This window comes from Scardinius erythrophthalmus (assembly GCF_964197995.2).
Source record: "Scardinius erythrophthalmus genome assembly, chromosome: 7".
Classification (NCBI taxonomy): Eukaryota; Metazoa; Chordata; class Actinopteri; order Cypriniformes; family Leuciscidae; genus Scardinius; species Scardinius erythrophthalmus.
In genome coordinates this window covers 31,292,546-31,364,634 of record NC_138227.1, presented here as the reverse complement: position 1 = coordinate 31,364,634, position 72,089 = coordinate 31,292,546, and the positions used below count along the sequence as shown (strand labels likewise).

The window sequence follows — 72,089 nt, the reverse complement described above, 5'->3', positions numbered from 1 at the left end:
AATAAAACATTCCTAAAAAAAACTAAAAAAACAATGACTTTTGTGTTCAATTCAGTGTCAACCTTACACTATTCACTGTAATCTTACACAAAGATACAAAGTGTTCAAGAATATACATTAATTAAAATCACATTGTGTAATTAAGATTCACTGGTATTGTGAGATTTATTTAACATACATTTTTAAACTAACTACAATACACACCTACATAGCATGTACATACATGATGCACTAATACACAATTATCTTTATAGAGAATTAGTAGAATTGATGGATTTGATTAGGGATGTCCCGATACCACCTTTTCACTTATGATATCGATGCCGCAGCTTTGGCTATTTGCCGAGACTGATATCAATCCGATATTTTTATTTTATTCTTGAACTAATACTAATAATAATAAAATATATGGAAGTACTTTGCTCAATTAGCCACATAAAAACATCTCACTCAAATGGAGAACAAATATTTATCCAGTATACAGATCCTTTCCAAAAAATTTGAATATCTAAAAAGTTTATTTATTTCCATAATTCCATTCAAAACGTTAAACTTCCATAGATTATAGATTCAGGGCCCACACGATTTCAAGTATTTAGTTGTTTATTTGTACATAATTTGGGCTTCCAGCTCATAAAACCCACGAAAACAGGATTTAAAAAAATTAGAATATTACATGAAATCACACAGTAATTACACAGTGATACCATGGTCATTGAACCAGGTTTTGGTTCTTTTGGCAGTGTGGGCAGGTGCAAATCCTGCTGGCAAATGAAGTCAGCATCTCCATAAAGCTTGTCTGCTGAAGTCAGCATGAAGTGCTCTGAAAATGTCCTGGTAGACGGCTGCGTTGAGTGGACAGCACAGTGGACCAACACCAGCCGATGACATGGCTCCCCAAACCAACACAGACTGTGGAAACTTCACACTGGACTTCAAGCATCTTGGATTGTGTGCCTCTCCATTCTTCCTCCAGACTCTGGGACCTTGGTTTCCAAATGAAATGCAAAATTTGCTCTCATCAGAAAAGAGGACTTTGGTCCACTGTGCTTTATTAAATCCAGAGTCAACGCAGCCGTCTACCAGGACATTTTCAGAGCACTTCACGCTTCCTTCATTTTCCAGCAGGATTTGCACCTGCCCACACTGCCAAAATAACCAAAACCTGGTTCAATGACCATGGTATTACTGTGTAATTACTGTGTGTTTTCATGTAATATTCAAATTTTTTTAAATCCTGTTTTCGTGGGTTTTATGAGCTGGAAGCCCAAATTATGTACAAATAAACAACTAAATACTTGAAATCGTGTGGGCCCTGAATCTATAATCTATGGAAGTATGGAATTAAAGGGTTAGTTCACCCAAAAATGAAAATTCTGTCAGTAATTACTCACCCTCATGTTGTTCCAACTGCGTAAGACCTTCGCCACCTTTGATGAAATCTGAGCCATGTCTCACTCCTCCATAGGCTGCTATGTGACCGAAACTTGCTGGCCCAGAAAAGTTATTAAAGAGATCGTTAATATAGTCCAAGTGACTCCAGTAGCTCAATCTTAAGTATATAAAGCGACGAGAATACTTTTTGTGCGCAAAAACAAACAAAAATAACGACTTTATTCCACTATTCATTTCCTTCTCTCCTTCTATTCCTTCATTTCCTTCCGTCGCATACTGTCAATCGCGTCCCGCTCTTTTGTTATGCAGTCTATGAAAATAAATAAGGTGTCAAAAGCAGCCACGGCCCACGGGTGAATCAATAGTCTTCTGACGGTAAGTGCACAATGTATAGTATAGCTCGTGTAGACAAAAATATATAAAGCATATTTTAATAGGATTTCGTTATCAAGAGAGCAACATTACGGTATCAACTATGCTGGTTGTCAGGGAGACGTGACAGGTTGTCAAGGATACGGGTGATTTGTTTACGTTTTCTGACGCTACGATTTAGCAGTCCTACAAATTTGCCCGTTTAAAATGTAAGAGTTTAAATCGATATCTTCATCAAATGTGCACACATCAAAGTTGGAAACAATGCTTACACTACTTATAAGAATTTTTACATGGCACCTGTAAACAAATTTCCTAGTTCCTTGGCAGGGATCAGTGAAATTCACAATTTCGGGGTCCGGCCCACGGCCTATAAATGTTCACGAATATTGTCTTCAAAACTCATATTAAACATAAAATACTCACAAGCAATGCTTTCTGTAAGACAACAAAGAAGGATGAATGTAGATCACATCAGAAGTGGATTCTGCTGTCAACCATATTTGAACGTGCTGTTTTTCTAACTCTCATGCTAGTAAAGGTTAAACATAACACTCGTAACAACTACAACGCCTCCTGCTGGAGCGAGAGAAAACTACTCCAGCACACTCCCCGCCTGACGTCCATAGGATGTCACCCTTAATTCTTAGGACCGTTGGCTACATTCATTGGAGTTGCGCAGCAGAAGTACAGTCTCTGTAACTGGTCTCAAGAAAGTTTTGCACGTACCCCCAGAAGCAACTTTTATCTCTACTTTCCTGACTTTTCCATCTCGACTGGGGAAGGTATTTATCACAACTCCCATTGGCCATTGGCATCTTTTGGTTTGGTTGTCTTTTAGAAGTACAAGATCTCCTACTTGTAGATTTGGCCTGTTCGTCTGCCATTTTCTTCGATCTTGCAATGTTGGCAAGTATTGAGTTCTCCAGCGGTGCCAAAAGACATTAGAAAGATGCTGCACCTGTCTCCACTGGCGTCCGTACAAGTCTGACTTGCCAAAGCTTCCAGGAGGGATAGGTGGAGATCCAGTCTTCTGGGTGAGGAGTATAGCAGGTGTAAGAATGAAGGGACAGTCGGGATCAGATGAGACAGGAATGAGAGGTCGAGAGTTTACGATGGCGGTTACTTCTGCAAGAAGGGTAACGAGAACTTCATGGGTCAGCAGCTGAACTTGAGTTGGTAGTTAACATTGAGTCGAGAATACGCTTCACAATCCCAATCATGCGCTCCCAACTTCCTCCCATGTAAGGGGCATGAGGTGGGTTAAAGACCCATGTGCATTCACTCTTGTCCAAGAAATCTCGTATCTCCGGGTTATCACACTGGTTTGAGGTTATACCAAGCTCCTTGCATGCACCCAGGAAGTTGGTTCCGCAATCAGACCTGAGTTGCTTACTGGTCCACGAATGGAGATTAACCGTCGTAAGGCATTGATGAAACTGGATGACTCCATTGACTCGATTACCTCGATATGGATGGCCCTGGTACCCAAGCAGGTAAAAATGACGGCCCAGCGCTTACTATTGGCAAGACCTCCACGAGTTCGACGAGAACTGATAGTCCAGGGTCCGAAGACATCAACACCAACGTAAGTAAATGGTGGGCAGACAGTTACGCGATCAATCGGTAGGTCGGACATCTTTTGGGTTTCTGTGTTCCATCTCAGTTTGTGACATTTGACACAGTGGTGAATGATGGAGCTTATGCAATTTTTTCCGCCGACAATCCATAATCCGGCTGTTCTTACAGCGCCCTCTGTGAAATGGCGTCCCTGATGCTGTACTTGTTGGTGATAATGCCGTACCAGTAGTGTACTCTCGTGGTGCTTTCCTGGGATGATGAAAGGATGTGCTTCATCATTTTGCATGTCGGCTTGTGAAAGACGTCCTCCAACTCTAAGGCAGTCAGCATCATCTTTGAAGGGCGACAGGTTTCTGGGGGGATTTTGCTTTGGTATCTCTTTCTGGGCTTCGATGCATGCAAAGACTTCAGGATAAGTCTTGTGTTGAAGACAGCTCAGAATAACGCTTTTTGCTTTCCTATAGTCCTCTGGGGTGATACTTTTGCAAATATGCCAACCTTGACATTTGCTTCCATAAGCATTTCCCTTGTAGCATCTGGTGATTTGAATGAGTCTTGCTATTGCTCTAAGCAGTGATGTCCAAGTTGTGAAGGACTCAAAGCGACTTGGATCTAGGAAAGAGTCTGTGAGACGAGTTGCAAAGGCCGTCACCGTAGGGCGAATCTCAGGGTCAGAGTCTGGACTGAGTAACTCAAAACAGCACTTGGTCTCTTTTGCGTGCGCTCGTAGCAGGAAATCTGGTCCTTTGAGCCACATGCTGGACATCAGAGTGTTTGCTGGAATGGACCTGGAAGCTACATCGGCTGGGTTTAAATCTGTCTGCACGTAGTTCCATTGTTCTGGGCTGGATGATTTTCTAATCCTTTGAACTCGGTTACACACGTAGACATAGAATCTTCTGGATTCATTTTGTATGTATCCAAGTACTACCTTGCTGTCTGTGAAGAACCTTGTACAATGGAATGGAACATCAATCTCCTCTGAAATCAAGTCTGCAATCTCGATGGCAAGAACAGCTGCACATAGTTCCAGCCTCGGGATAGTTATCTCTTGTTGTGGGGCAAGTTTAGCTTTGCCAAACACAAATTCAAGTTCGCTCTTGCCTTCTGTATCTGTGACCTTTGCATAAGCTACGGCAGCAATAGCTTTGGTGGACGCGTCACAGAATATACAGAGCTCCCTTTTGGCTGCACCACAGAAGGATATGGATGTATACATTCTTGGTATTCGCACTTGTTCAAGATGCTTCAGGGATTCCTTCCATGTACTCCATTCTTCTCGCATTCGTCCCGGAAGTGGGTCGTCCCATTCACCTGCATCCATTGAAAGCTCTCTCAAAAGGGCCCTGCCTTTGATGCTGACCGGAGCTGCGAAACCTAGAGGGTCGTACAAACTGTTAATGATGGAAAGTACCCCTCTACGAGTGTAGGGCTTCTCAGCGGTAGACACTTGGAAGGTGAACTCATCTGTTGCAATGTCCCAGCTTATTCCAAGACTCCTTTGCATTGGTGGACTGTCTGCTCCTAGGTCAATATCTTTCAGACCCTTAGCAAGATCCTCCTTGGAGAATGCTTTCATTACTGTGATGTCATTAGAGGCTTATTGTTATGCAGCCTCAAGTTAGATGAGGCCAAGGTTTCTTGAGCCTTTTGAATGACAGAGATGGCCTCGGTACTTGATGGCAGGGAGACAAGCCCGTCATCCACATAAAAATTTTGTTGTATTGTCTCTTTTCTCTTGATCTTCTGATGCCCTCCTGAGTCCATAGGTTGCTACGGCAGGCGATGGGCTGTTGCCGAAGACGTGTACCGTCATTCGGTACTCCACGATTGGTTGTTCAATGTCGTTATTCTGGTGCCAGAGAAAACGCAAAAAGTTCCGATGGTCCTCCCTGACCTAAAAGCAATGGAACATTTGCTTAACCCCCTGGGGTCGGCGGTATCGCCGGTGATACCAGCTCGCTTTTTTTTTTATCAGTGTAAAAGAGACTCAAAAATACTCTGTTGACTTTGATTTTCCATAGGAGTTTCATACATCAATCGATCCTGTTAAGTGTGTATTTATTTTGTGTATACTCACAATACAAACAAAGTGTTGTGCTTTTTGCCAAATAAAGAAAAATAAACACGAAGCGAGTTCTGCCTTCTCTCTGTCAGTGTAGTCCATTCTGAAACGCGTCGGAAAATGAACCATAACTCAGCGAATACTCAGTCAAACAGTCACACAGGCACACAGGCATGAAGCTTGAATTCTCTTTTAAATGAAGTAATTTTTATAAAAAACAAATATTCTCAGTTTATGTAATATGAATGAAAAGAGAGAGATGTCAGTCGTTCTCATCTCAGCTCATTATGTTTTAATTTGACTCCGCCCACGGAGAGCCTGCTATTCAAACGCAAATGTGAGGCGATCCTGCAATCCTGTGAAACGCCCACATCAGCTGGATAACACACACTGCGAGTTCACTTTCAGACTCATGTACTTTACGACGCTGTGAGGAATAATACTATCTTGATAATAATCCTGGAAAATTTACCTCAGAAATTCTGGAAGTTTCATTTCGAGGAGCGACGGATCCAGCTGAGGAATAGGTCATTTCTATGCTTTGTTCTAATCGCAAGTGTCTGTACACGCAAAAAGACTGTTTAAATATGAATCGCGTTTCTGTGCGTGAATGAATGAATGCATAGATGCACGCTGTTGTGTAGCTACAACAGCTGGCACAAATACTGTTTCAAAATGAATCACGTTTCTGTGTGTGAATGAATGAACAGCTTTTAGCAAAATCTATTGCTATACTAAGATGAGTAAAAATCGACTACAAAAATCGGATAGATTATAAAGTTTTTACTGTAAAATACTGCCACATCAAATAAGCTTATAATGTTGCCAATTTCTGCTCATGTGTTAAATATATATGTTTTGTCAAAAAAGATGTTATAGTGTTTGTTCCAATGTAGGCGATATTCAAACTAATGAATCCTGAAATACGTATGATAAAATGTATTTTTACAAAGAAAGATTACGCTGGAAATATTGTTAAAATTGTAATTGTTGTAATTGTATAACCTTTTTAATAAAATAACTAAAATATATACAAGGATAGATGTAAACAAAAACTTAAAAGGTCAATATAAGCCTTCTCTTTAAATAATTTTTTATTGTGTTTTATTAGTGACACATTTGGGTAGAGAATATATTCCAAAACTTTCTGAAAATACAGCATGAGAATTAACTGCACAATTACTAGAAATGTTTACCTTGGATATTATACAATTTGCAAGCACAATTTGTGAAAAAAACAACAACAACTGTGTTTCCAACTGTGAACCAATTATATATATATATATGCATGTATGTATGTATGTGTATATATATTAGAGGTGGGCATAGATTAATTTTTTTAATCTAGATTAATCTAGATTAATTTTGAAATTAATCTAGATTAATCTAGATTAAAATGGCTCATTAGAATTCTGCCGAAGGCATTCAGAATATGTGTGCTACCCAAATAATGACTATAAAAGTAAGTCTTTGAGAACGGGTTTCTCAAGCCAGGTGGCGCATTAGACCAGGGGCTCATCTCCTGTTTCCAAAATGCATCACAAACTTCTTGAGAAAGCTGTTCTACTCATAGACTGTAAAAAGTCACTACTGTACTGTTACCGTCCGTAGGCAACATTAGGTAGGCCTATGTTATTATCAACTACTATAGGCTATCAATTAGGGATGGGCTATATGGCCTAAAATCCATATTGTGATATACATTGCAGCCTCTTGCGATAACGATATTATAATAAAACCATTTCAGAACAGGTTACACAGACCCTGCTAAACAACTGCTAAATGTTTTTTTTTTAAAGGGTGCATGTAGTTTTGAGAACATATATTGTGCAAAACTGTAAGTATACAACATAATTTTGCAGATAAATAAAATTTAAGTACACTAGCTGCAGAGACTTAAGTAGGTCTAATGTTTATTATGGCTTGGAGCTTATGAAACCCCAAATTTAAAATTAGAATATTCTAACTGATGTCTTTTCAGTTAAAAAGAAACAACAACGATTCTTTAAATCGGGCGACAGAGATTATGTTCTACACCACTCAGATATATTGGGAATAATACGCGCGCTCTGGCATTCAGTGATATGTTTCGTTTGAATTTGAGGTGGTAGAACGGATTAGTCGTGTGTTAACTTACCGAACTGTTACACCACACAGTCTACGTCGGACGGCTTAAATCCGAACCAAGTCCAAATAATGGATGTTGCACCGATCTTTTACACCAGCTTTAACTTTCAGCTGTGTTTACTTAAGATGACGACGAATATGATGCGTTGCAGCCGGTATTACCTCGCGGCCGCGTGTAGATTGCGTCATCATAGCTTGTTTAGCTTGAGCCAGCTCCCAACCCAACTTGGAGAATAGATTAACGGCGATATTTTTTTTATCGCGCGATAAGAGTCTCGCGTTAACGCAGCGCGTTAACGCCGATAACGGCCCACCACTAATATATATATATATATATATATATATATATATAGTCCTTGCATGCTTTCCTGTGGCTCAGTGACACACCTGAATGAAAGGCTCATTATGGGTGTGAACTCAGGTGTGAACCACTAAATATTCATTATGGTGTTGGATCGTTTACGCCCCATCCACATATTGCCTTTCCAAACTAAAAGTGTTTCACAAAATTTAAATCAATGTATCGTTTTATGTGAATGATTAGGCAGGATGATTTTCACATCATTTTGAAGAAAAAAAGGGAGGCGACGACATCCATTAGTCAAAAGTCTTATTGACACATATTTAGTATGTGTTTTGTGGCCATATTTCAGAAACTTTCATTTTTAGTTTTTTTCAATAACCATGCATAAACATTATTCTCTCAAAAATGAAAACATGTACATACATGTTGCTCACATATTATGGTACCCCTCTTTGTTCTAAATAGAGTGTAATTACACCTTTGCCATTAATATGTTTATAAGCCACTGAAAAAAGCACAAATGTCAGGGCATGTCAGAACATCTCAAGGACCCCAAAAACACCTCAGACCCCAGAGGGTTAATATCAGCTGTTACAGCTACCTTCTCTTCACGGTGCCGCATGAGCACTCCCAGCAGGCTGTTGCTGAGATTTGGACTGGTAAGAAGGATGTCACTGAGGGACACTCCTTTATGTCGCGCGCTAGAGTTGAAGACAACCCTTATTTGGTCCAGCTTGCGGGGGTGATACACTCCAAAGAAGGGAAGGTACCAACACTCTTCTTGTCCAGTAAGGGGTGGCGCTATTTCCGCATGGCCATTGTCAAAAAGGGTTTGCATAAATTCCTGGAACTGACTTTTCATGTGAGGACGTTTGTTCAGCATATGGCGAACTGAAGCTAGGCGCTGGACGGCTTGCTGCTTGTTGTTGGAAAGTCGTGGCCTAAGTGAACGAAAGGGCAGCGGAGCAACCCAACTATTTGTATTATCCTGATAGACTTCCTTATTCATTATCTGCAGGAAGGCCATTTCTTCTTGAGAGTAACCAGGTCTCTCATCCAAACTTGTTTGTTGGAACACGGTTTCTCCTATGGACGTGTTCTTAGTATGGTTAGGGAGACTGACCTTGTTGTGGCTTTGTGGGATGATGCGTTCCTTTAATTGGATGAAGTCCTTGCATGGAAGGAAGTGACTCGGGCGACCATTGTCCAAAATGTTCGTCTTGAAAACGCTTGCCTGTACGGGTTTGTGAGCTCCACCCAAGCAAATGTTTCCAATAATCACCCATCCTAGAGCTAGCATCTGAGCAAAGGGTGCATTTGGAGGTCCATTGCGTTGGTCAAGAACTTTGTGTGCTTGAATAACATCCCTACCAATGAGAAGCAGGATCTTAGCATCAGGATCAACATCTGGAATGTTGAATGCAATGTCTTGGAGGTGGGAATGGTTACGAGCAGCTTCAGGTCTAGGAATCTCATTGCGATTGTCCGGCAGCATGTCACATTCGATAAGTGTTTGGAGCTTTAGGCGTGACTTGCTATCAACAGATTCGACGATGAAGTTGTATGCTCTCCTCCCCGTAGCTTCCTCAAGGCCTGCACAGGTTCTCAGCTTGTACGGGAAGCAGCCTTTGGTGTTGCTTTGGTCGTCCACAATAGCGTAGGTTTTGAGTTTGTTCTTAGGGGAGCCCTGTGGATAAATGAATACAGGACTGATCTTGCCACATGAGGGACTTTCAACTTCACTCCCACAGACTTGCGTACATGTAGACGTGGCCGAAGGTAAAGCTATATTGCACTCCCCGGCGTTGTCGGAAGCAGGCTCTGTGGTGGTTGCCCAAGGTGCAGGACCAGGATGAAGAGCAGTAATGTGTGAGTTGGAGTTACATTCTGCACAAAAGGTCTCGGTTTTACATATTTTTGCCTGATGATTAGTGGATGCGCAACATCGGAAACATATCAGATTCCTCTTCAAATTGACCTTACGCTCCTCCAAAGGCATTTCCCTGAAAGCTCTGCATTTTTTAAGCCCGTGAGGTTTCTTGTGGATTGGGCATTCTTTATTTGGGTCATGGATGTTTGTTCCTACAGTTGGATTTGGCTCAGTGCTGACCACTTCGGTCCGGATGACTGAGATTGCTTCTCTCTTACTCTGCTTGTCCTGAAACCTCATCTTAGTGGGTACAAGACCGGGGTGCACTGAATGCTTAAAGCTTGGGTCGTTGCGCATTTTTGATTCCCTGCTAATGAAGGCAAAAAATGCTGAGAATGGTGGAAACGATACAGAATGCTCCTCCTTGTATTGAGACCCATACGTCATCCACTTTTCTTGCAAACCGAAGGGTGACTTCTCCACAACAGGATGAATGCCCCTTGCAGTGTTGAGGTACAGTAGGCCTGGGATATAGCCTTCGTCCTTTGCAGCCTCTATCTCTTGGAGAAGATCCTGAAGTTCTCTAAAGAGGTATGGGTCTTTGTTGGAGATTCTCGTAAAACGCTCAAGTCTGTCGAGTAGCGCCTTCTCCAGGGCTTCAGGGGAGCCGTAGCACTCGTTCAGTCTTTCCCATACTTTGCCCAATCCTTCAGAGGGTCTGTTAATATACACTGCTCTCAGACGTTTTGCATATTGAACGGACTCTGCTCTGAGCCATTTGATCAACAAGTCAAATTCTTCGCTAGCAGACAGGTTCAAATCATCAATAACATTGTTAAATGAAGATTTCCATCCCCAATAGTCACCTGGCTTGTCACTGAACTTTCTGAGGCTGCCAGTGAGCAAATCACGTCGTGCTAGAAACCTGGCTATATCAGTCATATTGCCAGCTTGTGGAGTATATCCCGTACTTTGTCGGTAATGTGTCGGTAATGCTCCAAATGAAAGTTTCCGCACAGGAATGCTTTGGGAAAGTTGGGGAACATCTTTACGTTTGTCTGCACTCGGGGATGGATGGACGTACTCTGTGTCCGTAGACTGGCCTGGTTCTTGTTTTGGTGGCTCATATGGGACAGTTGTTGCTAGAGTATCATTGTGCTCTGTGTTGCGAAATGGACTTGAATCTGCCTTTAGGATTATTTGGTGTTTTACATAGTCGCGAGTACGTTCTGTGGAATCTACCTTCACGGACCCCGATGCAGATTCTTCTTCAAGATCAGTGGCCGCTTTCTCAAAGACATATGCCTCAGCTTGTGCAGCTTCTGCATCACACTGCTGTTGTAGTGCTTGTAGTGTGGCATCCAGGCGCACCTCTTCTACTTTAAGCTCCGCTTTCTTAACTTTCATTTCAATTTCCATTTTTGCAAATTCTGCTCTTGTACGAGCTGCTTCAGCTTTAGCTCGAGCATTGAGAGAGGCTATACTGGCAGATGATTTAACTGAACCTTTAGAGCTCTTGGAGTGATGCGATTTCTTGGAGCATACAGACGCTGCGCCTTTTCTCCCTTATTCAGACATAGTTGATTGTGCTGAGGCTGATGTAACATCCACTGGTTGTCGCGTAGATAGGTGCTTTTTCACTATTCTGCCCTCAATGTTAGACTCGGACACAGCTATGCAGATAGATAAACTCCTCCACAATTGACAGGTGTGATGTCCTTTTATTGATGTATCCTTCAATTATCGACAGAGTGAAACTACAAAAAGAAACGTATAAACAGCATGTAGACTGTATTCTAATGTATGTTCACATGCAGGGCTTGACATTAACTTTTTTGCTCACTAGCCAATGTGGCTAGTGGTTTTCCAAAGTTACTAGCTACACAGCATTTTTACTAGCCACATTTTTGTTGTTGTGAAATTACCTGATAAAAGTTGACTATGGCGTTCCTTTTAAATGTAAAACCACTGTACACACCCAAATCAAGACTACATAAATATATAACAATACAGGTCATTATCATTAGCTCTGATAAATAGCTTTTTTTAAATAAAACCATGTATTATGTATTATATGTCGCCACATAGCTCCACCGGCATACGATGTAACTCCAGCAGGGCAGCTAGCTGTCTCTTCGTTTCTGTGTTGTCGGTCACTAGCGCGCAAGTGCAAGGCAACACTGTGTGCATGTAATACTCATTAGGGCTGTCAAAATTGCTCAAAAATGACATTCGAATATTCCCTCTAAAAAAACACATAGCTTATATTCGAACTATTCGAACATCTGGTTGCGCATTTTGTCAATGACGCGCATTACGTCAATAACAGGACAAATTAATACAAAGAGACATAACTACTTGTATAGCTAGTTTATTTAAGTTTAAACATATTTGACAACGTATTACCTACAGTACACAAAAACAAGTAAATCAACTAATGGCCAAGACCGCAGACCTCACTCACTCTCGCTCGCTCACTCGCACTCGCAAGCACTCTTTCTCTCTCTCGCCCTCACCCTCATGCTGCGTTCACACCAAAAGCAAATAAAGCGTCTGGCGCGAGTGTAAAGACGCGTTTACACGCGTCTGGAGGTCTTGCGGCGCGAATGAGGCATCACGCTCTCTGTGCATAAAAGTTTAAATGAACAACAACAAGCAAATGTTGAGTGCTGATCAAGAGTTTTGTGCAAGCAATTTAAGGTTGCGACTCTTATATAGCAGGCTTCATTCAGTGATTGAAACAGATATTATTAACATTAATTGAAGTTTTACAGTATACAGAACCTACATTGAACGCTCCGAGAGAGCTGTGCTGTGGTAAACATGGAACTTTTTCTTGACATGAAACAGTAAATAATCAAACCAGTGTAAGCCTGCAGTGCATGAAACTGCTGTATCTAACCTACCTTATTCTGTCACGGTTCATGAGTGCGCTGCTTCCTGCTTGTCTCGTGCATTTGTTATTGTTGTCTGTGTGCCATGTGCGTGTGTGTGTGGGTGTCACCGTATTAATTATCGGTTAATCACATCATCCGCAATCAGCTCAGCGCCAGCTGTCACTCATCTCCTGTTCCTTTAAAAGACTCACTGAATCCTTCTCTCATTGTCAGATCGTTGGTCGATGTTTGTGCCGTGTTTCCCGTTTGAGTTGGTGTCTTCCTGGAGTCCTGTGCTGTTTGTTCTTCGTGTCTGGTTCCTGTCTTCACCTTCACGCCGTTTCACCGCCGGATTCATCACGACCATCTAAGTCCCTGCGTCACCCTGCTACAGCCGTCTGACCCTCACGATCTGCCTGAGTCTACTTCTGTTCTGAGTGTTAATAAACGTACTTTCTTGAGATCGCCTGCATTTGCTTCCTTTTTCCCAGCACGTCATGACAGAACGATCTGACCAATCGATGGGAGCAGCAGGCGAGACCCAGATGTCTATGGAGGCTTTCATCGGCACTAGTATGCAACGAATGGACGCTCAAGAGGAGGGGCTTAACAACAACGGACGTGCCATACAGGCACTGGTGACGCAGGTGTCCGAGCTAACCCAGCAAATTCAACATCTGCGCATGCCCACTGCGCCACCCACGCCGTTCGTGCCCCCCGTTCCAGCTGATCCGCTCTCCCAGTCTGAACCTCGGATGCCAGTTCCGGAGAGGTATGCTGGAGAACCTGATTATTGTCGTGCTTTCATTACCCGTTGTGAGATGCATTTCGCCCTACAGCCACGCACGTTTGCCACGGAAACTTCTAAGGTGGCATTCGTTCTCACTCTCCTGACTGGGAGGGCGGCCCTTTGGGGTACGGCGGTGTGGGCGAATAGAGATCCCTGTTGCGTGTCGTTCCAGGCACTCGCGGAAGCCATGAGGGAAGTCTTCGACCGCGCGGCGGCCGGGAGGGAGGCTGCTAGGAGGCGGAACTCAGACAGGGTAATCGCTCTGTATCGGACTACGCCATTGAGTTCCGCACCCTGGCCGCCGAGTGCCAATGGAACGACACGGCGCAGTGGGACATGTTCCTGCATGGGCTGGCTGACCGCGTTCATCAGGAGATCTACGCCCTGGACCTCCCGACGACCCTCCACGGGTTAATAGAGCTGGCGCTGCGGGTGGACTCCAGGCTTGGCCGGATGAGTCGACGCGCGCCAACCGAAGCTCCAGTCCACTTCTTCAACCTCCCGAGGTCCAGTGGTACCGACGCGGTCAGCCCCATCAATGACACCGAACCCATGCAGGTGGGGAGAGCTCGGCTTTCCCGGGAGGAGAAGGAGAGGCGGAGATCCCTGGGCCTTTGTTTGTACTGTGGAGGATCTGGACATTTTCTGAACTCATGTCCGTTAAAAGGCCCAGCCCGGCAGTAACTATGAGGCTACTGTCGGGTGGGATCTCCGCTGCTAAGACCTCAGGAACACCATCAGCGACATCTACTCTCCTCCCGGTTAGACTTAGATGGTCGCATCACCAACACCACTGCCACGCACTCTTGGACTCTGGGGCGGAAGGTAATTTTCTGGATCATCACTTCGCCATCAAACATCACATTCCTCTACTACCACTCACCCAACGCATCTCTGTCCACGCACTCAACGGCCAAGACCTCCCTGTCATTACCCTGTCCACTGCTCCTCTCACACTCACCACCTCCGGAAACCACACTGAAACCATCACCTTCTACATCATGGACTCCCCCCTGGCTCCCATAGTACTTGGACACCCCTGGCTCACTCAACACAATCCCAAAATAGACTGGCAACACAGAACTATCAATGAATGGAGCACTGAATGTCATAAGTCTTGTCTTTTGTCTGCCTGTTCGTCTGTTCCCATGTCTGTCTTACAGGAGAAAGCAGCGGACTTGTCAACCGTGCCCGAGGAGTACCACGACCTGAAGGAGGTGTTTAGTAAGTCTCGAGCTGCTTCTCTTCCTCCTCACCGTCCCTACGACTGTGCTATAGATCTACTGCCAGGTAAATCTCCGCCTAAGGGCAAGTTGTATTCACTTTCTGCTCCAGAAAGGGAGGCCATGGAGAAATATATTTCTGATTCTCTGGCAACCAAATTCATTCGCCCTTCCTCTTCTCCTGCAGGGGCGGGGTTCTTTTTCGTGGGGAAGAAGGACGGATCCCTGCGACCTTGCATTGATTACCGGGGACTGAACAACATCACGGTAAAGAATACTTATCCTTTGCCGTTGATGTCTTCAGCCTTCGAGAGGTTGCAGGGAGCGACTCTCTTCACGAAACTGGATTTACGCAATGCTTATCATTTGGTCCGCATCAGGGAGGGTGATGAATGGAAGACCGCCTTTAATACCCCCAGGGGACACTTTGAATATTTGGTTATGCCCTTCGGGCTTTCCAACAGTCCAGCGGTCTTCCAGGCACTCGTCAACGACGTGCTGCGAGATATGGTAGATCAGTTCATATATGTTTACCTGGATGACATATTGATTTTTTCTTCATCTCTCCAGGAACACGTGCAGCACGTCCGACGAGTGCTTCAGCGGTTGCTAGAGAATGGGCTTTTTGTCAAGGCGGAGAAATGCGAATTCCACGCACAGTCGGTTCAATTTTTGGGGTACGTTATCTCGTCCGAGGGGATTCGCATGGACCCTGACAAGGTTAAGGCTGTGGTAGAGTGGCCAATTCCAGATTCCCGCAAGGCCCTGCAGAGGTTTCTGGGATTCGCCAACTTCTACAGACGTTTCGTCCGTAATTTCAGCCAACTAGCCGCACCTCTGACTGCCTTGACCTCCCCCCGAACTACGTTCAGGTGGACAGACGCGGCTGGCTCCGCGTTTGCCAAACTCAAGGACCGCTTTGTTTCGGCCCCTATTCTCATCGCCCCTGATTCCTCACGTCAGTTCGTGGTGGAGGTCGACGCGTCAGAGGTGGGGGTAGGAGCAGTGTTGTCCCAGCGTTCCCCCACGGACGAGAGGATGCATCCTTGCGCGTATTTTTCACACCGTCTGTCTCCTGCCGAACGTAATTATGACATTGGTAACAGAGAGTTGTTGGCCGTCAAGCTAGCGTTGGAGGAGTGGCGCCACTGGTTGGAAGGGTCGGGGGTACCTTTTATTGTTTGGACCGATCATAAGAATCTGGAATACATTCGTACTGCTAAAAGGTTAAACTCCAGGCAGGCTCGGTGGGCACTTTTTTTCGGTCGTTTTGATTTTTCTCTCTCGTACCGCCCGGGTTCCAAGAATATTTAACCCGATTCTTTATCGCGACTTTTTGATCGTTCCGAACGCCTGGTTACTCCCGAGTGCATTTTACCGGAGAGTCTATTTGTCTCCACACTCGTATGGGAGGTCGAATCGAAGGTCAAGAAGACCTTAGAAGGGGTAACGCCCCCGGTCGGGTGTCCACCGAACCGTTTATTTGTGCCGGAGGAACTACGGTCTGAAGTTATTCAGTGGGGTCATTGTTCCAACATAGTCTGTCACCCAGGAATCAATCGCACGAGGTTTTTGGTTAAGCAGCGATTCTGGTGGCCACGGATGGCCCGCGACATTCACGATTTTGTTTTGGCTTGCTCGGTATGTGCCACTGGTAAGACTTCCAATCGCGCGCCAGATGGGTTACTCCAACCGCTGCCAGTCCCTTCGAGACCCTGGTCCCACATCGCTCTAGATTTTATTACCGCCCTCCCGCCCTCCCAGGGCAACACGGTTGTTTTGACCGTGGTGGACCGGTTCTCGAAGGCGGCTCATTTCATTCCCTTGCCCAAATTGCCGTCAGCCAAGGAGACAGCGGTTGCCGTCATTGACCACGTCTTTCGTTTACATGGCCTTCCGATTGACGTGGTCTCTGACAGGGGTCCCCAGTTTGTGTCCAAATTCTGGCAAGAGTTCTGTAAATTACTGGGCGCGACTGTTAGCCTGTCCTCTGGGTTTCACCCTCAGAGCAATGGCCAGACCGAGAGAGCCAACCAGGATTTAGAGAGAATGTTACGGTGTTTGGTTTCCAAGAATCCGACTTCCTGGTGTCAACAACTGTCTATGGTGGAGTACGCCCACAATACGTTACCAGTGTCATCCACGGGCCTTTCTCCGTTTGAAGGTAGTGTAGGATACCAGCCACCTGTTTTTCCCAGTCTGGAATCTGAAGTCGCGGTTCCCTCCGCACACGCCTTTGTCCAGAGGTGCCACCGCACCTGGACTAGAGCCCGTGAGACTCTACTCCAGGTGGGGGCGCGCACTAAGGCTAACGCCGATCGCCACCGGTCTAAGCCTCCCGTTTACATCGTCGGTCAAAAAGTGTGGCTTTCTACTAAGAACATTCCTCTCCGTTCCGTCTCGAATAAGTTAGCACCCAAATTTATTGGCCCGTTCACTGTCACCAAGATTATTAGTCCGGTGGCAGTCCGCCTCAACCTTCCTCCAGCGTACAGGAGGATACACCCCGTGTTCCATGTCTCCAAAATTAAGCCTGTGTTTCGATCAGCAATTAATCCGCCTGTACCGGTTCCCCCACCGCCGCGTCTTGTAGATGGGGAACCGACGTATTCGGTTAACCGTATTCTGGACACCAGGTGGAGGGGACGAGGATTCCAGTACTTGGTGGACTGGGAAGGTTACGGTCCGGAGGCGAGGAGTTGGGTTCCTGCGAGAGACATACTAGATCACTCCCTTATTGATGATTTCCATCGACAGGTAAGGGAGTCTGGGGACGCCAGGAGGCGTCCCTAGGAGGGGGGGTACTGTCACGGTTCATGAGTGCGCTGCTTCCTGCTTGTCTCGTGCATTTGTTATTGTTGTCTGTGTGCCATGTGCGTGTGTGTGTGGGTGTCACCGTATTAATTATCGGTTAATCACATCATCCGCAATCAGCTCAGCGCCAGCTGTCACTCATCTCCTGTTCCTTTAAAAGACTCACTGAATCCTTCTCTCATTGTCAGATCGTTGGTCGATGTTTGTGCCGTGTTTCCCGTTTGAGTTGGTGTCTTCCTGGAGTCCTGTGCTGTTTGTTCTTCGTGTCTGGTTCCTGTCTTCACCTTCACGCCGTTTCACCGCCGGATTCATCACGACCATCTAAGTCCCTGCGTCACCCTGCTACAGCCGTCTGACCCTCACGATCTGCCTGAGTCTACTTCTGTTCTGAGTGTTAATAAACGTACTTTCTTGAGATCGCCTGCATTTGCTTCCTTTTTCCCAGCACGTCATGACATATTCATGCAATATCTATTCAGTCAGTACAGTAGCCTACACTTTAGTAATGTTTCTGTTTAACGTTAAATAAAATGACCTGACCCCTCAGGCAGCGCGCCTCTGCTACCGCGGGCGTTTTTCCACATTCGAATATTAATTTTCACCTTCGAAATTCTGTTTTTTAAAACTATTCGAATATATATTCGAATTTAGAATATTCGTTGACAGCCCTATGGGAGTTGTAGTGTCGTAGTGTCACACTTATTTCAGATGCCTTTTGAAAAGACTACAATTATTCAACCCGCCAAAGTGGCTAGTTGGAGTGACTGTGTTACCCGCCACGAGCAAAATCCACCCGCATTTGGCGGGTTGGCGGGTGTTAATGTCAAGCCCTGTTCACATGTATTTATGCAAAGTCTGGCTAACATTCATCAAAACTATAAACTATATAATAATATAATCTTGTTTAACATAAATGTTCACGAATATTGTCTTCAAGACATATTAAACATTCAAGACATTTTAAACATAAAATACACACAAGCAATGCTTTCTGTAAGACAACAAAGAAGGATGAATGTAGATCACGCCAGAAGTGGATTCTGCTGTCAACCATATTTCAACATGTGCTGTTTTTCTAACTCTCATGCTAGTAAAGGTTAAACATAACACTCGTAACAACTACAACGCCTCCTGCTGGAGGGAGAGAAAACTACTCCAGCACACTTCTCTTGTGTTCAGAAGAAGAAAGAAATTCATTCAGGTTTGAAACAACTTGAGGGTGATTAAATGATGACAAAAAAAAATGAAGTGAATTATTCCTTTAACTTCCATCCTTCCTTAACCAGTGTCACTTATTTTATTTGAAGTTTATTTGAACAACACTAATTTAGATGTCAAGACTTATTCGTCTAAACCCATTTTGGGATTCACTCATAGGGCCCTATCATACACCCAGCGCAATGCAGCGCCAAGCACAGTGTGGTGTTTTTCGCTAGTTTCAGTCCGACGCAGTTATCATTTTCACGTCCTGTGCCACGTTGTTTAAAGGTGCTTTAAGTGATGTTGGGTGACATCACTTCTTGTTGATGTTTAAAGTATTGTCAAATAAAACGGAGGCTAGCTAGACCCTCCCTCATCCACGCACTAACCCACCAAACCCCACCCCCAAATCCTTCTTGTCGGTTATTGGTTGTAACAGTTTGTTATCCTTCGTGGTGCTGGTTAGCCCAGTTTGTTTTTTCTTGCCGTTTGTGGAGCCTGGGGTGTCTACATAGACCGCATTTTTTTACAGTGTGTTCAGGGGACAGGCAGCTAGCGGATGGTGAGGAGATGTTTGCTGTAAGTGACAAAAAATGTTTTGCCTAAAAAACACGTGACATTGCTTAGAGCACCTTTAAATAGCAAACGCATTTGCGCCCATTTGGTCTGAAAACGAGGTGTTTTCTGGCGCATTGTTGGCGCGTTGCTATTTTGAGGCAACAGAAATAGACTGCGCCATTGACCAACTGAAACCTGGTCTAAAGCAATATTTTTTTTTTATTTAATGAGCGCGTTAGTAATGTGCGCCTATAGGCGGGTCCACAACGCGTGTACACTCTGCTTATTAAACACACAGGGACACACAGCTGCACACAAACATGCCAAATATTTAAAATAAAAGGATTACAATGTAAAAGATTATTATTGTGTACATAAAGATATGGTGGAATCCGGCTTGTCCCGTAGATGGTCTGCTTGCGCACTTTTACCTTGCGCACGAGCAGATCCGTTTGCGCTCTGGAGTCTTTCCACTATCAAATTCCGTCATGTAAATAGAGAATCTGCCATGGCGCGTGTGCAACTGGCATTTAAAGGGAATGGGAGATGAGACTCTGATTGGTTTAACGCATGTAAATCCCAAAACCATTACTCATTATGAGAATAGGGACAAGCCTTTTAGACCATGCGCCGGGTGCATCGACCATTTTTCCCGTCGTTAAACAAGCAAAAGTGGATTCGGATACGCCCTAAGTGAACTTGCGCCGTGCGCTTTAGACCATGCGCTTAGATTGTTAAAATAGGGCCCATAGTTTAGAAGTTGATTTCAACTATTACTACTAATTTATTAAATTAGCTCCAAAAGGGATATTTGTGTTAATCGCTCACCCTTTTTTCCTAACTTACTTTGTCCAATTTGGAATTTAACTTTTCACAAAAACCCATCATCGTCTGCACTTTCTCAACGACTCTTGCTAGCCTCCATTCATTTCTGGGAACATTGTCCTATTTGACAATTACAACATCTCCAATGTGAACATTTCTTCTAGGCGTGTGTGCCCCCAGCTAACAATTTTAGGTTATAAGAACGTTTCCGTAACGTTCCCATTAAGTTATAAAAACGTTATTTCTGAATGTTCTAGGAACGTTCAAAGCGTCCAGTTTTTTAGACGTTGTATTAATGTTATTTCTTAGTTATAAGAACGTTATTCAAAACATTATTAGAACATTCAATTCTCCTGTTATATAAACGTTGTATTAACGTTCTTGCTTGGTTATAAGAACGTTATTCAAACGTTATTAGAACATTCAATTCTTAGGTTATAAGAACGCTTCCATAACGTTCCCATTAAGTTATAAAAACGTTATTTCTGAATGTTCTAGGAACGTTCAAAACGTCCAGTTTTTTAGACGTTGTATTAATGTTATTTATTAGTTATAAGAACGTTATTAAAAACGTTATTAGAATGTTTAATTATCTTGTTATAAAACGTTGTATTAATGTTATTGCTTGGTTATGAGAACGTTATTCAAAACCTTATTAGAACGTTCAATTATCTTGTTACATAAACGTTGTATTAACATTCTTCCTTGGTTATAAGAACGTTATTCAAACGTTATTAGAACGTTCAATTCTCCCGTTATATAAACGTTCTCTTAATGTTTTTCTAAGATTATGAAAAACGTTCTTAAAACATTCCATTCACTTGTTTAAACGTTTAAACATTCTCAATGTTTTTGCATATAATGTATATGTGACAATCATTTTATGAAAGCACCTTATTAAGAACTTTCAGATTTAAAAATTAAGACAAAAGAAAGATCTAGAAAGATAATTAAAATCAAAAAGACCCATGAATCATGTCTATAATATGTGTAATGTAGTCCACTGAAGACGAGCTGAAGTGAACCAAAGTGTAGTTTATTTCAAGATACAGATACAATTGAAACCGACTTGGGTTAAATTGAAATATGAAATTAACATGAAAATAAACCTGGACTAACATAGAACAAACTGAATAAACTTCAAAATAATGAAACATGAAACAAAACTGAAACAGCCTCTTTACCTAACCCTAACCTATCAGCAAGCTAAAAAAAAAAAAAAAAAAAAAAAAAAGACATTATCCACAATCACATCAGCGTCCACTTCCAGTGTATCTGACTGGATTGGACCCTGAGAGGATCTCCGGTGATACTGCAGGGAGAAAATAAAACAGTGTTGTATTAAAGTGTGGTGAGTGTGTGGTTACAAAAAGTTTAATCTGCTTTGGAATATTGACAGAAAACATGAAGATACGAGACAAGCTCTCTGCTCTTGTCCCTAAGCCCAGAGCCAGATGCTACTTAAATTTATATTGCTTTTCATGCTCAAGGACTTTGCATTGTTTCTATTTTAATGCACTCTTAAAGTTTAAATTGCATTAATGAGCCGTGCCACATCCCAAAACTTCAATCTAATGATAACTTTGGGGACTTAGGCTCTCTTTTGAGAGCTACATGAACCACATGACCACAAGATCAAAGTTGCGCGCACATCTTTCAACGGCTCTGCATCACTGCAATGCCAGAGGCGCCGGTTACCATAGAAATTTGCGCCTACAACTGCTGCACCAAGCCAAAAATACTAGGCTAATTTTAACGCAATTTGAGAAAAAAAAAATAGCTGCCTGGAGGAATTGAAAATATGGCCTTCCATACACTGTATATTATAAATTAGCACAATTTACAATACTGATGGTTGTTAAAACGCGTAATTACAGTCTGTGAAAAGGGTCCATTACTGTTGTCAAGTGCTCGATCCAAATATCAAATTTAAGAGGAGCCTGGGGATCCTTCCTTTTTTAAATGTCACATAGGAGCTTGTTATAACCTGTAAAACTGCAAACACTGTTGACAACTTACACGATAAAATTACAAATAAGTTACAGATTTCAATATGACGAACTTGACACATGAAACAGATACCTGGAGGGGGAAATACCCGGGTCATAGCTAAGCTTACTTAATTGAGCTAACGTTAGCCGATTAACTTTTGAAACTCAAGAACGTGTTCAAATTAAAATCAGTTTAGCTATAATGAAAAGGCGAACAAGGACACTGGAAAAGGTGAATCTAAATAAAGACAATGTAATTTCGCGTTTATTCTTCAGTTTTAACTACATATTTGTGTAGTGTTGTTAACTGCTCTGTGGACTGCGGGAGCAGACTCAAGACAGTTCATGCAAACTGTTGATCTAGTTAACTTTATTAAAACAGTAGCAACTGCTGCAAAACTAAGTTAATTAGCACTGATACAAGTATTTGAGTCATACAACACGCAAAATTCAACTTACCTAAAAGCTGTCGTCTCCGTGTCCGACATCTTGTCCCGCTGACGCTGTGTTTGACTGACGGGTCGTGCCGTGCCGTGCGCTGCAAAACCACGCCCATCTTAGGTAATAGAGAGCCTAAGTCCCTCCCCTTCCGGTCGACCACCATGGGACCTTATTTCGGAAAAATATTGTATGGTAGTCAATGGCGAGAGACAACAAATATTTTGATCTCGTTTGAATTGTGCCCTGATTTACACATATAATGTTTGTCAATTTAAAAGATACATTTTAAAGTCAAGAAAGTCGCAGCTTGATGTAAAACTGCTGAGGTATAAGACTGTGAAAATACGTAATTACAAAGACTACAAACCCAGAAGGCGCACATGCGACGTCATACCTTTTCTCTCAATGAATGAAGCTAACTTTACTGAAGCTAACGTCTGACATTTTTTCTATAGTCTTACATTATAATCGTAACGTTACGCCGTCATGCCGGAGTGTTTTGAGCCAGAATACACACACACGAGCAACGGATCTTGTGACGTACATAGTGCAAGACGAGAGATGTAGTTCATTGAGCGATTTTCACATAAAACTAAACGTTACTCTTCTGTTTTATGACAAACTGCGACTTTCATAATTACCTTTTAAATTGACAAACATCATATGTGTAGTTCAGGGCACAGTTCAGACGGAACAAAAAGATAAGTTATCTCTCGCCATTGACTTCCATACATATTTTTTTCCAAAATAAGGTCCCATGAGCCGGAAGCGGAGGGGCGGGACTTAGGCTCTCTATAGGTCGTTCGGACGTGGGGAATGATCAGATAAAACTACAGTCTATCATAACACATTCTGTTTTCTCTTTGACTGTAATTGCAAAAGTTATTAAAAACGCTAGTTGTAATTATTTTTTCTAGAGGTAAACCAAATTTATAATTGACTGTACTTTTTGAATTATTTCCTGTTGAATAAATAATTATTTTATATCTGGGATTTTTTTCTAAACTAATAATAATATTTTAATAAATATTTCATATATTTTAATATATATTCCGATACCACAACCTTGAGTATCTGCCGATACCCTCTTTTTCTTAAACAATTAAGCTGTTACAGTTTTTCTCAATTGTTGGTGATCCTAGCAATTAGGGGTGGCTCGATACCACTTTTTCATATCCGATACCGATACCACAACCTTGAGTATCTGCCGATACCCTCTTTTTCTTAAACAATTAAGCTGTTACAGTTTTTCTCAATTGTTTACACACAAATACTGGTACTTGAGACACAATGACCACAACATGTAACTCATTCACCAGCCCCCTGAACCAATTCTGCTAAACTACAAGCACAATTCCTGCTTTACACTCAAATTGCAGTTTTAAAACACTTTTTTCAAAACACTACACACAATTATCTGCTTTTGGCACAATTTTCATGCAGAAAATCTCTTGTTTTCACAAGGAACACACTGCCATTCAAATATGCACACTGACTCTTCACATGGGCAAACACCCGTCACACAGTTTTACAATTAGCAATCAGAGCTTTAGCATAAAAGGGCCACAGGTCAGCTCTTCAATGGAGCAATGGATGCCAACATTGGATTTTTTCTTTTACTGTAACTGTATACAGTCAGTTCTTCTGTTGTTTTGTATGTAGACCACTGTATGTACAACTTTGTGTTGTTTGGGATGTACACTGTGTACATTGTTTTTGTGGGAAAAATAAAATATATTTGTTACCCATGTAACAAGGGAGAGGAGTGGGACAAGGACAAGGGCAAGGGAGAGGAGTGGGGCGAGGGAGAGGAGTTAGAATGTGTGGTGGCGCTCAGAGAAGGGCCAGAGCTAGGGTAACTAATGAAATAAGGGCTACTATAATAGACCATGTCATAAACCATGGGCTATCATACAGAGAGGCTGGTGAAGGAGTACAGCCAAATCTCAGCCGGGACACGGTGGCATCAATTGTTCGGATATTTAGAGAAACCAACAGGTAGGATATTGCTTCTCCTACTGCAAAGTGTAAATAATTTTACCATGTATTACAGTGACTGTGTGCCTCCGGTCTCTAATATGTAACTGTATTTTGTCCCTCTAAGGATTCAACGTCTACCTCCCACAGGGGGCAGAGGAAAGCTCCTGAATGAAGAACAGGAACTTGCTATTGTCAACATGGTGATTGCTGACAATGAAATAAAACTGAAGGACATTCAGTCCAGAGTTATAGAGGACAACCTTGTCTTAAGAAACATTGCAACAATCAGCACAACATCCATTTCTCGGACTCTAGCTAAACACAGAGTCCAAATGAAACAATTATACAAAGTTCCTTTTGAAAGGAATCAAAGAACTCCGTCACCAATACGTCCAGATAAGGTTATGCAATACAGTCATTACTGTACTATACATTGTGTGTTTTGCAGTAAACTACTCTATAAACTTGGAGTACATTAGGACATACAGTAGATATACAGCAAAGCATTTACATACACTGTGTCTGATTACTTTCAGAGAGTAATGGAGTTGGAGGCCAATCAAGTCCCACATGTAATGATCTACGTTGATGAGGCTGGCTTTAACTTAGCGAAAAGGCATCGGTGCAGAAGAAACATAATTGGCAAAAGGGCCACAGTTACTGTGCCGGGCCAGAGAGGAGCCAACATCACCATGTGAGCCGCAATCTCCAACGATGGTGCACTCCTGCATAAATGTGAGATTGGCCCATACAACACCAACCGCCTTCTCCTGTTTTTAGAAGACCTGCACGAAAGACTTGTGCCAGAGGTAGAAAGGGCACAGGTGAGAGACCACTTGCCAATATACGTGATCACATGGGACAATGTGGCATTCCACCATTCCCGTGCAGTCACAGCATGGTTTGATGCCCATCCTAGGATGATGTCCCTTTTCCTTGCTCCTTATTCCCCTTTCCTCAACCCCATTGAGGAGTTTTCTCATCCTGGAGATGAAAGGTTTTTGACCATCATCCACAGGACCAAATATCCCTCCTGGATGCAATGGATGCTTCATGCCAAGCCATCACAGCTGAACACTGCCAGGGTTGGATAAGGCATGCCAAAAGATTCTTCCCACGATGCCTTGCCAGAGAAGATATCAGGTGTGATGTGGATGAGAACATGTGGCCAAATGCAGAAGACCGGGCAGATTAGAAGATGACTTTTTTTTTATTCTTCTGGTGCTTTTTCTGTTCGTATATTTTGTATTTTCACATAATAAATGGCAGCTATATTGCATATTTTTGCTCTCTTGCAGTAATGTCCTTTTGCAAATAAAGTCTTTATTGCAGCAATTCTGTCTCTGTCTTCGTTTTTTCATTAACCGTACATTCTATAAAGCACTCTAAGATGGGTCTTTTTTATTGAATTTCTGCAGCAAAAGACCTAACCCCAACAAAACAAAAATGTAGAAAGGCTTCAAAAGAAACTACAGTGCAAAACACAATCTATGATCAATACAATACTGTCTGTTGTATAAGGGCATACCTGACTGAAAAGGAGGATTGATAGAGAGATGTAGGTGGCTGGCTTGAAAACCAGTGGAGGTGTCGGTGAGAACAATCCAGTCCAGTCACTTCAATTACACAGCATCTTTCTTTATTAATGTATGTGTGTGAGCGTGTGGTTTCTACAAGAACAGAAATACAATGTTTTAGTTCACAATAAACATAACATGAAATCCAAAGGAAATAAAGGAATTTAAACAATACATGAAGTCATCTACTCATAATATAATCTCAAATACATATGTAAATAACTAAAGAACATGCCTAAGCAAGAAATACAGCAAAATAAACACATTTAGGATAAACTTAATACAGAATAATAATTAAGTGTCAAAAAAGCACTTACATGGTCAAATACACACACGCAGGGAAAAACAAAGGAAGAACTCAGTCCTCTGCACAGTGCATCCATGTGCACCAGAATGAAGGTGCTGTGAGCACAGGTGCAATTTATAAGGCCTGATAGTGTCCTAATTGGCTTGAGATTAGGTGGGTGGAGCTAAAACTTAATAGGAAAATTCACAAGCTAAGGGGGGTGTGGCACATGCTTGGCACCTTGACGCTTATGCCGAGTTCAGACTGCATGATTTTAGCCCCGATTTTGGCTCGCCGACAGGTTTTGAGAAATCGCCGACAAATGCCCGAAATCACAGGCAAATCGGTGCTCGTTCACGCGAGTGACAATCACGCAGTGTGAATGAGCAAAGACGCGATCTGAGAGAATCACAGACGAGTCGCCGACGCCCGTGAGATATTTGGCATGCTAAATATCATTCTGGACCTGTCGGCGATTCAAAATCCTGCTGTGTGAAAGTGTTCTGACTGAAAACTACATCGGCGATGACCGACAGCCAATGAGAGAGCCAGATACAGAGCAGCGGGGAGTTCGGGGAGGAGTTATAGACCACAATATTAGTATTTTAATAGATATATTTACAATTATATCAAACAGAAACAAAGCACAAACATTTGCTTGACCAGCAGCAACAGCAGCACATTGCAACATTATTTATTTACCCCCAACTCTCTTTGCAGAACACACAGTCCTTGCTCCCCTTGTCTTCCCAGCCATTTCCTCACGCATAATGTTTTTCTTTTTCTCCTTTTCGCTGCAAATCAGTGCACAGACAATTTGGGTCGCAAGCTTCTTGCAGGCTATAATTTTTAATAACAATTTCAAACTCGCGCGAAAACTGCGGTCTTACGAACGCGGATTTTGCGTTATTTCCTTATCACTTCTCGCGTGTGTTTGGTTGCGAAACGTAGTTTGCGGGCCAGACAGGAGTTGTCGGCGATTCTTCCTCCTGAAAGTCATGCAGTGTGACTCCTGTCGCCGATGCATCGTGCAGTGTGAACACACCAGCAACTGAATGTTACCCTGGAAAGTCATGCAGTGTGAAAAGAACAGTGACCCGACTACTTTGAAAATCGTGCAGTCTGAACTCGGCATTAGGGACACACAACTTCTCAACACTGTCACATATAATACAGGTTCTGTAATTCCATCTGATGATAGTGTTTTTATGACATTGTGCTATGATTGACTAAATCTTCCTGTTGGACGAGAATATATGTTAGTGTTTTGCAAAATTATTTGATTTTGAGACATGTTTGCAGTGTTTTGGTAGACATAGTGTATTGTTGCTAATGTATTATTGTATTTTGAAAATTAGTGTTGGAGTTTAGTTTACAATGTGTGATTTTGAGCATGAAATTACAGTTTTTCTCGATTGTTTACACACATTTTCTGAAAGCATGCCTCATATTCTCAGAACTCTACACACAAATAAAAAAACACACACACAATGGGCAAAACCCCTCAATTCTCCAGCAAAATGAAACTTTACATTCAAAACAATGTTATTTCTTCTCAAAATGGTATTTTGTTTTCAAATGACACACACAAACCATCACATGAATAGACATTCATAAGAACCAGTTGAACACTGATGTGCTCAGTGTAAAACACTATGATGAATGGAAAACACTTCTTCTCCATTCATCATAATGACTTGTCCTTTTTTTGTTCAGTGTTACACTTACTACAGACAGTACATACTGTGTTTTGTAAAATATTTGAGAATATATTGTTTTTATACTCAGAACACACAAATACACGGGTAACAAATATATTTTATTTTTCCCACAAAAACAATGTACACAGTGTACATCCCCAACCAACACAAAGCTGCACATACAGTGGTCTACATACAAAACAACAGAAGAATTGACTGTATACAGTTACAGTAAAAAAAAAATCCAATGTTGGCATCCATTGCCCCATTGAAGAGCTGACCTGTGGCCCTTTTATGCTAAAGCTCTGATTGCTAATTGTAAAACTGTGTGACGGGTGTTTGCCCATGTGAAGAGTCAGTGTGCATATTTGAATGGCAGTGTGTTCCTTGTGAAAACAAGAGATTTTCTGCATGAAAATTGTGCCAAAAGCAGAGCATTGTGTGTAGTGTTTTGAAAAAAGTGTGTTTTAGAACTACAATTTGAGTGTAAAGCAGGAATTGTGCTTGTAGTTTAGCAGAATTGGTTCAGGGGGCTGGTGAATGAGTTACATGTTGTGGTCATTGTGTCTCAAGTACCAGTATTTGTGTGTAAACAATTGAGAAAAACTGTAACTGTTTTGCCAGTTGTGTGTTGTAGGCGTGTTGGTGCGTTAAGAGTTTAGGAAATTTGTTAAAATTATTGAACAAATTGTCATAGCGATTGTAAAAAAAAAATTGTAACACCAACCAATCATGGCTTAGGCCTATAAATAGGCAAAATGTCAAGTTATAGGTTTATCGGACTGTGTAATACTATATTCACAACCAAAAATGCTTACAGTAAAAAAATAAAACGTTTGGTTTCAATTTTGCTTTTGTGCTTACCGTGAATTTTTCAACATCTTTCTGCCAATTACTTTCAATCTTGTACAGAACTGTACATGGGAGCTCATGAAAGAAGAGCTTTAGGTTTTGAATAACTGTGTGTATATTATGATATATTCAAAAATATAATATTATGGCAAAGGTGTTTGCAACGTAAGCCAAATATTTGCTTTTGAGTTGTGTTTGTGATATTTTGAATGCAGTGCTTCATTTGTGAGGCATTTTGCATTTTGTGTGTGCAATTCTTGGATTTGTGTGTAAAGTTTTGAAAAAAAAGAGGCAAAGTTTTGAAAATGTGTGTAAGCAGTTGAAAAAACTTTTAGTTGAACCAACTGTTCAAAATTTAGATGCAACAATCAACATGAAACTTTGAGTTTTGATCTGCAAATAGAGGCTTGTTTGTTGTGTTTGGAAAAATGTTGCACAAATGATTGTGATTTTTGTAAAACCAATTTTAAAAAAAGAGATGCGATTGTTTTTTCCTGATATATTAAAGTTTCGGTTGTCCTTATGAACTAATGTGAAAACATTTGAAAATCCTGTGCACAGTAGTTTGATAAAATGATGCATGTGATTTGGAATTTCCATGAAATGAAGGAAAATGTACAACCTGTTTAGGACAGTTACAAAGTGTTCAGATCACTCTGTTAACTGTTTAGAGAACAGTGACCTGAGTTAGAAGAAATGTGTCAAATCGATTGAGAAAAACTGTAGTCATTGTGCAAATTTTAGACAATTACTCTTTTGCACACATGTGCCAAAACATGCAATTGGCTTAAATCAATAAGAAATTCAAATCTGATGTGAACAAGAAACGAATTGTTCAGAGATTTTAACTTATTGTTCTGATAAAAAAAAGTCTCGTTTGATAATTGAGCCAAAGCGACTGAGAAAAACTGTAAACTCCTGCTCCCTAGTGGCTAAACATGAGAACACCAACGGCAGGTCCAGTGTTGACCTTCAGAGGGCGCTTTACAGCTCAGAAACCGAAGCCTTCAGCCGTGTAACTGGGGGGAAATCTGTACACAATACATTATAAGCGTTGAAATCTATCAATTACAATTACTGGTACCTAACATATAAAGGGAAATCCTTATCAGTCGCAAATATCAGTGACTGACCCATTCTGCCATTCAGCACTGAGAAAAGAAGCGCGTGCCACGTGACAATAACGAATAATGATACTGAAAAGTAAAATTGCAAATTTAAAATAGGAAAATTATTATTTAGATGCATCGAGCATAACCAGTCAAACAATACTGTGGGATTATATTTTATTACGTTAATAATTATTTTATTAAAACCTAGTTTCTTATGTAACGGTGCTGTGTTTTTATATATTTTTATATATATTTATTTATGTATAGCATTGCACCTGGTGTTATAGTTTTCTCGCATCCAAAAATAGAACAAAAACGAAGAAAAAAAGAAAAGAAAAAAACCCCTCTAAATCTCGACACATCATCGCGACGTCATGTAACAATACGGAAGTGAAACTATCGAGTCTGTACCTGAAACAAACTGATGGTGCTGTACTGTACATGCACGACCACATATTCTGTCCCGAAAAACTAGTTAAAACTAATAAGCAAATGCAAAAAGAAGTGTTTCCATTCAATTGTCTGGTGTGTTTTTTTTTTTTTAGCAAAACGCTCGAGCAGGTGTATAAAAACAGCAGTAGGCTATATGTAGTTGTGTAGTGTTGCTTTAAAAGGAAGAAGAACAACAGCTTTAAGCAGCATTTATTCTGTCAATGGTCTGAAGCTGATATTATGGATCAGTACTCATTGGTGAGAGTCATTGGCGAAGGATCTTTTGGTCGAGCTCTCTTGGTTCAGCAAATAAACGAAGAGAAACAAAATTATGTGATGAAGGAAATACGACTGCCAAAGGTAATGAAATCGGAATAATAAAAATAAATGCAGTCTGTTCGTGTATGAAAGAGGTTCTGTGCTGTGTTGTGTTGATGTTAAGATCTCATGCATGTATTATAGGCTGAGACTGGGATGAGGAACAGCAGAAGAGAAGCAGTGCTTCTGTCCAGAATGAAGCATGCAAACATTGTGGCATTCAAAGACTTTTTTGAAGGTTTGTCAAGAGTGTTTTATATACTTCACAAGATCAAAGGCTGTATAAAAACACATGGTCTCTCTCTCTCTCTCTCTCTCTCCAGCTGATGGTCATCTGTACATTGTGATGGAGTTCTGCAGTGGTGGAGATCTTCTTCAAAGGATACGGCAACAAAAAGATGTTCTGTTCTCGGAGGACGTGGTATGGCAAATATAGTACCCTTCTCAGATTAATTCTTTAAAGTAGTTGGGTTTATAACACAAGAATTGGTCTAGTCATATTTCAAATACTGTATATATATATATATATATATATATATATATATATATATATATATATATGTGTATATATAGGCTATATACTGTATATATATATATATATATATATATATATATATATATATATATATATATATATATACAGTATTTGAAATATTACCAGACCAATTCTTGTGTTGTCCAATTCTTATATATATATATATTAGGGCTGTCAAAAGATTAATCGCGATTAATCGCATCCAAAATAAAAGTTTGTGTTTACATAATATATGTGTGTGTACTGTGTATAATTAAATTTGTATATATAAATACACACACATGCTTGTATATATTTAAGAAAAATGTGTAATTTTTATATAAAAAAATTATATTTATATATAATATAAATTATATATAAATATATACAGTATATGTATGCGAATATTTCTTAAATATATACATGCATGTGTGTGTATTTATATATACAAAATAATTATACACAGTACACACACATATATTATGTAAACACAAACTTTTATTTTGGATGCGATTAATCGCGATTAATCTTTTGACAGCCCTAATATATATATAACCTATTTTACTGCTATTCATATTTTTTATATTATTTCTATAACAATTAAGCACATCCCCCTCCCCTATTCACATTACTGCAATGTAAACTGCAGAAGAAACAGAAATATGTTATTTCATTTGTAATGTATTTATACATAATAGTTGTATTTTTACTGCTTTTAATTTAATTTATTCTTGTATAAATACAATACAGTATAACATTTTTGTAAAAATGTAATTCCATCGAATTACTAAATGAAAAGTGCAGTAATAAGAGCATTGCATATTGAGTAATACGAATATTACACATCCAGTATAACGGTAATGGGAGAAAAATAAGTCATATGTCTAAAAATGCATTACACTAATGAGAGTTTTGTGGGGAAAAGGTGTCTTGAAAATAATGTCACAATGCATAAAATAAAATAAAAATGTACATTTTATGTAAATATATTTTATTTATTATTTATTTTGGGCAATGTATGACCCAGATATATTTTTTGGTGAGAAAACTTCTTCAAAGTACCATAGAAATACCACAAAATATGATATAATTGTGCTACAGTTGTTAGTAGAATATATCTGTTTGGTTTTTTTTTTGGAATGAGTACTTGAACTTGATAGTAGATTTTAAATGATTAAGAATAATTAGGTAATGTGTGTTGTGTTTTGTTTTGTTTTGTTTTAATGTCATCTCTCGGTTTAGATCCTGAAGTGGTTTACACAGATGTGTCTAGGCACCAAACACATTCACGACAAGAGAGTACTTCACAGGGACTTAAAATCAAAGGTGCGTGTCACTTTGTGTCTGGTAACATTTTCTCAGTTTTTATTTATTATTTATTTTACAAAACAAATAGAATACAAAGAAAGGAAGCCTAAAGTGTAGTATTTATACTTTTTGTACATTAAGCTTTCAGCCACAACTATTCAAAGTCAAAACACAGTACTGTAATTACACCAACCACTAGGGGTGTGACGGTTAGTATATAACCGTGAGACCGACGGTTATAGTTGAACACCGTCATTAGAACTCTATAACCGCCAAAACCGTGTTATTAAAATATTATTTTACAAAAAACATTTATCATAGAGAATGTTTAAATACTAATTAAAAACAATTGTTAACAGTCTGTGTTATTAATGGTCTACGTCGTTTCCAACTGTATTTGATTCTTTGCCAAGTACCCCCTGACCGACCGCCAATCATTTTAGATAGAAATAAAAGCTATGACTATGATATAGTGATGTGCCATCATTATGAGATTTATTAAACAAATGAAAAACATTTGCAATAATAAACATTAGAAATAAACATTTGCAATAATAAGCAACGTATCATTACCGATAACTGATCGTGCAGTTTAGCCTGACTGGCCCCAAACATGTTTGATAAAAGAAACATATACAGTGTGTATATAGCCTATATGATGAGTATTACCTTTTAGCTCAAAAACAATTGTAATAAAAGATAGGATCATAAGATGCGCAATATATTGGGAGACATGGTTTTTACCACTTAATGAAGTTTTGTTTTGTTAATCGTCAGACATGATTTTTACCACTTCATTAAGTTTTGCTTTGTAGAAAGCCTTTCTTTAAAGCGAATTTCGTTTTGTACAAATTCTATCTTAATTTTAATAAATGTTTCATCATTTTTTTAATAAATAAAAAGCAAATATAGCAGACAATATAATAACCGTGACATGGAGGCGCTGGTGCGTCGCGTTCACTTGCATTGTGAACTAGAGCGTATCTCATCGTAAATGAATGAAACTCAGCGTAGGCCTATGCCTCATACATTAGCATTAAATATCTTTGCTGCATACTTTTTTTGAACAGACAAGGGCTTTCTTGCGACTCGCATCAGCAGAGCATTGCATCGTCCATAGACCGCAAAACAATCAGCGGATGGCGGGCGGGTGCGGCTTTTAAAATTTGGTCAAAAAACGTTGGTGCGGATGATACATTTTGTGATGCGGTTGCGGATGAAATAATACCCCATCCGCGTATCTCTATCGATAACAACATTGAACACTACACAAATATTTATTTTATTTTTTTTAATTTAGGCGATCAAGTAGCTAAACAGTGTCTGCTCGTTTATTCAAACTAAGTTGTCCTATAACAGACGAACGTCGTACCACCCTCCCCCCCACCGGCACACCCCTACCAACCACATCAATATGAGATTCAGGAGGAAATTGTGATCATCAGATAATTTTTTTCCATCATTTTCAATAGATTATTTTAACTAAAACTTTAACAAAAAATATGGGGTCAATGACATGACTCTCATTTTTGGTCTGGATCTATTATTTTATTAAAAATACAGTTTATACATACAATAACTTGAGGTCACTTCACTTACTCATGATTTCTCTCAACATGGAGAGCTGTCAGTCAATACATGAGAAAACAAAGTAACTTGTGTTACTTATTTGAAAAAGTAACTCAGACATTTTGTTGTAAATTTAAAAGTAATGTTAACTAGTTACATAAAAAAAAGTAATCTGATTACATAACTCGCATTACTGGTAATGTGTTACCCTAACATTACCCAAACACACCCAAAGATTATAACTTAGAAAAAAAAAAAAATTATGTCTACTAGGCTTGGGCGGTATCCAAATTTTGATACCGTCAAACCTCCTCCCTATTTTACCGGGGTATACAGTATTACCGTGACTAATTAAAAGTCATGACATAAAGGCCCGTTCACACCAAGCACGATAACTATAAAGATAACGATAAAGATAACTATATATGCGTCCACACCAACGACCGATAACGGTCTTTTTATTCTAAGCACGCGCGCGCCCGGATGATCCAGATCCATTTTAAATGCGCGAGACCTTTAAATTAGAATGGATTCTGATTGGCTGTCAGTGTTTTATCGTTGACAGCTGGAAAAAAAATCGTTCTGAAAGTGATCCCAACGATATCGTTCCTCATATCTTTATCGTTATAGTTGTGGTGTGAACTCTGTTATTCTTTAATATGGAGAACGATTTTTAGAATTATATCTTTATCGTTATCTTTATAGTTATCGTCCTTGGTGTGAACGGGCCTTAAGGCTCAGACAGCGTCACCAAACTGTTGGCTTGTGCCACTGTTCAGAAACTGAAAACCAGATCGGGCAAAAAAAAAAAAAAAAATAAAGCCCGTCCGAGCCCGGCTGGCGGCATTAAATGTAATTATGAGCCCGAGCCCGATTTAGACTTGACTATTTTTAATACGTGGGCCATTATAATAAATTAAGCAAGCACAACATTCAACATTCAATCAAATATTATTAAAGATTTATTATTATTAATAAAAATTTTCAACATAATATCTCATTATTTTGAAATGTGTGCGTGCAACAAGCAAGAAGTGTATTTGTAAATCCGGTGACATGCGTCCATTGATTTTTATTAATACAACTTTTCTGTCAGCGTCTGCTGCAAAGATTAAGTTGACGATCGCCATCTCCTAGTGAACGCACATATAGAGAGAGAAATGCAAATCATGGATTACATAATCAGAAGGTATAGGCTAGCCTTTTTCTTTTCGTTTTGAATTGTTTCGTTTAAAGAAATTGACGATCGGCATCTCCGTAGTGAACGCGCCTATGGAGAGAAATGCACATCATGGATTAATCAGAGAGTATGCTGCCTATATTTCTTTTCGTTTTGAATTGTTTCGTTTAAAGAAATTGACGATCGCCATCTCCATAGTGAACGATAGAGAGAAATGCACATCATGGATTACATAATCAGAGAGTAGGCTAGCCTATTTCTTTTCGTTTTGAATAGTTTCGTTTAATGAATTTGATGATCACCATCTCCGTATGAACGCGCATAGAGAGAAATGCACATCATGGATTAAATAATCAGCGAGTGGCCTATTTCTTTTCGTTTTGAATTGTTTCGTTTAATGAAATTTCAAGCTTTATTTAGATATAGGCCTATCTGTCATGTCTGTGAGGCATACACTGAGTTTCGGTTAATTTATGATGAGATTTCAATGCAAGTGACCGCGGCGCGCCAGCGCACGATCATGTCATGATTATATTGTCTGCTATATTTGATTCTTATTTATTAAATCCAGTATATTAATATTAAATATCTGACTCCTGATGCATCCCATCTTACTCGTGCTTACACTTTTCATTATCAACATAGAGGAAAAAAATAACATCATAATATTTTAACAAATATGAACTAATGCGCTTATTTAATGAACTCGGGGCAAAATGCATCCTCGCAGCAGTGAGTGGGTGGTTGTTTCGGAGATGCGACATTAGGTTAGAGGTGTTTCCATCTCTCGCGGTCACCTTTTTATTGCACAATTTACAAATTGCCTCGTCAATATTTACCGCCTCTCCCTTCTCTCTCTCTCTCTCTCTCTCTCTCTCTCTCTCTCTCTCTCTCTCTCTCTCTCTCTCTCTTTCTCCTCCACACTGTCACTTGATGACAACCACACATAAGCATTTTTAGGCATTAAATAAATTATATTTATATATTATATATAAGTGCCGGTAATGACGGTGTTGAAACTGATACCGTTGCTATTTTAAGACCCCGCGGTATACGATATTACCGTAATACCGCCCAACCCTAATGTCTACACTGCTAATTAATATAAAAATAAAATAAAAATGTTTGTCTGCCAAATCAAAGTCGTGTGGTGCAGACAATAGCAAAAACTTCAAGGTTTGGGATAAATAAATAAAAAAGTCTTAGCATCTACAAGACCTGAGACCTGGTTTTAGTTACAGTACTGTGATTGGCTTTTGTATGCCAGTGTTTTCAGATCAAAATTACAGTCTAAAGAATGGAAGTTGTGATTTAAGTATAAAAGTCATTAATGGATTAATGATGCATGCCTGAAAGTCAATGCTAGTTTCTTTCCCATTTCCATTGCAGAACATTTTCCTGACAGACAGTGGAACTGTGAAGGTGGGGGATTTTGGTTCGGCTTGTACTCTTAACAGGTATTCAGCCAAATGTGTGTCATTCGTTTACAATTCAGTGCAAGAACACAGCCATGTGAGTGACAGGTTTTGATATGCACTGATTTTATATGTATTTCTGCAGTGCAAAAGCATTCGCTCAGACCTATGTGGGTACTCCATATTATGTGTCTCCAGAGATATGGGACAACAAACCTTACAATAATAAAAGGTACAACTTTCCTGATAATAATTCCCACCAGCTTTACATTTGAAACTACATTTGGACTAATATGCGTGTATATTACAGTGACGTCTGGTCTCTTGGCTGTGTCTTGTATGAACTTTGCACCCTCCAACACCCGGTATTTTCCTCTTGACATTCTCAAATTGCATAGTTGCAATGACTTTATGCATCAGACGGTGTATAGAGTTTCACTTCTATAGTGTGTTTTAGATTATTAAGGAACTTACCCTAACTTTCCATGTAATATTTTACTGTCACCCGTCCCTTCATCAGTTTCAGGCTCGTAGCTGGAAGAGTCTGATCTTGAAGGTGTGTCGAGGGGCGTATGCACCTTTACCCGGTCACTTCCCCTATGAGCTACACTACCTCATCAAACACATGTTCAAGACTAACCCCAGAGACAGACCCTCAGTACACACAATCCTCAGCTCTCACCGCGCGTCCCGACTGCTGCAGAAACACCTGACGCCAGAGGTATGTTTTGAAAACACTTCAATGTTTTATGGAGCGATTCAGGAGGAAATCATGATCAGCAAATCAGATTGTAGATTTCTTAAAGGGTTAGTTCACCCAAAAATGAAAATTATGTCAGTAATTACTCACCCTCATGTTGTTCCAACCCCGTAAGACTTTCCTTCATCCTCGGAACACAAATGAAGATATTTTTTAAATTAAATCTGAGAGCTGGATCACTCCTCCATATGCTTCTAAGGGACTGAAACTTGCCGGCCCAGAAAAGTTAGTAAAGACATCGTTAAAATAGTCCAAGTGACTACAGTGGCTCAACCATAAGTTTGTCAAGCGACGAGAATACTTTTTGTGCACAAAAAACAAACTTAAGGTTGAGCCACTGTAGTCACTTGGACTATTTTAACAATGTCTTTTACTTTAATAGTCATTGTAACAAAATTACAACCAATTTCTGTATGTCTCAATCCAGTAAGCAGCTTATAAAAAAAATAAAAATTTGCTTAATTTAAATCCAGTAATTTATAAACAAAATAAAAACTATAAATCAAGATAGAAGTCAAGATTTAAAAAACTGTTGTGATCATTAAAGTGCATAAGTAAGAATATAAATAGATCCAAGTCAATAGATAAATGAGTGTTAGAAGAATACTGGTGGCAAGTATGTGATTTCATTCATCATTTTCATTAGATCATAATTTTGACTGAAACTTGAAAAAACTGTATTACGGGTCAATGACACGATGCTCAATTTTGTCTGTATGTATAGTTAAAAACATAAAAGGTAAGCAAAAGTAATGCAAAAGTAATCTAACGCATTACTTTCCAGAAAAAAAGTAACTAAGTAACACAATTAATTTTTTAGGGAGTAACACAATATTGTAACGCATTACTTTTAAAAGTAACTTTCCCCAACTCCGGTCGCAAAGTAATTACTTGAGAATAAGTACCTACTCAGAGAGAATGTGATTTCGAGAAAAATCTCTTAAATAATATCAAATAATTTGACCTTTTACCTTTTGATTAGGTCAGTTCAGGTAAAAGTTTATATGTGTCTTTGGTGCAGCTCCCTAAAAACTTAATGATATTTAAGAATTAATAATACAAAAAAATGCTATTTACATTGAAAATATTTTTAAACATCTTTGGAAATAATTATTAAAATGTGTACTCAAATTTGCATGTATTGAAGGTGTAAGGAAAAGATGTTATTACTTTGATGGTTAGAGACCGCATGACAACAGAATTTTTTTGGGAAATGGCTTTTCAAAACTACATTAAACACATGGATAAACTAGATTTGAGCTTTTTCTTTTCTTTATCACATTACTTAAATTACATTGATGATAATTTACAGCAGCTCTTAATTCCTCTCTTCTTTTTGCTGGGCAGAAAAAGGAACTGGTGGGAGAACGAACACGCCATTGGAGAAAAGAGGAAGGAGAGAAAGTGGCCATGTTTTTAGGCCAGAAGAGTTTATTGACCACATCTACCACTGAAGGTACACTTGCTGTTACAGTTTTTTACGATTGTTTACACACTAAAATAAAAATTTCCACACAATTTGCAAAATTCTACTCCAAGGAGCAAAACACCTCCACAGATTTGCACAACATTACACACAATGTCTGCTTCACCCTTTTTGCAAAACATTACACACAGTGATTTGTAAAACTCTACACACATTTTCACACCTTAGACACAGTTAAGGATTGTGAGGTTACTTCCTTGTCATTACAAAGCCCCGGATTGCCAATGACAACACTAATGAAAGAATTGGATAAACACAACCACCAGGTGTGGAAGCACACATGTGCTAATTTGAAAACGCAACACTCAGGTGTGCTATAAAAGGCAGCAGGTGAGTTCACCTGTCTTCAACAAAAATGGAAGGAGCTAGAAGTAAAAGAAGAAGAGTGAGAATGAGAGGGGGAGCTCAAAGAGGAGATGAAGGAGGTAGAGGAAGAGGAGAAGGAGGTAGAGGAAGAGGCCCAGGTAGAGGAAGAGGAGAAGAAGGAGATAGAGGAAGAGGAGAAGAAGGAGATAGAGGAAGAGGCCTAGGTAGAGGAAGAGGAGAAGGAGGTAGAGGAAGAGGCCCAGGTAGAGGAAGAGGAGAAGGAGGTAGAGGAAGAGGAGAAGAAGGAGATAGAGGAAGAGGAGAAGGAGATAGAGGAAGAGGCCTAGGTAGAGGAAGAGGAGAAGGAGGTAGAGGAAGAGGAGAAGAAGGAGATAGAGGAGGAGGCCCAGGTAGAGGAAGAGGAGAAGAAGGAGATAGAGGAAGAGGCCTAGGTAGAGGAAGAGGTAGGGAAGGACTTATGCCATTGAAGACATAGCCTGTGATGTGGATGAAATCTTATGGCCTGATCCAGCCAGACGGAGAGATGATGAATAGTTACAGTATTCTTGTTGCTTTTACAGTAGTTTTTCTTCAGAGTCAAAGTGTATGTACTTCATGCAGTAATTTTTATTTGTCTACAGATTTTATTTGTTTCATTGATTTCATTGTTGGTTGATTACTGTAACTGATTATAGTAAGAAATACTGTGTAAGTATTGAAATAAATACTTGAAATATTCTGTCTGCTGCATCAGTGTTGTGCAGTGCTTTGTAAGTTTATAGTAGGCCTATTTGTGTACATTCTCCCTATATCTCAAACTAATCATGAAGAATGTTGTGGGTATGTCACTATTTTTTTTTTGTCATATAAATTATCCCTTACATAACAATGTCTGGCCAAAAATCTAGCACATGCTATTTCCTAAAATTAGTTTTTTTACAAATGTGTTTTATATTTATCACAGCTGTGTGTAACTGGCTGCAATAGTGTCTGATCATTGAGGACTGTGTTGGTTAAATGAAAACTAATAGCATTTTCACAAATATGTGTATATGTTTTGACTGAAGTGTGTATGTTTTGACTGAAGTGTGTCATTTTGCAAACAATCTAGGAATTATGCAAATTGAGTGTGGTGTTTGGATAATTGTGATTCTGTTTTGAAAAAAAGAACCCGGTTTTCAAAATTGCGTGTAAACAATTGAAAAAAACTGTAATATTCCTAATTTTAGTTCAAACTTCACCTGTAGTGAATCAACCTAACCGTTTAACAAACTTATTCATTTGTGGTCAGGAGCTTTGCAAGTAGGACAGTCCCGTATGGAAAACAACAGCAGTGATGACCCAGCGTCTCGTAAGAGGTGGGCAGTCGGATCGTGTAATACAGTGCTGGGGGTCCTGGGAAATGCTGACATCATTTCCACTGGTAGCATGGACACTGCAGAACGGCTTGACCTCATTTCAGGTACAGCAACACATGGTATTACAGTGTTTTTTGTTCATGTACCATGGTACTTTTTTTGAAAACCTAGGGAGATTCATGTAAATATCACTGTATATGAATATGGGAGTCATTTAGCAGCATGGTTTTACCGTATGGTACCACCACAATTCCTTTTTGTCTATGTATGGAAAATCAAAGTGAATATGAATTAAATTCCTGCTAAACATAAGCTAAATCTCCATCATTGATAAAATGGCGGTTAGTAGCTCAGGGTAGCGCTTGTAGTGTACGTGTGAATAGTGTCAGTTCTTGCATCCTCTGATTGTGTCACAGAGGCCGAGAGTGTGCAGACCCAGCAGAGACGAGCGAGGAAACAATGGGACAAAGATCCACCGGAGAGACTCCTGAGCGTTCTGGAGAAAGCACAGCTCTGCTATGGCTTTGAGACGTACACTATACACAGAGACGGTCAGTCTGCTCACATGATCACATACATCAGGGAACACGAGTTTGTGACATTAATAACAGTGGAGTGAACAGCTGACGAAAGGCCCCGATATACTTTAAGCGATATTGAAGAACGAACTGGTGTTGCGTCATTCTGAACAAATTCAGGCCCAAACAAAGTTTATTTTTTGTTCGTTTCGGGAGTTCGAAACAGCTTCCCAAAGCGAACTTTCCGGAAAAGCTACGGCTGGTAAACACCTTTGAACTACCATTGGTCAGTGGCGATGATGTAATAGGTGGGTGTGCCTCTGAGGCTCCGCCTTCTTAGACGTGGAAATCTTCTCCATTTAATTTCTTCCGTTGAGATCAGACGTCCACTAGTAAAAACAAACACTAGAGAGACGCTTTATAGTACAAAATATAGCTGTAATTCTAATTAAAAGAGACACCGACACTGTTTGCTTTTAAACTATCAATCGTATAAAGTGACTTTACTTGACTGGAGGGCAGTGAACTTATATCGGGGCCTTTAGGGAATTACATACAAACAGACCCTTGACTATTACTTTTTAGAAAGTGTTTCCTACACAAAATCATATTGTCTACACAAATGAAGACCTTATATTGTAAACCTCACTTTAATCTCAATTTAATCTGCCATTAGTTTTGAAATTAGTAATATTTGCAGAGTTGACGACTAGAAAAAAAAACACTTTTAATTTTATTTTTAATTATTATTTATATTTTTTATAAATTTTATATTTTAATATATTTATATTATTATTATTATTTTAATTATTTTTGACAATATGTTATGCTGCACATGACCTCATGTATATTACACTACCGTTCAAAAGTTGTGAAGGTGACGTTTTTTTTTACGTTTTTGAAATAAGTGTCTTCTGCTCATCAAGGCTGCATTTATTTGATCAAAAATACTGTAAAAGCAGTGATATTGTGAAAATAATATAACAATTTAAAATAACTATTTCTATTATAATAGATTTTAAAATGTAATTTATTCCTGTGATCAAAGCTGAATTTTTAGCATCATTAATTCAGTGTTCAGTGTCACATGATCCTTCAGAAATCACTCTGATATGCTAATTTAATGCTAAAACAAACATTTCTTTCTTCTGAAATTCTTTCAGGATTCTCGTAAGCTCAAAAGAACAGCATTTATTTGAAATAGATTTTTTTGTAACATTGTAAAAGTTAAAATGGTAAAATTCTATATCAATTGAAATGTGCTTATTGAATAAAAGTATGAATTTATTTATTTATTAAAAAAAAAAATCTAACTGACTCCAAACCTTTGAGAAAATTAGTGTTTACCCTTTTAAAAAAGCACATTTTATTGTTTTTCATTTCTGTCTGACATTTTAATTTGCGGCCTACGCTCCCATTTCACTCCCTGTAGGTGTTTGATATTGTAGATAAATATTATCTTTTATCTTTTGACATATCATGTCAGGAAAGACTAAAGTTCATTAAGTTTTCATGCATGCAATGTGGTAAGAAATTGTCTACCTACACTGTCTTAGTAAAATCCCAAAATGTTTTTTGTGAGTCAGTTTCATAGTGACCTAAATCTGAATCTGATAACATCTACAGCAACGTGGAGTAGAGCAAATAGTATTTTATTTCAATGCATCAGACACAAAATATCAAAGCAACATTCATTTTAAAGAAAGATACTGTAGCCCAAGCTCACTTTTCAAACAAAATAATGAATCAAAATGAAACTTTTTTGTGAACAGTATGTCTATTTATTGTTCTATTTTCTATTTATTTTTATATTAATCTAAGTATTTAAAAAAAAATACTCTAATGCTGTATTAGTTAACTTTAAAAGTTAAAGTGTAACACATTTTCTCAGCAGGTTCTTTAAGCCCAGAGCCTGGAGACAAAGTGGACGGCCCTGAGGAGACGATCACAGACTTCAGTCGACTGGAGCCGCGCTCAGATGATGAAGACACGTGAGTTTCTCCTGTTTTCCCTCTCTCAGTACTGTCTCATATCTCCATTATTTCCTATAAACCTCACATCACTCTCCTGACTGCAGGGATTTTGAAGAGGAGTGTCCGTATGACTGGATAAATGAACTAGAGAAGATGGTGGAGGAACACTAGCAACTCAAGTGTGTTATTGCACATGTAAAAAAAATTAATTTGTATTAGATTTGGAAGATTCTGACATAAAAGACATAAGACTGTCAAGAAAACATAACAGTAAGTGATTTCTAATTCCAAGAGCCTGTTGTAGTTTATTCATGAGAAAGATCCGCCTTTCATATATAAAAAAAGAAGACTGTTATTTCACGTGGGATCAAACGTGTTGAGTGTTGTCATACAGGTCAACATCTCATTTGTAACGTGTAACAATGAAGGTGTCCATGGTAACACATTTGTGTTTAATAACAGAAATCAATCAATGTCTCATTCTCAAAAATGCATTTATGATAAGTTAAGCGACTAAATACTAAATAAACAATAAAGAGAAGCATATGAATCTCACCTGTCAAGAGTCAAGAGCAGATATATATGTATATATGTATATGTATGTGTATGTGTATGTGTGTGTATATATATATATATATATATATGTTAAAACAATCCAAGCTCATGAAAATAATGTCATAATTATTTATTATATTTAATTATAAATAAAATAAAATTAATCTGAAAAGGCTCCATTTTATGTAAATTATAATTTCTCTTTTTTCTTTTTAATTTCATTGTGAAGTGACGATTAGCCTCTTTCTGCTGTCTTTTTTCCCCACTGTTTTGATTTTATTTTATTTTTTGATGAATATAAAGTTCAAAAGAATAGCATTTATTAGAATATATTTGTGAAACAAAGTATTTACTCTCACTTAAAAAAAGTAAGAAAAAAAACGTACTGAACTTACTGACTCCTATTTATAATGTATAAGTATAATGTAACAACAGCTGTAGAAACACATCTGAATCCACTTACTTATCCTGGCACACTTTTTTAAAATTTGGTCAAGAAGGTTGTGGAGAAAGTGTGTCTCTTTTCATGACCACTAGGTGGAATGCAGAATGTGCAGATGGAAAGATGGAAGCTGTTGCAGGTTTTGCTGGTGCAGGGAAATTGATGAGCTTCTAAAGACTTCGTAAATAAGATTAGATTTTCACCATGCGGAAATAACCGCTGCCTACAACCTGATGAAGATATGTTCCAATGATAAGTTCATCCTCCCCACATCTTGAAAGGAAACCCTGTCATTGACTGACAGAATGCAAAACACTTTCTCACATTACTGTAGATTTCATAGTATTATCGGTCACTGATATACTGTCATTCTTAGGTTGAAATTACTTTATGCAGCATACTGCAGCATATTTAGTTTTATGGGGCACATTATTAATATTTAGCTGTTGTTTGTTTGTTTTTTCTTATATGATCTGGGCCACAATGTGGAGCTGGTGTGTGCTGTACTGAACAGTAACAGTAGATACATTATTTTGCCTATATATTATATAGGGGTCAGTTGTTTTTCTTAAATTAATTATTCTTTTATTTAGTAAGGATGCATTAAATTGGCCAAAAGTGAGTGCTAAGACTTTTCACGAATATATTCTAATGAATGCTGTTCTTTTGAACTTTATATTCATCAAAAAAAATCTAAAAAGTATCACGGTTTCCACTAAAAAATTAAACTGTTATTGACATTAATAATAATTTAAAGTGTTTCTTGTTTTGTTTATAGAAAACAAATAGTGTACTTCTATTTTGGTGATAATTCACCTCATTTCTTATTTTGTTTATTGCTTCGTTAGGTGGACCATCCAAGTATGAGTGTTGATATTAGATGAGGAAAGAAAGGCTCAAACCTTGCACTTGTAAACCAAAACCTGTTCAAACCTGTGTATAAAATCCTGGTTAAATTATTCAAACTAAGGGCTCTCATGAAAGGAATGCTGCCACACTCTTGCCAAGGCTGAGAGGACTCAAAGTCAGTTTGCAGTTTTGCCAGCTCTGCTTGATTTACGAGTGGTCTCGGGCTGACTGTCGAGATGCTTGGTGTGCAGATAAAAGACCCCAGTTGTGTTCTTAAGGAAATGCTGGGCCAGCGTTGAAGCCTTATCTGAAAGCCACATGGAGTGCCTCAGGGACCAAGTCTAGGCCCTCGAGCCATTTTTAATTTTCCTCATTTACCTCAAGTTGAAGCTTGATGTCTCATGAGAGACGAAGATAAACATATAAGGATGTGAATGTAAATATGATAGTAACCCATAAACTCATTCTGAAAGACCCCTGTTCCTGTTATTGTGGTTTTAGGCTGCTCTATTTTGGCTTAGATGCTTAATAAAATGGACAGTTGTTACAACCCCGTATGACTTGTGTTTGTGGAACACAAAAGGAGACATTTTCAGTAAATAGGACTGTTCTGTTCTTTTTCATTCACATGCAGTACAATGAATGAAGGAGCCCTTCATTTATGATGTCAGATGATGGCCTCCATGGTCCTCGGATGGAATGAATTATATTTAGTGTAATTTAGACATTATTGTAAGTGAGTTACAGTGAAACAGACAATGTCTAGCCAACCAATGACTCGAGATGGTAGATATTGTGCACTTCAAACTGTTCTGAAAACAGCAATGCAAGGTCACCTCTGTGTTATTTTCTATCTGTATGTTCTATATCTCTACTTTTCAAGCAGAGACTACTGAATTACATTGAAGGAGATACCTGCACACACACTAGCCAGTGCGCCATTAAGCATTTCCTCTGCAGGATGGAGACGTGAAGTCATGTCTTTCGAAAGAATAACAAATCAGTAAAGAAAAGTTACATTGTTTTAATTGTAAGGCTGCACAATGCTCACACATTGCAGACACACAGTGTGTCTGCTGACTGGTTTTACACTCTCTGATCCTCTGTTGCATTTTGTGCAAATGTTCCCCGCTTTAAATAGTTCGTAGAAACAGAAGCGTAAGATCTGACCTTGAAGTGATAAAACGGGTTATAAAGGTGTGAAACCACTCAAGGGCTTTAGAGATGTTTTTTCTTTGCTTGCTTGCACGCATCTTTAGAATCAACAGTTTCTAAAGGATATCCTGTAGCTTCTCTTCGCTTTTCATCAGTTTAATGCATCCTTGCTGAATAAAAGTATATACATTTCTTTAAAAAAACAAATCTTTGAATGGTACTGTATATGCCTGTTATCTATATCAGCTGTTATTACACATTATACCACTTTATACAACATCTCTTTCTCGTTTGTCTCTGTCAGACTTTATTTTCTGCCCCGCACCTCTTTCTCTGTCTCTTTGTCTTCCTTATACGGATGGTCACACCACTCTCCCATTTACTGTCTGTCCGTGTCTGGATCAGACGCCACAGGAAGAGGATGAGTCCAGCAGATGGACACTGACCTACTGATCTCCGCTTTCTACAGACTCCATTAAGCTCTCTATTTATTTGTGTCACGACTTCTGAAATTGCAGACACAAAGCATTTATAAAATAAACTGTCTGGTCAGGTCTTCCTCTGGAAATGCTGAAATTGAACCTGAGTGTTCACTGGTGAATTTGATAGTGATTTCATAGTGCTGCACAAATCCTCAAAACTTTACAGATGCCCAAATAATGTAAAAAGTAAAAGAAAAATCTAAGCATTTGTGTTTTTCAGCAAGGATTCTGTTGTTGTTGTGTTTGTTGTTTTTGCATTATGATATTATTTTCATGACTTTAACTCTTTCCCTGCCAGTTTTTTATCAACACTTGAATATGGGTTAAGTTTCTTAAACAAAAGCAACATTTTGAGCAAAAAGCTGAGAAAAGGACTTTTTTTGTCAAAGACTACATCTGTATCGGATTCACAACAATGATCAAAACATAGATGGAGTCCATCAACACCCCTAATGCTTGCACAGTCCTGTAGCTCATCCTAGATATAGATACATTACTATCACAGACTGCATTTCCCATCATCCTCCCTGGCACATAAGTCACACACACCTGTAACTCATCTAGCCCTGATCACCAGCACTATATAGAGCCACACTCCCCCTCAGTCATTAGCCGCGTTTCCATTGCAGATTTGCGCTATTTGCTATTTTCTAAATGTCGATAAAAAACTTTTGCGAAATGCCGACGTTTCCATTAACCGGTGTTAAGGTCCTTTCACACTGGACGCGATTTTGACGCACAAATAATTCGCGCGATGGTTTTATTTTTTGATCAGCTGTTTGTGTAATGAGCGCTTCCACACCGAACGCGAATGTGCTTCGGCGAAAAAACTCCTTTTATTTTTTCCGCTTCGATGTCGATTTTTTTTGTACTTTTGCAGCGACAGAAAAGGCTTCAGCCAATCGCATACTACAAGGACAATGATTGTGTGGCGTAGCATTGCCAACCAACTCGGTTATCACGACTGAGTATGTTGTGTGATAGTTTTAGTTGTTGTATAGTCCTGTGCTGTGTTGGCTAGAAGGCTAAACTACATTTGGGATAGAAAGCTAATCGTCAAAGATAGAGATAGAGACCGTGTTTACGCAGCTCATGTGATGGGTTTTGACGCGAACTATTCGCACACGAACTATTCGCTTTTTCGTTACGCATTCGGTGTGAAAGGGCCTTTATGCGACTAAAACTCGTTCTCGCGATAAGTCATTCTAAAAATCATGGCGACAGACATTGGTAGGTTCACGTATATCATAGCCACTGCACTACCCGTTATTTATAATCGAAGGAGACGTTTCACATTATACAAGCATTCATGGCAAGGCAAGCCCCCTATACTTGGGAGCGGCCGCATATGCAGTTTTTCTGGTAAGTTATAGTGCGTGATTTCACAGAGGACCTGTGGATTCATAATTTCCGGAAGAACAATGCAATCGGGCCTCTTGCAGCACCTGCTGCATCATGCCCAAGGAAGTCAGTTTATATAAATAAAGGCATAGCAATAGCTGTTTATAAACTGGCGACCTGTGAAGAGTACAGGGTAGTGGCTGTGACATTTGGGGTTAGAAAAACAACTGTCCAATGGTGTGTGTATGGTGTGTGCCAGGCTATATGCACAAAACTTATGAAGAAGTACATTACTTTGCCAAATGTGCAAGAGGAACAACAGATTGCACAACGCAATTATGAGGCCCACAGAATACCTCAAGTCTACAGTGCAATTGATCAACGTGCAATTGATCGCATGTGTGTGTATATATATATATATATATATATATACACTTAAGTGTTGTGGGTGCTATGTCTTTAAAAAAATGCAACAGCTGAAATGGTGTGTAAACATGCTCAAATACCTGAACAGATTGGATGTGGCAAAACTGCAGCATTTTATTTTATATAATAAAATGGACTGTTTAATGGTAGCCTTGTAGGTACAGTGCTGTGCAGTTCTTCTTCTTTGAGTCCGTTGCAATTTCAGATGTTCTGCCAATATCTGGCGCAGGTCACAGCTGATGCGGTCGGTTCAGCCAGGTCCTGGGGGCTGCACTTGGGGGCGTTTTCACACTCCAGTAGGTGGGATATTGTCTGTACTGCTCCGCAGCTACACTACCGTTCAAAAGTTTGGGGTCAGTAAGATTTTTTAATGTTTTTAAAAGAAGTATCTTCTGCTCACCAAGGCTGCATTTATTTGATAAAAAAACAATAAAAAAACAGTAATATTGTGAAATATTATGACAATTTAAAATGACTGTTTTCTATTTTAATATATTTTAAACTGTAATTTATTCCTGTGATCAAAGCTGAATTTTCAGCATCATTACTCCAGTCTTCAGTGTCACATGATCCTTCAGAAATCATTCTAATATGATGATTTGATGCTGAAGAAACATTCATTATTAGTATCAATGTTGAAAACAGTTGTGTAATTTTTTTTTCAAAATTCTTTGATGAATAGAAAGTTCAAAAGAACAGCATTTATTTAAAATAGAATATTTTCTAACATTATAAATGTCTTAATTGTAACTTTTGATCAGTTTAACTCATTTTTGATGAATAAAAGTATTGATTTATTTCATTTCTTTCCCCCAGAAATAAAATTAAAATTCTTACTGACCCCAAACTTTTGAACGGTAGTGATTAATGTTACAAAAGCTTTAGATTTCAGATAAATGCTGTTCTTTTGAACTTTCTATTCATCATAGCATCATGAAATAAAAATGTAAATAACTGTTTTCAACAATGCCAGCTAGGGCACAAAGGCACGGGACTGGCGTTGTCTTTATACATCCCTTGATAATTTGGTATGGTGGGACCAAATTTTGGTATGGTGGGAGTGGCTCCAGCTTGAGCACACTATTCAGCTGTGGGGAAGCACAGGACTAGGGCAGTTGTGCGGAAGGTTGGTGGATCGGCGCCCCATTTTGAGTTTACCAGTTTGCGCAGGATGTTATTGTGAGTGTTGACCTTGGCTTTGGTGTTATGAAGGTGAGTTCTGAAAGAGAGTGTCCTGTCGAGTGTGACTCCCAGGTACACGGGGTGAGGATGGTTGGAGAGTTTGTAGCCATCCCATGAGATGCTCAGTCCTTTTTTCACATCTCGCTTTTTAAGATGGAAGCTGCATAGTTGGGTTTTTGATGGATTGGGCTTCAGGTGGTTGTTATTGTAGTAGGTTGTCATCTCTTGGAGGGCACTTTCCAGGACAGGCTCAATCTTCTGGAAGTTCTCCTGTTGGGTGGTGATGCAGAGATCGTCCGCATAGATAAAGCGGAGGCATTGTGAGTGAAGTGGTTGGTCATTAGTGTAGATGTGGAGGGGGGCCAGTATGCTTGCCTTGTGGTAGGCTGTTCTTTTGGGCTTTCCATTTGGTCTTCTAGTCATTTAGTTTGACAAAGAAGCGCCTGTTGTTGAGGAAGCTTTTGATGATTTGGCACAGGTCGAGGTCACCAGTCATGCCAAAAAGTTTCCTAATCATGGTGCGGTGCTGGACAGTATCATAGGCAGCAGTGAGGTCTATGAAAGCTGCTCCGATGATGAGTTTGCACTCAAAGCCGTCCTCAATGTGTTGGGTGAGGTTCAATAGCTGCCCAGTACAGGAGCGACCAGGACGTAAACCAGCTTGATCTTTAGTAAGCTTAGAGTATATAAGTGGCATTAGGCGTTAAAGTAATAGCCTCTCGTATAGCTTGTAGGTGATGCAGAGGAGGGAAATCGGTCTGTAGCTCTTTGGGGATGATGGATCCTTTCCAGGTTTGAGAATTGCGACAGTCTTGGCCTTTCTCTATACCGGTGGGATTATTTTCTTTTCCATGCATGAGTTCAGCATTTCTAGGAGCCAGGTCTTTGCTTTAGGTCCCAGGTGATGTATCATTTCCGTCAGTACATCATCGATTCCTGCTGCTTTCCCAGGTTTCAGCGTGCTCATTGCAGCTTCAAGTTCTTGTGGATCGAAAGGCTTGGTAAGTGCTCTGGCTGGTTGTGAGTGGTCCGGTACTGCTGTCCGGCTGTATTCTTCTGTGGGTCTGCACCGGTTTTGGCTGCAACCGTTTGCCACCAGCTGTGCTGCAACTGAGTTTGCTGTAACTGTTGTGAGCGTGGGCGGTGTGGTATGGTATGGAACATACATTTGGACACCTAAAAACCAGATGGCTTGTCCTGGCCAAAATGTGTGACACAGACCATGATTTCATGCCTACAGTAGCATGCTGCATTTTCCATAATATATGTGAGGGGGAAAAACAGCAGCTACCACCTGTAGCATTACAGGTACATCCAGCTCCTTAACAGCCTCAGGGACACACCCGGGATGAACCTGATGCTCCGGCTCTTGAAATCAGGCAGGTTCTGGTGAATCACCTGCTCAGGCAGTTACCCACCTGTGTAAAAACACACTTAAAACACCTGTCTTTACATTTATTTCTGTTGTTGCATATTTCTTATGAGTTGTGCATGTAATGGATGACCTATAAATTCTGGTAAGAGAGAGAGTGGTCAGGGGAAGAGGTAGATGACTGATGTTGGTGGTGGTACCAAGGTGACTGAGGTTGGGAGCTGGGAGGAGGTTGCTGTGGGTGATGGCTGTTGCTGGTATGTGGAGGGATGTTGTAGAAGGTAAGCGGGTTGCTGGCAAGCGAAGGGGTGCTGAGCTCCAGCCATAGCCTCAAGTGCACGAGCATGGCGCTCTGTCATCCTCTCAAAACATTTAACAGCACGATTGAGCACCTCAGTGATTGTGCTGAGGAAGGCTTGATCCGGCCGCGCCTGCTCCTTAAATATATTCATCTGGAGAGATGATCTCCGCCTTCTTGGCTGCCTCCAGCTCTCCTGACCTGAATGTGTAGATGATTCACTCTCCGTTTCCTCTGGAACATTTTGAGTATCAGGGGGTTCTTCATGTGGGGTCATGGGCTTTTAAGGATGCTGCTGTTAATCCTAAAGAAACAAGACCATAAAAAGACATCCGAAGATTCTTATGACACAAGAAAAAAAAAAATTGTGATTGCCCACCACAGAGCCAGAGTTTGGCGAATCTGTCCAGGTTTGTGACCCTGCCCCAATTTTTACATCCCAGAGCCCGAACCTGCAATTGTCATGAGTATGAACCAGAAACCCGAGCCCACCACTGAGCCAGAGTTTGCGGAGTCTGTTCAGGTGTGTGACTGGCCCCAATCTCTGTCCTGGAGCTCTAGCCTGAAGCAGTGTTCGTCCCGGAGCCTGAACCAATGTTTGTCCTGGAGCTCGAAACTGTACTCGCCATGAGTGTGAACCAGAAGCCTGGGCCCACCACAGAGCCAGAGTTTGCAGAGTCTGACCAGGTGTGAGCTGGTATTGATGTTCATCTCTGAGGGAGTGCTGGTGACATTTGACATCACCGCTGGTCAAGCCCCAGCTCCAAGTCGTTGTTGCCCAGACCCAAGTTTACTTCCTCGCAAATGGTCCCGCCCAGCCTCCCACTCCCTCCTCTGCTGCCAAAGACAGCCAGATCCTCGGCCTTGCTGTCTCTTTTCAGCCCCTCGGCTCGTCCAGTGGCTCTACCGTGCTGCTCGGATCCACCTTGGGCTACCCAGCTGCTAGGGCTAACCAGCTCCACATCTAGCCTCTTAGCCCTGGGGACTCATGTATAAAACTTTCCGTAGTTTTCATCCTAAAAGTGTGCATACGCACCAAATTTTTCAGATTTATACAACCATGTGTACGCAAGAACCTGCGCAAAATTCCCTTTATAAAACCCAGTCAGTGGAAGATCGTGTGTACATACAACTCCACTCTGTCTCCTCCTCGAAATAACTATATATGGAGCTTACAACGCCTAGTTTTACTATGCATAAGGTCTGCAAGGGCTGCATAGTCTCCTTCATCTGCATTTCATTTTCTTACCATTTCCTACTGTCATTCCTACTGCACATTTACTCGCATTACTCACAAAGTTTATACATCAGGCCCCTGGACTCCACCACGGCCCTCTGACCCATCAGCTCCTCTAAAGCATGATGCATGGTTAGAAAATAGCCTATTGCTTCCAAATTAGGTTGTTTTTTGATGTACGAATCTTGATAACACTTGATAACAAGTGGACCTCAGAGAACAATAATACATTTTACAAAAAATGCATTTCATGATTCCTTTAAATTTATGCTGAATTAAGTTTTTATAAATACTGGTTTTGCTGTATTACTGTTTTTACTGTAGTACAATTGTAAAAAACAAACAAATAATACTCTATTAGAGTAATGAGAATTATCTTGAAACTTGCCGCTCTTAAAAAAAAAAAAAAAAACACTTGAATAAAGGTGTGAAACTGTTCACAGGCATATGAGATTTTTTCCCCCGCTACAACTGTTGCTTGCTTGAATGTGTAAAATCAACACGTTTGAAAGGATATCCTGTAGCTTCTCTTCACTTTTAACTGTTTCCTGAAGAAGTCTTACTCTAGATTATCGTGCACCACATTATATAACTGCACAGGTGAATAAATATTCTGTGCATTAGACTAGAGCACTGATTATTAGAAATACACATGAAAAAAACAGTTTTCTGTCACTGCTGAGGGAAATTCACAACTTTTGGTTTTATAGGAATAGTTCTTCCAAATTCTGCCACCATGTAGGCCTACTCATCGTCATATCATTTCAAATCTATATGACACCTGACACAAAAACTACACATTCTACTAACTCCAACTATAAGTAAATTTGCAACTACATGTCAACTAACTCTCATTAGAGTATTAGGGCCCTATCTTGCACCCAGCGCAATTGACTTTGTACATCGACGCATGTAGGCCTATCATTCCTATTTTGCACTGGACGCACAGCTGACTTTTCCCTCCCGTTATAATAGCAACCCGCCATGGAACAAGCACACCTGCTTTTAAAGGGAATGTGAGATGACGCCCTGATTGGTTTATTTCACGTTACGCCCAAACCACACCTATGAATAATGAAGCTACTTCAGATTAACCCATTTTAGATTTGAGATCCGCCCACAAAGTTACTTGCGTTTCGCGTTTGATACTTGCGTTTCAGATCGTTAAAATTGGTTTCTTAGGTTAGGGTTAGTAGAACAAGTTGACATGTAATTGCAAAGTTACTTATAGTCAGTAGAATGTCTATTGGGGGAGCATAAAGTGTTAGATAGCCTATAAGACAGGCTACTAACACTCTAATGACAGTTAGTTGACAGTTGCATTGCAAAGTTAAATATAGTTAGTTAGTGGACTATCAACAGAACTTTTAAAAATCTTTTTTTTACAGTATATATTATGTTATACCTGTTAAAGACTTCTGATTTCTGTTGCATTGCTTCTGTTTTCTTCCTGTGTTTGAGTATGTTTCCGATTATATTCATCAGCATTTATCACTGAATATATCTAGCTTTGTGGTTCTCTTCAGTTTGTCGGTTTTGCTAAGGAGTTCTGGTTGCTGTTTATATTATTTGTATACATATGTACTAGTGCATTTTACTGTAGTATTAAGTTACTGTTAGTATTACAGTTTTAATTACAAATACATTAACAACGTACTTTAAACAATAATTGTATCATGGGTCAGAATGTGATGTAAGATATATCAAATTATATCTCATGATGCTTAATGAATAATGTCTGCCTGTGTTCATCAGGTTAAGGACCTTCCCATTATCACAAATCACAGTAGCAGCATAAGTCACAGATCCTTTGTAACTATTTATATTGCTCTGACATTGTTATTGTCTCGCTCTATTGTCTTTGAGTACCGTTTCTGGACCGGATGGTTCAAGTGAAAATGGCGCAGTGGGATTGGCGTTCGCATGCCAGTGTAATGCATCCTGTGTTCGCTACCCAAAGGTCGTGTGCGGGTAAAAATGGAAAGATGTTAGAGGTACAGGAGGGTGTGTTTTTACCATTGTTCTCCATCTTGTGTCTGAAACGTCTGTCCACTGCCGCGAAAAGAAATTAAACGTTCCATCTGTCTTTCAGTCTTCCTTCCTTTCCAGCCCAGAATAGACTAGCGCGGCCTTAGAAAAACCCTCTCAAGTGCTGTCAAACCAAGACCGTTGCGCCAGGTCATGTTTAGTGTAGGGCTTACATCATCGTTAATTTAATGCATTCAGTTCAGTTTTTTACAAGAAAGACAGTTTTTTTTTTTTTTTTTTTTACAAGAAAGACAACGTTTACAAAGAAAGTTTTGGTATTTATATTGTAAATTGTCAATTTATTTTAAATTGAAAATTGGTGTCTTAAATATAAAAAAAAAAAATTATATACAATGTGTATATTTATATACAATTTATATACAATGGTGTCGTTCAATGTCGTTCAAAATGTTATATGTCCAATAGAAGCATTGTATTTAATTATTCATAGCCTATTAAATTAAATTTTAGGTCAAAAATGTTCATTGACAGAATTCTTTGCTATACATTGAATGTATTGTATGTTTTATAATTGCATTAAAGGTACACTGTGTAGTTTTTTAAGTAGTTTTTTAGCTAAAATCAATGTCTTAATTCATAAATATGTCCTCATTGGTGTAAAATTACCTCTGCCGATGATCTGACTTATCCTCGTAAGCGAAGAACTTCTTATCTTTATTTACATTGGACGGGTAAGTCCAAGGAGGCGTACATGTCGTTCCGCCATTTTGAAAAACTATAATAGCAGAGAGGGACAAAAAGCACTAGCCTACCTCAACGTGTTTTCGTTCAGAGCCAGCGTCACATGACTGAAACCAGGAGATCATGATCAGTGAGAGGCGCTTGTCACTGCCCCGGCAAATTTGAAAGCCTGCACTGTACGGTACTTCATAATGCAGGATCATACTTATGCCGAGCCACAGGAGAAGGAATCCTCGTTGCCAAAAAGGCAAAAAAAAAATAATTTAAAAGGAATTCAATTCCGAATTAAAAAAACGAGGGTAAATATCGGGATAGCTTTTCCCAAGTGGAAAGAGCTAATGAAGGAGAAAGACTTTGAAATGGACGCTGCGTTCTTCTCGACAGGTAAGTCAATGTTACGGTCTAAATTACAAGCTTTTTTTTCATTGCTTGGTTGTGTAATTCATTATATAGGCAGCATAACAGTAGAACATGTATAATTAAACTCGATGAAGTGCTATTGGAAGACATGTTGTCATAGCTTCTTGGTACATAACGGCTACCGTAGTTGCAACACGCATTTGAAAAAGCGAGGCGCTAGAGAGCACTATTCGTTTGAATGCAAAATACAATTTCACTGCTAGATGGGAGAAATTCTAACTCAGTACCTTTAAATTGCATGAAAGTGGGATTTCTCAATTTCCCAGGTGAGTAACAAATCTGGGACAAATTATGGTATGTTGTAATGTTCTCCAGTTATCTTGCCATGTGTCAGAACTAAGAAATGTGAAACTGATGTGTTTCCTGAAATGAATTTCTGTGTCTGTTCTGGAGAACATGAAGTGTTCAGATGTTAATCGTGGAGTTGTGTATGAGGGCAGAACGAACACCTCCTCTCTCATTTCCCTCCGGTCTTACTGGCACGTCTTTCACATTCCTTTTACCTGGAAATGAAAGAGTTTTTGCAAATACTGATAAAGAGTCTTTCCCACATTCATGTTGCTGTTCACATTGATTTATTATAGCTATATGATTTTGAAAGGCATGCATACAGTGTTTGTAGTTCATAATATGTACAGTATAATTATTCACTATAGCATATAGATGTGTGTCAACAAAGTGCGTTCTCATGCATTTGGGTGCTAATTAAGAAGTGATTTTGTTATTCTAGTTATTATAATTGGCAATGAACGTGAAGGTATGGAAGATTTTTTTCTACCACAGAATAAAAAAAATTATTACAAGCTAATTGCAACTTTTTATCTCACAATTCTTACTTTTTTCTAACATTTTTATATCTCACAATTTAGACTTTATAACTTAGAATTGCCAGTTTATATCTCACAATTGAGAAACAAATCCAGACAGCAACATAGTGTCGGCCCAGATCCGGCCCACATTTGGTACACTTGGATTCAACACAGCCCAGATGTGGGCCGGATCTGGGCCGACACTATGTTGCTGGGAAACCAGCAACACCCTAACCCTAACCCTAACCCTAATGTCTGGGAAATCAGAATTGTGAGTCACAATTACCAGTTAATACCTAGGAAATCAAAATTAACTGCGGTTGGTAGATCCTTTTTCTTAATTAGCACTCAAATATGTGAGAACATGCTTTATACACACAGCTCATTGCACGTAAACCCTGAACTCAGAGAGAGAGGGAATACAAGGTTGCACTGATTCACTCATGCTGTTTGTAAAATTACAGTCTGACAGCAAGATTTTAAATTATGAATTCGATCTGTTCATCTGGATGAATTGGTTTACTCATTCAACCTGCATGCTAATAATTGTTTGCAGGAATTAAAGTAGAAATAAAGTAGACAATATATGCATTAATATATTCAGATTTATAACTAAATATATTCATATTTAAATTGATATATTCAGAGTTTTAACTATAACTATCACAAAACATATACAACAGTTCAACATATTGTTGTGAACACAGGGCATTGTTCCTGCAATAAATATGCTGTCCTCCTATGCAGTCTTCCTTTCAGTTGTGCTTGCTCATGGTCTCCATTGTTAAAAGTGACCCACCTCTGCAGTCTTGCACAAATCAGCACATTTGAATCACACGTTTTAAATAGCCATTGAATACATCTCCCTTGTACACACACACACACACACACACATAAACTTGGGGCCAGCTAGGCCTATTGACACACTGATCATATCTTAAGAGTGTCGTTGAGAACAGTAGAGCTGGACAGTTATGATAAGACACTAGTCACTTCAGCTGAACCTGCTTCCACTTGTCTCTCTCTCTCTCTATGTGTGTGTGTGTGTGTGTGTGTGTGTGTGTGTGTGTGTGTGTGTGTGTGTGTGTGTGTGTGTGTGTGCACACGCAAGATTGCAAACTCTCATGCATTCAGCATGAGACTTTAGCAATTAACAGTTCTCTAGTTGCAGCACGAAATACACATGAATGAACATCAGATGGCATGTTGAAAGATAGAGTACAACTTTCTGAAATGTATAATTTCTCATGTAATCGCTCAGTGTTTCAACCTTGAACAGACGTCAAAACAACTTAGTAATGTAACTTAACATTTACCTCAGAAAGCCATTCAATGACAATAGCATAGTTAGCTTGAAAAATGAACTCTAGAGAGGAGAATTTAGCTAAATGTATGCACTATATTACATATTAATTCCATTTTTAACTATTACACTTGTCTATAATGAGTTCATCACCATAGATATTTAAGTTCCTCCTCAGTCAGCCCGGTCTCACCCCAAAACGTCACATACTGACGCGTCTTGACCAAACGGCAATATACGACGAAAAGGGTACCCCTAAAACGTCCATATGAGACGAAGACATAAGCGCACCAGCAGCGCCTCTTAGCGGTACCCTAACGCATACCTAAACCTACCCATAACCCGAATAGTCACATACGGACGTTTTAGGGGTACCCTTTTCGTCGTATATTGCCGTTTGGTCAAGACGCGTCAGTATGTGACGTTTGGGGGTGAGACTGTGTTACCTCAGTTATCAGTCTTTGTCTGTATTGATCGTGAGTTACATTGTGCTGTGTTTAATAAACCTAATTGTTCACTGGAACTATCTTCACCTTCCTAAGTATTACACATGTCTTGTACCTGATATTTATCCAACTGAATATATACTGAATCCAGATCAGAATCGAATCACAAGCTTATGAATCAACCCCCTCCCTCCAATCCATAATTCTCACTCCAAGCTGAACTCAAAAGTTGGCAGCACATGTGTGTGTGTGTGTGTGTGTTATCCAGTAGCTTATCATTTCCCCTCTGCTCCGGATGAACTGAATCATCACACAGTCACGCCATCAGGCACACTCACACTTTCACAACTGATTTGAGAGTGCTTAGAAACCAATGTTTTGGAATGAGTATGTGTTGCACGTGCCACAGTAACAGTTATAATGCAAAACACATTGTTAGCAAAAAAAAAAAGGTAGTAATTGTAATCCTTATCTAGCAACTTATTCGATTTCAGAATTCATGTCTGAGGTTTAACAAGTGACTGTGTGTAATCTGTGTGGTAGAACAAGACGTGAAAGTAATGTTAACCACAGACCTGGTTTTACTCATCACTATTGAACAAACACATTAGGGTTTCAGACTTATGGTGAACTAGCCTTCCGGAGTGGTCTACAAATTGATGCCATGGAACAGCTCAATAGATTAACTGTGACCGTACATTTGTGCCTTCTTTTTTTTTTTCTTTTTATCTTGCTTGCGAGCCTGTTTTAACGTTTTATTATCAAGTACTGGTACGTGTCGTCAGAATTGTTGCATGTTAAAACAGTTATGTTTTTTTTTTTACATAAACAGAAGACTTTTTGTGCTGCTTTTCATATCTAACATGAAGTTAAACAATTTGCATATTTAATTTTAAATAATTTGTGTTTCAGTTTGATTTGCTGTTTTCTTGGCTGTGGAAACTTTCCTCTCCTGCTGATCATATCAGAAACCAGACTGTGAAACCGTTAAAAGAGCCACTTCCTCTTCTGTTTCCATGGACGAACAGGAATCAATGAAAAGTGTTTATTCTGTAAATATTCATGACTTTATTACTACTCCACATTATTGTAGTTAAAGCACACAATCATTTGATTCATGACCAAATAATTTTGACAGGTTTTGTGAACTAAATGAATTTATTCAGAGAAAAGATGAAAATGATATATTCTTGAATCTATACCTCTCTAATGAATTCACTAAGAATAAACTGTAAACCCTAATAAGTTAGCAGAACTAAAAAATATATATATAACTGATTGTACCTTACATTTTTTAAAGGGATAGTTCACCCAAAAATTCTGTCATTAATTGCTCATGTCATTCCAAATGCATGAGACTTTCACTCATCTTTGGAACACAAATTAAAATATTTTTAATCAAATCTGAGAGGTTTCTGTCACTCCATTGGCAGCAACAGAACTATCACTTTCAAGCCAAAGAAAGGAACTAAAGACATCATTAATGTACTCCATGTGACTCTGATGGTTTAACCTCAACCTTATGAAGTGACGCAAGTGCTTTGTTTGCAGAATTGACCACTTTATTTACAAAATATTAATCTCCAACGCAAGATCATGACGTTGTGTACAGCAACTCTTTTTGTAATATATTGTCATTTCTTTTTATAATCTTTTTTTCCATTGATTTATATATTTAGATAAAATTTGCTACATTTAATATTCTTCATTCTGCCCATTTGCCTAATACACATGTTACTATCCACCAGCAATATTTCTAACACCTTTTGTTGGTTTATTTTAGTCTCATTTATTTATGCGTAACATAACTTTATATTCTTGCCGTGGAGTATATCCAAATCCTGGCTTATATACAATATAAGCATTATTATTTAATTGTATAGTATAGTTTGTTTCCTTGCTGTATAAGGTTGCCCATAAGAGCCTTGGCCAATGCTTTGTTTTAATCATGCAGTGTATCTAACACAGTGTGTCAATAATCGTATCGATTCCCCTGAGGCACTGAAGAAATTCCTCACAAAGATGGTTAACATAAGTAAAAATGGACTTTGACTGGCCAACAACACCGTCATTGATCTTAAAGTGAGATGATCCATACCCTAAAGCTATTCTGCCAAACCGGAGACACGTAATGTGCCTCACCTTGACTGGCCCGCCCGGACCTGCCCTTACGTCAATCATTAATGTTCACAAAACATAAAGCAACCCTCTGGGAAAACCCTAGAGCTCATGCCATGTCTCATAAACCAGAGGTGTAAAGAGTACCTGAAAATCATAGTTCAGTAAAAGTACAGATACCTTACAGCCAAAATGACTCAATTACAAGTTACAAGTCACCGATTCCAATGCGACGTGAGTAAAAGTCTTGGGGTACGTTTACACGACAACGATATGCTTAAAACTGGGAAGTTTTTCCGTGTACAGAGTACAGACAACACCATTGTCAAAATCCCCATCTGCTAAAATGACTAAAAACGCTGTGTTCTGCTGCCAGGCCATTAGATGGCGATGAAACATTATAGACTGAACACGTAATACGCATGTGCATGACGTCATTGTCTTCAGAGATTCGTGTTTTTGTTGTTCACACGGAGACCGTTTACAAAAGCTTGCACTTTGAAACCCGTTTTCAAAGGTTTGCGATTTCAGGCACACAAACCGCCGTTGTCATGTAAACGAACGGCCAAGACGCATAAAAAGTTGTACGTTTTTAGTTGAAAACTTTTTAGTTGGGGGCATCGTGTAAACAGCCCCTTAGAGCATTTAATTTAACAGTACTTTAGTATTTTATTGGTACTAAATGTAGGCTCAGAGATGCACAAATCCTCAACACCTGAGAGACATGCCAGTGAAAAATGAAACACCTCAAAATTGCGATAAATCGAGGTCGCCACAACAGCCGGTCAAAAAGGGCATAAGTAAACCGATATCCTTCTAAAAGTTCTCTTTAATATAACGAATAATCAAAATAATGTTACGTAACATGAAATAGTCAAAGCCTATTTGCACTAGACGTCTTGACATCACCGGTTGCAGTGACGTCCTCATCTTATAAATCAAACACCTGCGATTCAGCAACTACCTGCTAATTCACTCGCATTCATGTAAAGTAGCTTTGTTGACAAGTTTGGGTACGTAAAAGCGAAACACTCAAGATGTAGTACCTTCAATGCCCTGTAGATGGCGATATTGCTTCTATTGTAGCAGAAATAAACTGATTCAGAAAAAGTTAGGTGTCATGAAAAATGTAATGAGTAATTGCATTACTCATAAAGACAACATATACTTTCAAAAAATGTAGTCAATGAGAGTTAACATTGCTACTATCATTGATATTCAGTCAAACTAGACAGTAGCCCAAAAGATACTTAAGTACAGTAACATGTACTCAAATACTTTACACCACTGCCATAAACCTGGAAATGTCCCACAGCATTGCTAATCAGACCATCCGACATGCGATAAGCGGTGTAGTTCAATTACAACCCAGCGATATCCTATTTATGTAGTTGATATATGTTATGTAAACTTAGTGCAAGAATGATATTGATAGAATGGCCTCTAATGGCCTGGCAGCAGAACACAGCGTTTTTAGTCATTTTAGCAGATGGGGATCATTTTGACAATGATATTGATAGAATGAAGATGATATCAGTGTGGAAATACAGGAAGTTTCTGATGTCATTTTAAAGAGGGAATTTCAATGGAAGTATAGGGTGAGGGTTTATGGGAAAATTTTCAGTTAGAGATTGTGTAACGTCAGTTCACACCTTGACTGAAGCTCCTCACAGACGTGTAGGGACAGGACTGAGCTCAAACCACAACGCTTCTCGTTTTCCACCGATTTCTCAGAGCTGAAATAACGAGAGCAGTTGTAAGTTCTGAGGAAAAACTGTCCGGATTAGATGTTGTCAGAGTTCCAGTTAATATCTTCAATATAAATGATTTCATGTTGTGTTTTTGAAGCATGGGTGGCATTTTACAGTGATGTATATTCTTATCAGTGAGAACTAATCCACTAAAAATGCTTTCACTTTTATCTGATATTTTTACATATTTGGGTCAAAATGCACTTTTAAATTCAATTGCATTTTATATCATTTTAAACTACATTACATTTTAATGTAAAAGTAAATAACATGCAATTAAGTGTCCGAAAATATTACAGTCAGTTCACACATAAGTTTATTCTTTAAAATATTAATGGTATGCGAAAGTGTTCTTTCGAAAAAATATGGTGACATGATATGCATCTGAAAGGTGGTCAACAAAATTGATAATGCCTCAACACCCAACCAATAAGAATCAAGCTTTCAATAATGTTGCGACATACAGCCCTTTCACAGTACTTCACAAACTTATTAACAATGTACAAAATGTGTGAGTTTTCTTTCAGTTTCAGGCATGCTTTGTGCATTGTCATGACCTCAGCCCTGACTCACAGTGAGCACATGCTCTGCTTCTGGTCGAGATTCCACACTTAAGTGGCCTTGTGACAACAATGTAGCATTTTAAACAGTGTGGCTTGTAAAAATGTGGCGTTAGCAGTTCCACAATTTTCACATGACAAAAATTTGCGTTTAAACTTATACTGTTGGTCAGGGTTTCCCAAACTGGAGTTTGCAAACCCATGCAGGTTTGTGAGTTGATAAAAAGCTGATAATTAAATCTTAAAAATGTCAAATGAATCATTTAAATAATTAAATAATTTTAAGCATTTTAAATAATAAATCATTTTAAAATAAAACACTTACTTAAAGACAATTTACTGAAAAAATAAATATTTTATTTGTTTACTTGCATGTCATGTGACCCTTAACCAACATTAAAAAAATCTGGAGTACAGTGTTATTTTAAGTGTGATTTCAAGTCAGTGTTATTTTAGTGTCACTGATATGCTATTGTAGTTTTTCGTTAACATTTTTTATTCGATTTTATTATATCTGGGTTTTTTTTTTTTTTTTTTAAGAGAACCTATTATTCCTGTTTTAATTTTATTTTTATTTTTTTACAAGAAGTAAAATAAGTCTTAGAAATCCCCAGTGTTGCCAGATTGGGCGGGTTCCAATTTAGCCAATCAGCGATCAGCAGGCAGATGCGATTGAGCGTGATAAGTTGTAGCTGTTTATTCAAGTGATCGCTAATGCCAAAGTGATATAGCCTACTATACAGTAAGTTGTATCTACAGTAAAGAGTGAGATAGTGAGCAACTCTAAAAACGTACACATGGTGGGAGATATGGTGACTGTAACTTTGAGAGGAGAGCACAGTTGAATGACTTGAATTGAAATCAAATATGGGACGACTCCTGTCCATGGTCATGTGCACACGTGAAAAAGGTTTGAATCAACGATGAATCAGTTTTGACTTCTAAATTCTGCGTTATGTTCTGCAATGTGTACTTCCGAGGGTTAAAGTCATCGGTTCATTTCTTGATTGCCGTTTTGACAGTGTCCACCTGTACATTTTAGTCATATTGGCTAATTCTCCTTAATTATTGCCCTGTTTTGATCTGTTTTCCTGGAAAAAAATATTTTTTTTTTTTTTTTTTTTTTTTTATCATTGTTATTTTGTTTTAAGGAGATGCAAATTGTGCTTATCAACCTTGAATGACATGGTAATGAAATTATATCCCTTTATTTTGGCAGTAAAATTTTGGGAGTTTTTTTTTCTTGTAGTGTTTTTTTTTTTTTTTTTTTTCAATGTTTTGGTGAGCTTTTGGGCTGGAAATCACCATCCCAATCTGGCAACACTGGATATCCCCAGAACGTTACTGTGAAGTTTGTGATATAAATATTTTATCTAATGGCGTCAGAAGTGGTTAGAAGGGTATTTTCAACATGAAATATACAGAAAAATGCAGACTAAGGTTGCTCAGGTCTAAGACCACGTAGACTTACCGAAAAAGTGCTTAACACAGTAGAACTAACAGTCATATGATTATCTTACATCATTACAAACCAATAACCAGAACAAATCACAGTGAAGAAGACTTGAGTGACATTGATTTTTACTCAACTGTATGATTTAAATATACATGTATCTTTTTGTTAAGTAAGACTCACTTGGTTGTTGTAACCAGTGATCTCCCGGCTGTGAATAAAACTTCATTTCTGCAAAGAGCAGCTTGGGAGTCGTGTCAGATATAGCCTATGCTGCGCAGCTGAGAATTAGAAGTACTAAAGATTCTACGCTCAAAAGACAACAAAAGAAACAGCTCAAGTGTGATTGAGAGGTAGTGATAGTAGCTTCTTGATGGGACGCCGTCACCATACTTCAGGGAAGAATTGTATTGTATTGTAAGTATTCAGGGAATTACCTTGAAATGTCCTCTGATACAGACTCTACCCTGATACCTACCTGTTATTTTCTGGTCCCGTTTGAATTCTGCCATGAATGTGAACATATGTTGTCTGTGAATTTTTTATATAATCTTTCGTGTGAAGAATGATACAATTTAGCGGGTAGAAGTTTGATACGGTTAGACTTTGTGTGTGTGAGAGCACTTTGTGGACTACAACTCTTCGCTGCTTTCGACGCGTCAACACCATTGCAATAAAAGCAAAATTGACGCGTCAATTTTGCTTTTAACCTTACTGTGAAGTTATACTAGTTAGACAGTTTTATGCTGTTTGTTTTAGCTAACTTTGTTATTCAAGATACTTTGTTATTCAAGATAGGATAACGTTAACGTTATGTGTTTGTATCTTGAATAACAAAGTTAGCTAACATCCAGCCGCTAGTCAAAACATACAATCCTGACTTAACTTACGTGATAACTAAACTATCGCTAAGCTTGCTTGCTACTAGGACCTTGATTCTTCATTAATTAGGGTAGAGAACCGAAGTCATAACCTAAAACTGTCTAACTAGTATAACTTCACAGTAAGGTTAAAAGCAAAATTTACCTTAGAGCACACAAAAGTGTGCTTGTTGATCCTTGAGGGGTTTAGCTGACTGTGAGGACGTCCACACACACTGTTTAATCCAAAGACGACACTTGTCAGGATTTGACTTCGGTTTTGGGAAGGGGAAAAAAACGGACACCCCCCTCCAACCTCTCTGGGAAACGCGTATCTGTGTTACAAATGCCCCAGAAACAACGTTTAACCATATTTTTGATAAAACTACGACGGTAATAGCCTGCCGAGACCAAAAATATGAGACGCCTGCGTTAAAGTCAATGGAGCGCTGTGAAAAAGTGTCGGACCTCTGTCGGAGCTCGTTCTTGGCTGCGCTGTGATTGGTCAATCTACATTCTAGGGTGTGGCTTAGCCAAAGGCGAATTGGTCTACTTTAAAATTAATGAACTGATTAACTAAACATGGAACATGGAACATGATGGATGTAATCAATCAATGTGCTATATGAATATATGTGCTAACTATATGAAAACAAATGAAAACATGCTTATAAACCATGACAACCAAGGAAACAAAGAGGAAACACAGGAAATGTCCATGAAAACGAAACTAAAACTATTTTATTCACGATAAAACATGGCTATGACCGGTTCTGTGTATCACTACACAACTCCCTTAGCAACCACTCTTAGCAACGTAAACATATGTTTGTTCTCATTGCTATTGTTCATAGATATAAACACTAGATGTCGCCTTGTATACGGCAGTTCATTGGAACGAATGCGTCAATAGAGCCGCCATCTTGGAACAGGGGAGCCCCTCCTCTTTAATGCATCAGCGTCAATGTAGGCAAAGGTCTAACGGAAATAAAATCTCCATAAATCGTCATGAATGCGATTTTCTAGTCTTTATGGTTCGTCAGACATGTATTTATCATTGAGTCCAGAGGAAATTTAAGGTTTTGATATTAAGATAATTACTTAGTGCTTAATTACTTAGATATAATGCATAGTGCTAGTAGGCCTAAGTTTATTAGTCACATTCTTCCACTTGAGTAAACTTAGAATAAACTATTGCTATATAATATATATATAAATGAGCAAAACTTGGCCACTAAATATTTAATATTCAATTATTTTAATGATCACAATTAAATTTTTAATTTTATTAAATTGAACAAGCGCAACATTCAGCATTCAATCAAATATTCTAAAAGATGTTTTATTAAGAATAATGTTATTTCAACATAATATCTCGTTATTTCGACATAATATGTGTGCGTGCAACAAGCAAGAAGTGCATTTGTAAATCCGGTGACGCGTGCATTGATTTTTATTAATAAACTTCTGACAGTGTCGACTCGGCTGCAGAGATGAAGTTGACGATCGCCATCTCTGTAGTGAACGCGCCTATAGAGAGAAATGCACATAATAAATTACATAATCAGAGAGTAGCCTAGCTTTTTTCTTTCGTTTTAAATTATTTCATTTAAAGACTATTCAAGCTTTGTGTATTTTATGTATTTCTCATGTCTGTGTGAGGCATAGGCTGAGTATCGTTAAGTTAGGATGAGATGCGCTCCAGTTAACGTGCAATAAGTAAGTGACCGCGCGGACGCCTCCATGATTATATTAACAGGCAATTTGTTGATGAATAAAATGTATTAAAATTAAGATACAATTTATACAAAACTAAATTCACTTTAAAGAAAGGCTTTAAACAGTTGACATTTTCACAAATTTCAGTGTCCTTCCACACCTCCATCCCCAATTTGCAAGGAAAAGAAACAAGCCCTTGAGCCCACTGTAGCCGTGTGCAAAACGCACACATAGCCTACATAAGATTTGCGGAATTCTATGTATAATAATCATGGATGTACTGTTTGAAGATTGACAGGGAGAGGACCAGCATACTATTAGGACTGTACTTACAGGTTACAAGCGCCACACTGTTTTTTTTTTTTTCTTCATTGAAAGGTTTGAGTACAATCGGTAAAAAATCAAAAGTTAGGAACAACACAGCACATCACAGCCAAAAGTTGGTATTGAGGATCAACTCCTGCATATTGTACATTTTAAACACAAGGGTTATTTCAAATAATATCTAAAGAGTACAGCACATTCACAGTTCATTAGCTGTGCGAGAATCACAGTTCATTTTCTTCCTCCAAGCAGAGAAATGTACACTTAACTAACTAAAAAAACAACTTGACTACTACCATCCACAGAGTAAATGTAATCCCTTGCTGTCTGGTTTAGATTTTGTTCGTGTGAACATCCATACGCAGCACAAAAGTCCGGTATCATCCATGAATTCGAAGTACAGGCGGAGATAGCAGCGTTACCTAGCTACTTCCTATGGCAAGACCCCTGTTCAAAGATGGCGGCGGTTTTGACGCATGCTTAGAACCCCAAGGCGACATCTAGTGTTTATATCTATGGCTATTGTTCACTGATAGTCCAGGCAAAGTAACTCATTTTGGAGGCAAAAATAGAACTAATTGTAAAATAATTTTTTTCAGCATACTTCATTTCTATGAGGTGTCCAGAACAACATACTAAAAGTCCTAAGAAATCCTAGTTGAGGAAATATGTTAAATTCTCATCAATCCGAGATGTGTGCCAGTAAGGCCAGACAACAATACACCCCAATGGGGATATTTTTTTCCTTTACTCCTATCAAAATTAAACTTTACACAATGAAAGTACCCATGATAAGTAAAAAAAAATGTATTACAAGTTTCTTTGAAAATGAGTTTTAATATGCAAATGAGCTATACACTTATCAAATATGCCCCAAATAGGCTTATTTTTTTTCCTTTACTCCTACCACAATAAAACTTTACACAGTGAAAGTCTACATGAAAAGTAAAACATTTTGTATTTTGTATTGAACTTGAACATTTGTAAATGCATTTTTCAAATAAAGAATATTTATTTTACATAGGCAAGGTTTGTGACTATTTCTCAACATAATGCACTGATTAATATATTAACCACTTTTCCGTCACCTATTCAAGCACAGTTGGCTGTTATTAACCAAATCCAGCATTAAACCATTTTTTTAATACATATAAATCACTGACAGATTTAATTTCTCTTGCTTTCCTCTTATACAACAATAACAGTCTGATTTGTAACAAAATTAACTTACAAAGCAATTTGACTCACCAAGAAAGAAGATTGTTAAACTCACAGAAAATTCCAGAGTAGTGCAGGTAGGCTACAGCACGACCCGTTTAAATCGTTCTCTTTACCCTTTTTAATAAAAAATACACTCCATAAACACTTTAGCAATACTCTGATGCTAATCAAGTATATGTACGTCACCATACACTTATATTAACCAGCTGAATGTCCAATTCACTCTCATAACAATACCAACGTCATTAATGACTAATAGGAAATAAAGTGAGTCATTTCACTCACATCAATCCACCGACAGAACTCATCTAGAAGATTATTTTCTTTCTGTTTCCCGGAGCGTCGTGACACCGCGCTCATCAGGCATCCGTGCACAAGAGAGAGAGAGCTGCCTCTAACTTCACCCATAAACCTCGCACAAACCTCGGAAATCAATTTTCCCGCTGCGCCAGATTCTGCGCTCGCATTGGCTCATCTCAGGTTCAAAACTCATCACCATTGGTCACAGTAATACCCAAATGAAAAATATACGTTAGTATGAAATTACTATTTTTTTCTTTTATGATGTTACTTCTATTGAATAGTTTTCAATAATTCTCCCATTAGTTTATTATTATATTAATAACAATATTTTTTTTCTTTGTTACCTTCTGGTAACCTTGGTTACACTTGCTAGCGCTAGCAAATTCTATTCGGCCTAATTTCATTGCTAGACAACACTGTTTTCTTTTCTTTTTTTGTATATGCAGTATGTAATGTATGCAAACAGGGAGAAATGGAGAAGTGTAAAATATGTAATGAGTCATTCAGTGATGAAAACACATCGGTTGTTCTACAAGCAAAAGGCAGCAATGGTGTGAACCGTGCCAGTGCTCAACGTGGAAGTAGCTTAGTGACAATTCCTGGAGACAGAGTACACATCGAATGCCGCTGCAGCTATTGTAAAGCAGAAAATATTGTACATGATAATGTAATACCATCTTTGCAACAACCACAAATCAAACATAATCTCCGCTCAGAACAGAACTTCAATTTTCAAGAGCATTGCTTATTCTGTGGTCAACCAACTGAAATAGATAAGAAAAATAAGCAGAGAGAGAAAATTGATATCTACCCAGTAAGAACAGGAGACTTCCAGGAAATGATTATGCAGGTTTGCCACTTAGGAACGATGAATGGTCTGATACAGTTTTGGGGAGAATATCATCTGTCCATGACCTTCATGCAGCTGATGCAATTTACCACAACATATGCAACACTAACTTTCGAAATATGAAGAATATTCTGAGTCAATTCTCTGCAAACCCTGGCAACAAACCCAAAAGATTCAAAGTCGGAAGACCTGAAGATTATGAGACAACAACAGCATTCCTAAAGGTGGCAAACTTTTTAGAAGAATACGATGATGAACAAATTACTATTCAAGACCTTATGGTAAAGATGACAGAGTACTTGCAAGACACAGGTTGTGAACCATATTGTGCAAAGTGGATGAAAATTAAAATAAAGGAACACTTTGGAGATAGAGTAATAATGACTGGCCTGGAAAATCAATGTGTGGTCACTTTGCGAGTGTCATAGATCGCACCTCTGTGGCTCTCTCCTCTCACCAAAGATCAAGTTCACCTGAGTATTGAACTTCAATTCCCATCAGCCCCATACCTAGGTCTAATCACCTGCACAGGTGCAGCCACTTCTCCTCTCTATTTATACTGACTCTGAACTCTTGGTCATTGCGAAGTCTTGTTTTGCCACGGCTGACATCTCTGAGCGTTTTCTCTGCATTGTACTGATTCCTGTTTCCTGACCCCTGCCTGTTATTCTACTCACGTGTTTCGTCTGCTGCCCGTCCTGACCTTTGCCTGGTATTGTTTCTGATTCTCTGCTGCCTGCCCCGACGTCTGCCTAACTCTGTTTGTGATTCTGGATTGCCTCTGATATTCTTAACGCTGTTCCCTGATTTCTGCCTGTTTGACTATTCTATTAATAAACACTGCAAATGGATCCGAACGTTTCTGACCCATCATTACAGAAGACTTCGCCACCACAGGATCCAGCAGCCATGTATCGTCTTACCTCCGAAGTATCGTCACAGGCTTCCATGCTCGCAGCCCACCAACAACAGCTCGTCAAGCTGACATCGCTGACCGAGGAATTAGTGAGATCTATGCAAGCCCTCACGACACAAGCCACCGCCGCAGCTCCTCCCGCAGCATCTCCAGAGCAGCCAACTCAGAATGTGAGTTCAAGTTCAAGTAATCCACGACTGTCTCTTCCTGATAAATATGATGGCTCGCCTGCACGGTGTAAGGGATTCCTTTTGCAATGCTCACTGTTTATTAACCAACAATCTAATCTCTATCCCACCGAGGACAGCCGAGTGTCTCTTATCTGTTCACTCTTAACTGGAAAAGCTCTGGATTGGGCGACGGCGCTTTGGTCGGGGGGAAACCTGTCATTTCCTTCCTATGATGATTTCCTCCGGCAATTTCGAGAGGTCTTCGAGCATCCAGCCGGGGGTAAGGAGCCTGGTGAACTTTTGCTTTCTCTACGTCAAGGGGGAAGTTCAGCGGCAGATTACACACTTTCCTTCCGCACCCTCGCTGCACAAACTGGGTGGGCGGAGGCTCCGTTGAAGTTACTCTACCGAAAAGGGCTCAATTCTGATCTGCAGGGAGAACTGGCGTGTCGAGATGAGGATAAGTCTCTCAGCCAACTCATGGATTTAACCATACGCCTTGATAACCTGATGCGAGCACGACGAGCGCCTCAGATGCACCGAGTTGTCGAATCTCCTTCCGCGAGTCTAGAGTCGGAGCCTATGCAGATCGGTTACACTCGGCTTACTCCCGCAGAGAGAGAGAGAAGATTGCGCAATCGCTTGTGCCTTTACTGCGGGCAATCCGGCCACATGAGGGCGACCTGTCCCAACAGACCCACATCACGAGACTCTGCTGCGGTGAGTTCTAATCTATGTTCCTCTAAACCCTTTGAATTAGCCGTCAGTTTGCGCATTGGCAAGAAAATAGTTCATACCACTGCTTTGATAGATTCAGGGGCTGCAGGAAACTTTATTGATCTATCATTCACTAAAGAGCATGATCTTTCTCTACTTCCATGTACATCCCGGGTGGCAGTTGCAGCACTAGACGGACGCCCTTTGGGTACCGGAGAAATCCAACACATCACTCAAGAAGTAACCTTAAGCACTAGCATTCTGCACACTGAGACTATTCAGTTTTTCACCATCGAATCTCCACGACACTCCATCATCCTGGGTCTTCCCTGGCTAGAGAAGCATAATCCCGTAATTTCATGGACTGATAGACAGATTATCCAGTGGTCCAACACCTGTCTAACGGAATGCCTGCATCCTCTCATCAAGACTACCACGATTTCCACTCACACTGAGAATCCAGACCTTCAACAGATTCCTGTCGAATACCATGATCTTGCACTCGCCTTTAGTGAGAGTAAAGCTACTCAACTTCCTCCTCACAGAGCCTGTGATTGTGCTATAGATCTTATTCCCGGAGCTGTGCCCCCACGAGGAAGAATTTTCCCCCTCTCGCAACCAGAGTCTGACGCTATGAAGGCGTACATCAAGGAACAACTGTCTAGGGGATTCATTCGACCATCCACTTCCCCTGCGTCAGCTGGGTTCTTCTTCGTGAAAAAAAAGGATGGAGGTTTACGCCCTTGCATCGATTATCGTGGTCTCAACGAGATTACTGTGAAGTTTCGTTATCCTCTACCCTTGGTTCCTGCTTCCCTTGAACAGCTCCGCACCGCAAAGTACTTCACTAAATTGGATCTACGCAATGCATATAATCTGATTCGGATCAGGGAGGGAGACGAGTGGAAAACCGCTTTCTCAACCACTACCGGGCACTATGAGTATCACGTGATGCCGTTCGGGCTAGCCAACAGTCCCTCCGTATTCCAGGCACTGGTCAATGA

At 39.3% G+C, this 72,089-nt stretch overlaps 1 protein-coding gene across 2 annotated transcripts; it reads left to right on the top strand.

Moving 5' to 3' along the window:
- Positions 1-30,320: 30,320 nt before the first annotated feature.
- On the top strand, positions 30,321-43,630 carry nek3 (NIMA related kinase 3). 2 transcript variants are annotated; one of them, XM_081369929.1, is made up of 13 exons: positions 30,321-30,731; positions 30,834-30,927; positions 31,013-31,110; positions 32,446-32,529; positions 36,650-36,717; positions 36,821-36,907; positions 36,986-37,040; positions 37,196-37,396; positions 38,783-38,891; positions 40,519-40,689; positions 41,002-41,136; positions 42,998-43,094; positions 43,181-43,630. In XM_081369929.1, the coding sequence occupies exons 1-13, from the start codon at positions 30,612-30,614 to the stop codon at positions 43,245-43,247; spliced, it is 1,386 nt and encodes a 461-aa protein (XP_081226055.1). In that variant the 5' UTR covers positions 30,321-30,611; the 3' UTR covers positions 43,248-43,630. The 2 variants fall into 2 exon arrangements, with proteins under 2 accessions (XP_081226055.1, XP_081226054.1); XM_081369928.1 differs by having other exon boundaries at positions 30,327-30,731; positions 42,995-43,094; positions 43,181-43,364.
- Positions 43,631-72,089: the final 28,459 nt, after the last annotated feature.

Coding starts and splice junctions, on each gene's coding strand:
- nek3 (XM_081369928.1), top strand. CDS start 30,612: ATGGATCAGTACTCATTGGTGAGAGTCATTGGCGAAGGATCTTTTGGT. Junction 30,732..30,833: donor AGGAAATACGACTGCCAAAG/GTAATGAAATCG, acceptor CATGTATTATAG/GCTGAGACTGGGATGAGGAA. Junction 36,718..36,820: donor TCGGCTTGTACTCTTAACAG/GTATTCAGCCAA, acceptor GTATTTCTGCAG/TGCAAAAGCATTCGCTCAGA.